Here is a 50,803-nt window from a genome sequence, read left to right on the forward strand (position 1 = left end):
GATAGATAAGTATTAACAAAAATTGAAAATGTTGATTCTTTTATTTGACATTGTACTGAATGAATAAATACTATATCAATTTTGTAGGATTTACAGCCTCCACATATTAATTTTCACAATTTATAAGTTTGCCAAAACTAACACTCAACTAAAAAAATCATATATCACCTATTTCATAATGGAAGACTAGTATTTATGTCAAACACATGATTTTTGTCCACAAAGAATTATACCCTCAAAGTATCTTTCCTGAAGAAAAATATCTTATTAACTATTTAATTTTCAAAACATGTCAAAAATAGGGCAAGTTTTAATCCAGGGATATATGTACTTCCCTGGTTTGAACATCAGTTTATTTCTGTCTTCTTTAAAAAATCTTATACACATTCCTAAACATATTATATATAAGAATGCAGATTTGAAGTATGATCATGTAATATGAGAATGCTGTAGTAATCTAATGAGTTGTTTGAAGTTGAAATGGAAAAACAGATATGACTATTACATTTAATTATAAATTTCAAATTTATAGTTTAATAAGATGATATTCATATCCTTTATAATGCTATCATTTACAAATTTTTTGTAAAGGATAGCATTGTACAGCACTAGACAATACAACAAACACGAATTCAATAGAACCTTAACCTTAAGTTTGTTAATGTCTGTTAGATTAATGCTATTAGAATTAAAAAAAAAATTCACTGAATTAATTTTGAACCTATTTTGTCAGCAAGAGTTTTTTTTTTCTATCATATACATGTAAATGTAAAATGATAACTTTATGAATACAATGTAATTTTATAAAATCAATTGAAAATATAAAACTCTTACTCTGAGGGTTGAAAAAACAAACAATTTTAGTTTTAATAGTGGGTTGCATTGTTATAGAACATACCTTATGCTTTTTCTGGATTTTATACAAGTATTGACTGATAAGTACCCCATCAACAAAAAAAAGTCAATTGAAATAACCTACTCTAATTCATCAATAGGAAAAAACATCTTTTCCACTTCAGAAAAAAATATTTTCATTCTATAAAGCATATTTATAAGACATATGGCACAGTTTTGAAATTTAAATAAATACATTGTAGATGTCAGGTAAAGACTTGTACAGTGTTAAATGCAGTATAACACGAATAAGCACTAAATAGTTCTTGTCAGCACAAACAAAAATTCAATACAGAAAAAGAGAGACAGTCTGACCAGAAAATGTTTTTCAATCACATCAAGCAGTTAACATTAAAAAGTCAATATAATTTATTTGATCATATCATTATGCTTAATTAAACACCAATGCACCACTATTGTACCACATACAGTAGCTTTTAATGCTGTAGACACGTCACAAAATAAAATTTTGAGAATAAATAGCTTTTACATGCTTACAACCCATTTTTACAACAAATAGCAAGAACTTCACAAATAAATCTTTAGGGAACTCCTCCCTTACATGTAGTTAGTACATGTTTATATAGTACATAAGTGTATTGGGGTCAGACTGTACTCTCGGTACTGAGCAGCCTCTTTCTGTTGGGACTAGAGGAGCGGGGGTCCTCCATCTCACTGCTCTCTCCTCCAAATGTCCTCCTCCTAATTGTCTTCTCCTCACTGTGACCCCCCAACAGCTTGCTATCATCTGCCTCTACACCTTGCCGTTCCTGTGTATGTGAAACATTGAGATCAGCTTCCTTTACATTTGTATCATTGCACCCATTTTCCTGTTTTTCTTCTAAAACGTCTGAATGTAAATCTACTTTCCTATGACTGGTAACTGGCAATTCCATCACAGAGTCAAACTTTCTAAGTTCTGTTTCTTGACACTTCTCATGAATGTTGGGAATAGATTGGGATAAGTTTGACTCAGCACATGAAGGAAATCTGGCTTTCACGGAAGTTTTTTGATACACTTGGTTAAATTTCTCTAGGGAATTTGGATCAATGACAAACTCTTGTTTATCAAACTTTTTGTTCTGTTGTTCATCGACCTCCATCTTTTCCTTTTCCTCTATGAGTGTGTAGGCCTTTCCAAGCAGGACAATACTGTTAAACACCTTGAAGGTCATCAAACTGAAAAAGAGGAGTGACTACATAGATTTGATTAAGGTACCTCACTACACCTACACTTAAACTTTTTAAGACACTACGTCATAAGATGGCAATTTAAATGTTTTGTTAAACTGTTTATATCGTTCGATTGGGTAGTATAATGTCGTAGCTATGTGGTTAATGTATTGGGCTTCTGAACCGCAGGTCATGAGTTCGAATCCGCCAGGAGCTTTTGTTCATGTTAACTGGATTAAATTTTTGAAAATGTACTTTTTCATCCAAAATTGAACATTTTTTGCCTATTAGACTTAAATACTTCTTATCCATTATGATATCTATCATAATCAAGTAATTTTCTGTTGATTTGAGAAAATATTTCATGGTTTAGTGAGCCACCTTAAGTCTTACAATTAGAGAAAAGTCAAGATTAACCTTCATCTTCTGCTGTACGAAACTATCAGCTTCTGTTTATAGCAAGTAAATAGTTCCATATTACGTAGTAAGTTATTAATCATAAATAAGTTAATACATGTATAATGTAAAAATGCATCTCTGGTGTACATAAGACATAAATATCCTGTCTAATGATACCTTTGAATTGAAAAACAACATCTACATTTGGCTAGATTTAAGAAATAATAATGAAATATGATGAAAGATGGAAAATAATGTTCTTAAGTTTGTATATATTTGATTTGCATAAGCTAATAAAGTTTATTGAAATACTGTGCATTTATTTTTGACAAATAAAGTGAATTCAGCATTATAGTTAACATCAGAATATGTTGACATATATCGTTGAATAGTTCCAAATAATATATATATATAAGAGTGTGAAATTACATGAAAATATCTTGAATGTCGGTAGTTTTTTAAAAACTAAAATAAACACAAAGTGCTGAATGTGAAGTCCAGGTAATAGATACATGTATGGGCATGGGCAACAGATGAATTCAATGCCTTATATGTATGAGCAATACATATCTTTGAAGCTCCATGAAAAATATGCAAAATTTTCATTGTAACTGGACTGCAAAATAGGCAAATAAGAAATTTCACATTTAAATTGTTTTTCCCAATAAGTATCTTTACTCAAGGCTTAATAAATATATCTTGTACAGTACGTGTCTTAAACATACTAGTAGGAAATCAAAGATTACAAAGCTCTCTAGATAAGGGATCACCTTTATAAGATCACCTTTTTCACATTAATTGAAAATTATAGTTATTATAAATCTTTATTAACATATTGTATATTAATGTGTGGTTTGACACATTATTTTATCATGTTACATTACTGTATCATACTACAGTGTATATGTAAATTTTATACTGTAATGTAGGATATTGTAGCTATCAATACGCTACCATATACAATGTAATACTAACAATATTGTTTAACAATACAATATAATATTGTTTCATATGATATAATATTATATAATACGCCAATAATATATTATATTGTATACTTATAGAAAATATACCCTTTTCCGCCCTGCGCAATATACACAGAAAATTCGCCAACCCATGTGTTATAAACCCTAGGTGTTTGATACAAGATTTATATCACAACCTTCTCCAGCAATCCTCAGATGTTACATCTACACTGAGCCTATTGTCTATTGACACATATTTACAACAGAACTGAGGAACATACCAGAGGTAGAGCAGAATAAGGATCCCTAGCCCTGTGTAGCCCGACACTTTGAAGGATTTCGTACAGATCCGTAGCACTAGGACGGCCAGTGGTATCGGTGTAAAGCCCATCCTCCTGGATACCAAGTCCGAGTAGTCAATGAAGGCCTGGGAATATCAGTAAATTGTCAGTCACAACATTCCTCCGTCATAATTACATCACAAGTTCTAAGTTCTATAAGAGATCCGACCAAGCATTGAGCCTAAAGGATAGCTCCTGCTGAGCCTGAATCCAATACAAATGTGGAACAGAAGTAAATGTGTTCTAAATTGTTTTTGTGATACAACCTTTTGATATTAATTGGTTTGCATCTGGAGGTAAATTTAAACCAATTAAATTATGATTGCCAATTTATGTAACTATATAATTTGTAATAGGAAAGGATAAATGAGCATATATATATATTGAAAACATATAGCTGGACCAGGAATCAAACCCAGGACCCCTGCAAAGTTCTAAAGAGTGTGTGTTCAGTATTCAAGACAGCTTGGAAGAAAAAACCTGCAGTTTTTTGGTAAAGGTTTTAATTTACATGCACTAATAACTTCAGATCAACAATAATTTTACAACATCAAAAAATTGTGAGACTGTAAACAAATTGTAGTGCAACAAAGTCCATTTTAAGGAAGGGGCGATCTCAATTGAGACACCAAAGCTATAGTCTGTCCCAAGATATTTATGCAGCACATTTGGCCAATTTTTATTAAAAATACACATGCCTGTGAAAGAAGTGCAATTGAAATAGCTCAAAGGGAAACTTTCCATGAAAAAAACTTTATTGACACATTATCATTTGGAAAAATTCACACAAAAGAAAACAGCTTTCTTACGGAGATTATAATGATGAATGTTTACATCTTTTCTCCATTCGGAAGTCACTTGAAATACCTCACACAATTTTTCAATGTTATCATATGGGTCTCTTGCAATACAAAATCCCCATAGACATAACTTTTTTTAGCCCTGTACTGAAAGCTGATAAGCTAAAGGGGGCGTTTTTTGAAGAAATCTTGGAAATTTTTCATTGTTTTGTATGGAAATAATTTGAACCCAGAGGTATTTATAAATATCAAGTAATTAAGCAAAATATGAAGCGAGGATATCTTGGGACAAAGTATAGTTGTTTTCTTCATCAATTTGATCTGTCCATGAAAGTGACAAGTCATAACTATGCTATTTTCAAATTTGAAACATAATTTTACCCATCAATTTGACCAGGACATCAACATATCAGTCATTACTCCGAGGAGGACCTTCAAGCTTGGTTTTTCCATTGACTCATGATGAATGTTTCACAAAAACATGAACTCAATATCTAAAGAATGTCTATGATATTCATAGATTTAACTATTTGAACGTATTGTGCCCAGACACATAATTAACTTTATTACCACATGTTTACGTCTGAGTATTTTCTCACTTTTACTGTCACTTACTCTGCTTTGCCTATTGGCCACCATATCTTCAGCAAGTCTGGTAGAGAAGGAATGGTACACCTAAAATAGAAAAAGAAGCATCTGTAGCGGTACCTTGATTAGTAGAATAATTACAGGAATGTTTGGGAATTCCTCGTTTATAAACTTACATCATTCTCATTGAATTTTAAAACATAAATCTTTATGCAATCAACCAAAATCCTTTCCACATATACTATAAACATTCAACTTTCCACATAACGCTCCCTCATGAATTCAAATAATTCCACAATATTTAGGTATGACTGTCTCCACTGGAAGTTTACTTCTACATTCCTAATGAATCATAGGGTAATGAGAACAGTTTTCATGATTAAACCCATGTTAGAAATCAGACCTTGTTTTATTGTCTCAAACAAATTTAACTTTAGTAATGTGTAAGTGATGTGCCTCTTAGAGCTATAGTAATGATATTGTCTGACACAACATAATCAAATATTATTTATAATATTCAAAATAAAGGGTATACATGGTAGTTTTCGATCTGTGTTTTATGTCAATTTGCCCTTTTACACTTGCAAATGTTTTGCTCAGTCTAGAATACACTCAGACACAGTAGTGTTAAAAGAGAAATGACTTGAGATACTGGAATTCAGCCAGTCATAAATATGCCCACTGACAATGGGGGCTAAAGGTCTTAAGGAACAAAATTAAAAAACAGGGCAAATATTTCCCTGTATACAGTATCTTAAACTTAATTAGGACATTGGTTTGAAAGCAAATCTATCATTATGTATTACAAAAATCAGCTATGTAATAACACGTATAGCTCACTATAATAATTGTGTTTCTAGTACTGGTACAGTGAAAATCAGTTTTGTCAATTAAAGTCCAATGGCCTTATGAATTTACTTCACTACAATTACTGTACAGAGCTTTGGACAGAGAGCTTGCAATGTGTATACATGTATATATACTGTGATTAACTGTAGATATCATGAGGCTTACATCTGCTGGTATCTCATTAAACTTGAGAATAAAAGCATGTTTAACCCAATCCACCAAGATCTCTGCCCCAAACACCATCACAGCATCAGGAAGGATAACCCACACATGTTCTAAACACAAAAATACAACAAATTTTCTAGTAAATACTTGGAAAGAACCCGTAAATAAATTCACTTAAATTTATCAATTGTATCAATGTCAAGTTTCTTACGAGGGTCCCAGGAAAACTCTGTCATGTTTCTTATGAAGACTATTGCCAGAAGTACAATGTATAGAAATCTCTCCTTTACATCACTGCAGGAAATGTGAAACAGGAATCCTTTGTCTATCTTTTTAAAGAGGCTTCCTTTTATTTCCACAAACTGAAAACAAATAAAAATGTTGAAAAATATCAGAAAAAAAATGTTGAAATAAAATTGAATAATAACCATATCAGTGTTATTATTATTATTTTTTTTTGGGGGGGGGGGGGGGAGGGGGGGGGGGCCTGTATAACTTCCAAATGGTAACTGGTTTGCTATACAATTGACATTACATCAATGTTACTTTATCTAATTGTTTAATTAACCATTAATGAAGCAAAGAAATGTTAAGGAATAAATGATAATACATGTATTGCCCTTTATATATGTTGGATGGTAATAAAATCATCGGAGGAAATAAATAAGGATATAATGAGTATAGGAAGTTTTTAAGTAATAGTGAATTGTTGTACGCTATAATTAAACCAAGTCAGTTTCACACTGAAATGGATTGTGTCTATAACAGTATTAAAAAATAACTAGGGATCGAGACTCTAATATTATAAATACACATGCATGAAAAATGTGTATTTCAAGTAATGCAGAAGTGTATTAATGAATGATTACAGTATAATTACTGTATGTTGCTCTGGAGGAGTTACATGTACTTACATTATTGGACATCATAACCGTCAACAAGGCTTTGTTGTGGGAGTTGAAGGCCACTAACAGAACTGTGGCTTGGAATAAGATCAACAGAGTGTGTATGACTTGTGTTTTGTCAAGGATTAAAGTACAGTGTAACCATAACAATAACCTGAATTTAAAGCAATAACTAAAGATGGTCTTTTGAAAATGTTTCCAAAGATACCAAAATCAGTTCTAGAAATAAGTGACAGTGTTTCACAAAACAATCTGAGGAGATTGCATGTGCATCAAAAACACCATTTGCAATTACAACATCTACTCATTTGCAGGGCTAGTTTCCTGGGTAAGGATACCAACATAAATGATGGCTATGACTAGATGAGGAAGCACTCCTATGTGTTCTCTCTTTCTGTCTTTAGGCTCAGTAGCTGTCCAAAACAAAGAGTCCAAAATGTCTTGTCCAAAACTTGAAAACAGCTTGTCAGCCATCTATGGTAAAAACAAAATGAGTTACACTGTATATCGTATCCCTGTTACATTGTTTTAATTATATGTACAATCAAGTAACAATACACATACACTTTACCATAAAAATTGATCCATTCAAGAAGGTGAACAAATCTTAAACTTTAGAAGAAATAATAAATAAATAATTTTTTTTACTATTACATTTAGAATATGATGTTTATACTGGTACATTTAACTATAAGATGTACATATACAGTCACATTATTGCTAGGGAAATAAATGTAGCTACATGTATGTACATGTATACCAATTTAATATCTACATACTGGTATTAGATGCACATCTCACAGATTTCAATCTCGCTTTTATTTTTCAGACAGATTTGAACTAAATTGAACTATGATAACAATTCAGTGTTTGCTTATTTATAGTTTTGCGATTTGAGGCAAAGCAGTAGATTAATGGGATGAAGCATGTAAAATAAGGAATCTACAGTATTTCTTTAGAAAGTCAAAAGATCTGTGAAGTGATTTAAATTGAAGAAGGCAAGCAAAGTTATAGTGCAATATCACTAGAAACTTACGTCTAACATGTTGTAGAAAACATACAGTTTGATGACTGCCTGTCCTCTGACAAGATGATACATCATGGAGGTATCAATATAATTTACAATAAGAAAACAAAAAACTAGAATAACTCCCTTTAGAATATCACAAATCTGGGCAGGTTCCAAGATTTCACATCTGTAATCACAACAGAGAAAGAACATAATTATGTAAAGTTCATGTAACAGAAAGAGAAAAAACCTTTTCAGATTACAAAAAAATAAATGATGGCTATATATCTGTTAACACAAATATGTCTTAAAGGGACTTGGACACGATTTGACTTAAAATTTTCAAATTTTATTTTTTTCATTTTCAATGTTTATACTGATAAATATAAAAGTTCGTAATGCTATGTCAAAATTTGAAACTCAAATATCAAGTTATAAGCAAGATACAGAGTTTATAATTCTTTGTTTTGTAAACAAAGTTCAAATATTGTTATTTTTTACATATTCGTTGTATTGGTCTAAATTTCAATCAAATGTAACTTTCTTTTGTTGATAATAGTATTTAAGCAGATATTGAATTAGTTTAAATTGTTTTTTACAAGTCATTTTGTCTAAGAAATGGTAATTCTCTACATTACATTTTTTGTTAACAACTATAAGACTCGAGCTTTGTTTACATGACCATCAATTCTTACCTCTGTATCTCGCTTGTAACTTGACTTTAACATTTAATATTTCGGCCAATCATTTAAAATGCACCAATAAATCATTTTATACATAAAAATAAAAATAAAATTTTGATCTCAAACCTATCCAAGTCCCTTTAAATTTTTGTTTTATGTAAGAGACTAAATTTTGTAAATAGAACTAATGATTGGACATGTACAATTGAAAGCAGAGCAACAAAAGTTATTTGTGAAACTTATACCTTGGTATAAGAACACCACAAGGATGTGTTAAAATCTTCAGGAATGCCAGAACAATTCTCACTGGGAGGAATGTGAAATAAAAAAGGAATGCATCTAAACACTGGAGAAACCCATATACCAAGAACTGAAATAAAGAATAGTATTTTATATTTTTTAATTAAATATCTAATGTACGTAGTACAGTGTAGAGTTACCAAAAGTAAGTTTTTCAAACATTCAAAACTAAAACGTTTAGTTTAATCTCATCTTATGTCTAGAATCAAACAACCTTTTTGGTTAAAAATGTTAATTTTGATTATTCAAGACTGAATTTCTGATTTCCATAAGCTTTACAATAGACTTTCATCAAAAATAAAACTTTGTCAAATAATTGCAAGACAAATGGCTCAATTAGAAAAGAAACAAACACAGAGTAGCTAGGGCTCATGCACTTCCCATTTAATTAAGAACATTCCCAATATCTGGGAAGAATGGGAGAATGAAATATTTTTAAAAAATTCTCATTGTTGGGTCTCTGCAGTGTAATGTTATATCAAACAATAATTTTAAAGAACAAACAAGAGAACTCTTTCATACTTTAATACATTTCAGCTTAAAATTTTTGTCAATAAACCTAAGGAATGTGCTTTTATGAAGATTAGACAGATTAGATTATTTTCCATATCAATTTAAAATTAATAGATGAATCAAGTATCTGTACTGGGATGCGACCAGTTCTTGCTGAGTACCATTTCTTGCCAGTGCATTGTTACATCATTTTTCATATATAACTTTATGTGTTGATAAAATGACATACATGTAACATTGCACTGGCAAGAAATGGTACTCAGTAAGAACTGATCGCATGCCAGTATGGTCTTTGTGATATTATAACTATGATTTATATGGACATTGTCATGTCATTAAAAAATACACCTATAGCTTAAAAAATATTCATGCTGTTTTTGAATTCTGTCATTGTGTCAACACGGATAATTTGCTGCACTAGCCAGTATTTTGAGTAACCATACCTTTGATTCACACACACACAAAAACCAACATATTTTATGTAAAGATGGAATAACAATCTGATGCATCATTATAAATGCAATTAAAAATACTATCCCTACAAAATTGTATAGAAAATACTCTTTCATGAAAAATGCAGCATCGAAGTACCTTTTCCAATTCTCTAGGAGTTTTCATAAATGTGTAAACTCGTTCTCTCCTCTCAGAAAATTTTGCCTTGTCCCGCTCTAGAAGATATCCTCTGGTTAATTCGGTTGTAAAAAAGCTCATCATCGACATTCCTAAAACAAATATGAATGTTTCTTGTGTTAAATTAAAGCATCAAATACTGCTTCGGTGAAACAATACTGTAGTATGAAATTTCTTAAGCTATCCTAAAAATTGTGTAAAAAAAGAAGTGACTGTTAGAAATCAACTACGTGTAGCTTTCGTTTCCGTCGTTTTCTCCGTTGTATTTTTATCATCATCACCAGCCCCATGTTGTTTACGGTTGATGTCTTGTGTGTTTTCCATCTTCAAAACCTCAAAACTAAAAGAAAACTACACCGATAATGTCGTCTGTGTGCTTTTTCTGTCTTAAAAAGGAACTTGAGCTCTATTAAGAAATAGCCCATATAGAAAAACATGTAGAAGATTGAGATCGCGTTTTACGACTGTTTGGGTTTTCAATCACAAAAGAGTTCCATCAATGACGTGTTGTTCTGAACGCTGATGGCAGACAAGGGGAAAAAGGATTCTACACCACCCCCTCTGCTGCTTATGCCAGCAGGAGGGGGACTCACGTATAATCCTCCAGACCAACCAAATGTTTTAATGCCAGTTATTCAATCTGAACCTTCGTTATTCGGATCAGGTAACATTTCATACATCAATTTGAATTGTCAACAATATGCCGGCTGCCATATGACATTTTTAGTGGCCTGCTTTATGTAGATGTGCTGTGCAACTTGTGTTATTGTTACATTAGTTTTGATAGTTTTGTGTCAAATCACATGAATAATCGCCAACAACTTGGGCCTCCGACCCTCTTAAGGTCGATTTGGGATTTGAATTCTACTTTAGAAATGAACCATACAATTTTGGCACTTTTACATGTACCATATCTAATCAACACCTAAATGTAACATTTATCATTACATGTACATGTATTATGCTATGTTTATGAAACTTTTTAATCTGATTAACATACTTTTCTGATATTTTTAAAATGATAGATGAAGAAGGAGAAGCCGATAGTTTTGTTGGACAGACTCCACCACACGGTCATCATAGTGCCCCTCATGGCACACCATTCAGCCACTTTCAGCATACACCCTCTGGGTCAGACCCCTTTGCTCATGTAGGTCACAACCCACTTCCCTCTCAGTCTACACCGAGGATGCAGACCAGTGTGGCCCCGCCCATTCCTCCACCATCGTTTGCTTCACCTTCACCTGCAGGCCCCCCTACAGGTATGTATTTACAAGGTGTCAACAAAGGAGTCATTCATTATATACATTGCTTCATGTAGGACAATGCTGTCAAGATCTAGAATATGAATATGTGTTTTTCATCATAACAACTATGTTTATCATGTTGATTAATAATTTCTATCAGTGACATTGTAAACGTCAGGAGAAACTATATAAGTTACTGTAATTCAGTACCTGATAATTGATTTTAAAACATGATACTTCAAGGAAAATAATTACTGTGGAATCATTAGAATTCGTGGTGGTTCAATTTTCATGGTTTTTGTGGGTATCCCTCCACCACGAATTTACGTCCTCCACAAAAACAAGTTTTGAAAGAGTAACTTTTCTTACTAAAACTGAAAACCAACACATCCACAAAATTACATCCCCTTATCTAATAAAACATAGTAGGTATGAATGAAAAGTACCTATCTTATTTGCAAGGCCTATCATATTAAATGAAATGAATAAAATAAATTGATTTAACAAATAGACTACAGTAAATGTACATAAAATTTTGAACAAATCAAATGACAAATTGTTTGAATTTAGGTCCTCCAGCTGGAAATACATTCAGAAAATCAGACGGATTGAGAAAATTACAGTATGCACAGATGCCACAGGGAACATATGCCCCCTCTGCTGGGGGCGGGGGAGCACAGTTTCCGGGCCCTCCGGCAGCAGCTTCACAGTCTGCACCCTCGATGTTTAATCCCCCTCCAGTGGCTCAGGTTAGACAAATCTTATTTTTCTTAGAGATAATATTTTTCTTAAACACTATGGGACAATTACTAAATTTTAGTTATTTTTGAGAAAAGATAGTAACTGCAGATAATTATTAAAAAATTTGGACACAATATCTTTGGCTCTTAAGGCCTAAAAAAAAAAGTTGTGTGTTTAGGGAAACCTAAAAAAATGCCCCTTTCCTACCATTTTTAGATGTCTGTTTTTATCCGATTGTGAATTTTATATTATTTCTATTAAAAAATCTGTTTTTAAATATGACACAAACAAACATTCTTAAGATTCATGCAGAAAAAAATGTGATAAAATAAAAAGAATCCCTACCTACCTAATCTTATTTTTTCATCAGTGTTACCCTAAACACACAACTTTTTTTTATAGGCCTAACTAGTACATGTATTTAGTATTAAAAAAAAAACCCCACAAATACTAGCTTTAAACATTGAAGATTTTTTTTTAATAATTTGATACAGAGCTCTTCTTCCCAGGATGATTTGTATAGTTTAAAACTGGCCATGTCAGACTATCCAGCAATCTTAATGCAGAAATCTTTTTGAAAACTTGTCCACACATTTTTATCACCGTTATGGTTGTAGGTCCCTCCTACAATGAATCAGACCTACCAGCCCCCACCTTCCCAGACACCTATGCCTCCCAAGCCCAACTTCACTGCAATAGTCCCTCCCCCTGGGAATGTACCCCCAGGAGAAGGGAGCGGTATCTACATTCCTGTACAGCCTCATTGGTGTTTTTGTAAAAGAGTGGAGACGCGAGACATCTGGTACCCTTTCTCTCTGATGGACAGTATGAGACTGGAAGAGGCATTAAGATCTGGTATACATAAATTAAACATATATGTAGAATACTCTTAAAAACATTTATTGATAAGTCAATGAACCTCACAAATGTATCTAGAAATTGTTCAAGTCTGTTTAAGAATTGGTAATTTGTATATTACCACTTATCACTACTGATTTTTCCAATATTTATTCATAATTTATGCAATTTATTTTTTTCCAGGTAAGGTGTCTGACCAAATACCGACAGATGGGGGACGCTATGATGTTATCTTGTCAGAAAGACAGAGGTCAGCCGTCTATTGGGAAGAAGAACCGAACGCCATTCGTCGATGCACTTGGTTTTATAAGCGTGAGGGAGATAACAGATACGTGCCATATGAGGAGAACTTTGCACAGAAGCTGGAAGTATGTTAAAATGTTGATGTTGTGCAAAAATGCAACACTTGTATATAAATTATACAGAAAATTTAATTTTGTTTTATGGATATGTTTTTTGTTTTGGTAAGCATTTGAAGAAATGTTCACTGTATAATTAAATTGATTGTATACTGTAGATTTCTTATTTTACACGAGTAGTTAATTCTGCGATTCAACGGTTTTCCATCAAATTGCGAGAACATAAAATCGTGAATGCCGAAATTTTATCATAGTTTCATGTAGTTTACATATGTTTGAAAATTAAAAGCGAGATTTTATTTGCGAAACAGGATTCTCGCGATTTTACACGGATATTAATTCCTCGCGTTTAATTAGGAATTTACAGTACTATAGCACCTAGAAACAATAGTTTTGCCTATATGAAATATTCTCTCATTTTATTAAACACTATTCCAGGAAGAGTATAGGAATGCCTTGCAGTATAATGTCTGGCACAAACGCCTTGAGTTCCCAGGGGGAGAAACTATTGTCATGCACAATGCAAATGTCATTGTACATTTCACGGCTTCATCTCAGCCTGATGATTGGGGATCCACACAGGTAATGCATCAAGCTTTTGTACTAACTGCATACAGTGGTACATGTAGTTGCATTGGCATGGGAAATTCCATTTTCAAATATCTAACCAGTAGTTATATCAAATTTTAGAATGAAGAATGTTGCATGTAAGTTTTTGTTGAGGGTGTAATAAGACAGTTGGTGCAAATAGTTTTAACTGATCAGATATAATTATACATGTTTATACAAACACTGAATTATTATTTGTAGTTACATTTAATAGAATGGATCATATTTTACTCTAAAGCTATTGTACATGTGTATTTACTATGTAGGTATTGGGAGTGGGGACTTTTTGCTTTTGACCTCTGATATGTAAATGTAGTTTACTAGAACATTGGGCATGTTTTCTTTCAAGGGTCACTCCACTTCAGTGGTGAGTTACATGTATGCTGTGGTGACAAGTGCTTCATCTTCTGTTTGTTTCCTGAACTTTTTTAAGATCTACTTCAGACTACTTGTAGCTTATATCATTTAATGGTCATTGAAATTAATACATATTCCTTATGTATTATTTTGAGCATATGTCAGAAAGTTGAAAAATCAGTTTTTATTAAAAAAAAATCATTCATAAATTGCATTTAGTTTATTTTCAAGTATTCATAAGTAGGATTTACACTTAAATTTTTGTATGTGATGAAATGATACGTTTTAGAGATCAGTCATATTCAAATTTTTTTAAGAAATTGCATGAATATGGTCTATCTTGGTTTTCTAATTCTTTTTCAAAGAACATGCAGTTTATAAATCAGTGTGGATTTTATTTCATTTTTTTAATCCCTTGATTTCTACAGCTCTTACTGATAAAATGCAACACTGCAACATTCATTGTTAAAAATATTGCAAAATGAAGGCTTTACTATGCTTACATAGTCACTGACATAACCAGATTGATTTCCTAGAGAATGCTAGTGTTTGTTGTGAGCTGCCAATAATAAAAGTTTAATATGTTTAATTGGTGAAAAACATTTATTTCAAGTTCAAAAATTAGGTTTAATACAAGAAATGCGCTTCAATATCTAAACAAGTACAATGTTATCTGATAAGAAAATTAATATTCACCCAAAAGTTATTATGAAGTTAAGCTGTAAAGGGAGATGACCTTTAATTCTGGTCATATTCTAGCCCTTTTATTGTTTGCTGTTGTAGGGAGAAGGGATGCGACCGAGGGTTGTAAAGAGAGGAATAGATGACTTCCAGTCAATCAGTGATGGTAGGATCAGAACCTGTAGTCGGAAAGAAAGAATTCAAAAATAAATTATCTCAATATCTCATGTCTACTTTTCAAACTTTCACTAATCATGCAAAAATGAAAAAAATATTTACAAATTAATGTTAAAGGTAGTATTTTGATTGGTCTGATCTGGAACTTTAGATTTAGAGCTTGCAATGATTTTTTCACAAGTCCATGTATATTGCATAATGATGTTCATAAAAGCCGATACACATGTATATTATTTTCTCTTTATTTCCAGGTGAACCCATACAGGTAGATCACCTTATATTTGTCGTTCATGGCATTGGGGATTTCTGCGATGTTAGATTTAGGAATATTATCGAGTGTGGTGAGAAGAATACAAGATTATTGATAATGTTTCTCTTAAATTTGGTTTCTCTTAAACTTGGTGGGAACCTATATATCTATATATACCCCAGTATATAGATTTGATCAATAACATTGGGTTGTTTTTTTCAGTGGACGATTTCAGATCTATTTCCCTCTCTCTGCTTAATTCCCACTTTAAGACGTACGTGGACCAGAAACGCATTGGTCGTGTGGAATTTATTCCTGTTCAGTGGCATTCAGCTCTGCACGGAGAGGGCACCGGGCTAGATAAGTATGTTGACATTTTTTTTATATATCTATATATATATATCTATATGTATCTAGCATGTGATATGTCTAACATATATGTTTTATCAAAATTGTTATACTAATCAATAGAAATATTTATTTGACTCTTTGAAGAGTTTTTGAAAATTAGACTTCAAAAGAGTTCACAAAATTTGACATACACTTACAGATATGTGGGGATTTTACAGTGAGGATTACACTGTCTATAATTTTTATTATGGGTTGGGAGTGTTCGACTTGATGAGGGTTTTTATTTTACCATCTTTATTGGTTGGGTAATATATTGTACATACATGTAAATTTGACATTTTCTTTTCAGACGTTTGAAAGCTATCACACTGCCCAGCACACCCAAGTTACGTAACTTTGTCAATGACACTCTATTGGATGTCCTCTTCTACACCAGTCCTACCTATTGTCAGGTAACGGCCCGAAACTCAATTTCATAGCCAAACTTTGGGCCACCATATTTTCTATATAAATTAAATGTTCATGCTTAATTTACTTTTTCTTGTGTGTTTTTTTATGGTATTTTGCAAAATTATGTACATCCGTTTTTTATCTTTGTAAATGAGAATTGTACGTTTACAACGATAGTGCATCAAGCAGAGCATTGAGAATGCAGAATTTTTTATTTTTGGAATCATCTACATGTAAATAACAATAATTCGATTTGCAATATACTTCATATTGACCCATTTTGTATTAAGTTTTGTTTATTTTTGGCAGACAATAGCCGACCAAGTAGGCAATGAGATGAACCGACTGTATGAGCTGTTCCAGGAGAGGAACCCACAGTTCCAGGGCACTGTGTCTGTGGCAGGCCACAGTCTGGGTAGGGAACTTACTCAATAATGAAAGTAAAAGGGTTAAAGGATACTTAGACTCACAAGATTTGTATTAAAGTGAAAGTAACAGCAGACTGATAGATGTATGTGTTATGATTGGCAGGGTCCTGTGTGTTGTTTGATCTACTGATGCACCAAAATGATGCTACTGACCAGACTGCAGAATCAGCTGTGAACAGTGAACAGGCTCAGCAGACTAATGGATTGGTGACACTGAGTTCGTTAAATGTAGGTCAAATATTTATTTTGCTTTATTGTGTAAGATGAAACAATAGATGGATGTAATGTTAAATAAATCAAAAATCTGATCACATACATGTAGTTTGATTGGTTAAGACACTTAGTACTATTTGTGAAATGTTGAAGCATTCTTAATTACGTCGATAAATTATTATTGTAATTGCCAATTGAAAGAAAGGAAAAAGACTGTACAAGCAAGTGTATAGATTACCTTAAGTATATCAATGTTTCAAATTTTATGCTTTGCTGCTGTCTGTCAGTCTGTTGGTCTGTCTGTTGGTCGGTCGGTCCACCGACAGTTTCCGTTCATTTTCTTTGCAGAGGATGAACATATTGAAATGAAATTTGGTATACAGGTTAATCATGATAATATCTAGGTCAAGTTCGATATTGGCTACGATCGATCAGTTTTCGACAGAGTTATGACCCTTGGACGTAGAGAAATTCCAGTTATTTGCAGTTTCCAGTCATTTTCTTCATAGAGGATGAACATATTGAAATGAAATTTCGTATACAGGTTTATTATGATAATATCTAGGTCAAGTTTGATATTAAGTATGATCAAGCAATTTTCGACAGAGTTATGGCCCTTGGACATAGAGAAATTCCAGTTATTTGCAGTTTCCGCCCATTTTCTTCGCAGAGGATGAACATATTGGTATGAAATTTAATATACAGGTTTATCATGATAATATCTAGGTCAAGTTTGATTTTGGGTACGATCGAGCAATTTTTGACAGAGTCATGGCCCTAGGACTTAGAAGAATTCCAAATATTTGCAGTTTAGGTTCATTTTCTTAGTGGATGTTTCCAAGGGAGGTGGGGGGACATAAGTGTTTTACAAACATCTCTTGTTTTTTTTTCATTGTTCTCTATATTTTTCAGACTTCCCTTGTCACAGAAACCAATGAGTTAGAAGAAGAGGAGACAACTCTGGAGAAACTCCTTAGTCGAGTGGGTCTACAGGACAAGGTGTCTACGTTTGAACAAGAGCAGATTGATCTGGATGCACTGGTCAGTATACTTGTAGCTTTTCAAATGTGTGTCCATTTCATACGTATTTTTATACCCCAAGGTCTCCATGCATCATTTCAGAAAATGATTTGTATCATTAAAGAAAACAAGTCTATTATCTACTGTACACTATATATAGCTACCTGGTAATACTAATATTGATTGTAAAATTCTAATGTTTGATCAATGATCTGTTTATATAGCTGTAAGCCTTCTAAAAAAATCTACTAATGAATTATTTATACTGTATTTTCCACAAATAAATACTTTACATTGATTTTATTAAAGTTGACTGACAGTATTGATAACAGAATTCTTTGTAGAATAAGCCCAAATCACCAAATGAATTGTTAACATATTCTTAACTATCTTTAAATAAGCATATTTAACGTTTAAATTCCAGACAATGTGTACAGAGAGTGATCTGAAAGATCTTGGACTTCCTATGGGACCAAGGAAAAAACTACAGGGAATTCTGAAAGAAGAACAAGCGAAAAAGGTATTGGTACTTCTTCACACAACAAGGATTTTTCCAATAAACACTGTCCCCACATTTGATGCATTTTCAAAATTGTTATGTAATAATGCATGTATATTTCCAAATCCTGATTAGGAGAAAAGAAAGCATGACAAGGAAAGAAGAGCTAAGGAGGCTGAGGAGAGGAGAATCAGGGATCAGGTGGCTGCTGAGATGCAGGAGGCAAAGGCAGCACAGGGCAGGTAAGGAAAGTGGTGATACATATGTACATGTACCTCCAATTCAAATACATGTACAAATGTATTGATATTATTTATATCTTGTTAAGGTTCTCTGGTCCTCATCTCCCTAAAATTCAGAATACTGTGTTCAAATCTGTTCTTTTTATGTAATGAATAAATTGAAATGAAGGAAAAAAATTTTTATGGCATATTAGGCATTTTAAAAGCTTTATCATATTTGCCCTGCAGATCTAGAGTTGTAATGGGAAAAGCAATGTTGATATTTGTCCAAATTTTTTTAACAGCACATTGGAGAATTAAACCCACAGTCTTTATACATGTTTATTGATTTTCTCCAATAAGTTTTGAACTTACTATTCCCAAACCTGAAAAACATAGTAATATAAAATAAGTTGGTTAATATACAATAAAAAACTATTTTATGTTTGATTTTTTTTAACTTACAGGTCACTAGTTCAGTCTGGTTCGAGTGTGTCAGTAGAGTTTCTGTTAGGTCCTGCAGGGACAGGCCAGCCCTCAGTCCAGTATCCAAAACTTGACTTCAAGCCCAGCATTCTGTACGCCCTAGGGTCTCCGATCGGGATCTTTCTCTCTGCTAGGGGTGTGAATAACATTGGGGAAGATTTCACCTTACCTACATGTCCCAGAGTGTTCAACATCTTTCATCCAGTAAGTGTAATGGGAACTCCCTCATATTTAATAATTTAATAGAACTCATTTTTTAACTGTATTGAAATGTCTCCATGTTTTAAGCAGTTTATAATTTTTGTGTATGTGTGATTATCAATAAAAAAGTATATTTTTCTATTGTTTACAGTTTGATCCGGTGGTAAGTGTTTTCCCTCTTTGTATTTTTGTTGCGTAACAAATTCATAACGACAGTTAAATTGAAATAAATCAAATTTCTTCAATATGCAAGTCATGGTTACTTGTACCTGGTGTACATGCTCTCTAAAAAAAATTCCCTGCCTTTATAACTCCTATTTACATGTACACTATTTGGGATGTAAAAAACAAATTGTAATATGTTGCAATATTGATAACAGGCTTACAGGCTGGAACCATTAGTCAATCCATCAGCCTTTCATGTGAAACCAGTCCTCATGCCTCACCATAAAGGCAGGAAAAGATTTCATCTAGGTAAACTTGTGAAGAAGTATTCTTTCATATCTTTGGCCATGTACAATTTATGCATGTGAATATTTCATTCATTCCTTCATAAGTTCACAGATGGCCTTATTTTTAAAAAGATCATTTCATAGGGTTCTAAATGATATATCAAGAAATTACTCATTCACTGAATGTTTGTATAATTTATAGAATTGAAAGAGAGTTTGACTCGAGTGGGAGCTGACATAAAGCAGAAAATTATGGACTCACTCAAGAGTACTTGGAACACGATCAATGAGTTTGCCAAAGCTCATCGGAACCAGGATGAGTCTCTAGAGCAACACGTAGACTCGCAGATGTCATCTGTCATGCAGGAGCTGGATGATGATCAGTCATGTGAGTAGAGACAGCTTGATATGAAGTAGGCAGTTTAAAGAGGGCTGGGTTGTTGTGGCCATTTTTATACCTTATTGATCTCCTTGAAAAGAAGAGTTCTGTATAAAGATACAGGAAAATGTTTAATTCTTGAAGCTAAAATATATATGGAATTTTTCTTTACTGAACAATTTTTCAATACTTAGATAATAATTTGACCACCCAGCCTCTTTAATTACTCTGTCCTAGCTAATTTATATTTCAAATATTTGCCATATCAATTCTGTTTGCCACAATTGATGATTCATTTAAAATAATTTGTACATATATTCTGAAGGTAATTTTTTATTGACGACAAAAATTTTAAAAGATTCTGTCTGTTGTTTAGATTTTTATCTCATCATACTGTATTGTATTTGTTATCTACATTCTGGCTTAATTAACTAACAAAATGAATTTGAAGACATCACAGCAGTGTTATGGTCAGCCTCTGTTTGTTTAGGTTTGGTTGGGCTTAGTTTTTAGACACAATTCTAATTTGCTGTCTTAAATACAGATGTAACCTAAAAGATTGACAGGGTACTGGTAATATCAACATTATATTTTTCTTTCCACAGCAATAGCTTCCAGTCAGCAGGAAGAAATCTACATGGGACAGCTGAACGAGGGCCAAAGAATTGACTATGTCCTTCAAGAGCGACCCATTGAAAGCTTTAATGATTATTTGTTTGCTTTGTCTAGTCATGGATGTTACTGGTAAGATTATCGTTTGATTGTATTTTGTAGATCATTTTGTGAAAAAAGTATTTACATGCATTTCTTCACAATTACAATTGACTTGTTCTTTCTCTTAGAAAGGTTTCTCAGAAATTACTTGCTGACAAGACATATCAATTTTAAACTTAAACTTTATTATTAGTAATTTTGCTTTTTATGAAACCTTGAAAGAAGCCTGATTTGTTACCATTCACGGTTATGATCGTTTTTTAACTTTTTTGTCATCAACAGGGAATCGGAAGACACTGTGTTGTTAGTCCTAAAAGAACTGTACTCCCCACAAGGAATGTCTCCTCAGATGCCTGGCCCAGAAGGAGCGGTGAAGCTGTACAACACAGCAGCACCCCCACCCCGGGGACCTGTCCCGATGTCACAGTATCCTCCTCCCCCTTCCAATCAACCGATGGGAGTCCCCTTAATGTCCCCCCCTTCACAAAGTCCCCCGCAAATGAGGACACCAAACATGATGCCCCCCAGGGGCCCCATGCCGTCTCCTCACATGAACTTGGGCATGAACTCTGGTCCCCCTCCCCAGCCGGCTAGTGTTGGACCCCCTCCTCTCGCTGGATTTGTCAAGCCGCCACAGAAATAGATCAAACAGATGCTTGCATGACAAGTGTCGGAACAAGTGAAACCCGAAGCATTATCAAACTTTTATAGCTTAAAAAAAACATATTGTAAAAAAAGGCTGCTATAAATAAGTGGAGCTTGATAACATGCAACAACTAGACCGTGAAAATGGTTCCTCCTGATTTTATGACAAGTGTGCTTGCTGTTAAATGGAATTTGCAGGGATTGTGCAGGGTTTTTATTTTGACTCTATAATAATTACTTTGTATGTGCAGATAATTTAATGCAATGTTTTGTTGCAGCTGAAAATGTATTCCAAGGTGTTGTAAAAACCTTTATTAATACATGTATTCTGCACAAAACCACTGTTAACAGAGATTAAATTATAAAAAAAAAATGTTATTTATTTTAAAGTTTTAAAATTAAGTTGTATTCACATTTTAAAAATTTCTTGTATATACATGGCAATACATGGAACTATTGCAATTGCATTCTGTACATGATTAAAAGTAAATGGTGCTGTGAGCAAACTGAGTTACTGTGCTTATTTCTTGAGAGAGAACTGTCAAAATACTGTAAGGTCTTATGAAATTTCAATCTGTAAAAAATACTGGACTTGTACTTAATCTTGTACCTGGTAATTGTCTTTAATATAAAAGTACATACAATATGATAATGAAAAGTAATACCCTCAATACATATATGCATGTGATAATCCAGTTCTGGCATTCAATGCAAGGTCTTAATAATTAACAGTATAAGGCAGACATTGTTCTTCATTTTGTTAACTTTATGTCTATCAGTACATGCATTTGTCCTTTCAAATAGGCTTTTATCATAAGGGTTCTGTAGAATCTCTCTACTCAACCATTTATCTTCATAATATGCAAGTGAGACCCTTAGTCCATCTTTAATCCATCAAAGAAATGTACATTGTAAAATGAAAGTACATGGTAAAAGGCAACATTCATCAGCGTGAAATTGTTCATGAATCACCTTCAGTTGAACTTGGCTTGTATACTATTAGACTAAGTGTAAAATGTTACAAAATAAATGAAAAGATTTATAATCATATAAAAAAAAATCTGAACATTCGGTACGTGTACATCAATTAAAAGAGGGTTTGTGGAGAGTATACCCAGTAGTTCCTGTGTATGTATTGAATTTACAACTAACTTGCTCACACTTGGGATTAACAAGCATTCAGTACAGTAATGTATGTACTATATAAATCAAAGTACTGCAAGTACTGAAAAGCGCTAAGTCGGGAAGAAAGTGTTAAAAATATATCGATTAATATGAAAATACATGTAAAGAATCATATTGTTCGTTATTGAGAAAAATGCACTTACTCAGAATTCAGAAATGATGTAGAATTTGGATATGTCTCAGTTATAGAATGCACGATTCTTTTTAATGATTAATGCATGCTGTCGTGTTACATGAAAACAAAATGCTGATGCCTTTTTAAAAAATCATAATTAAAACATTTCGCAATAAATTTAAGTTTATCTTTATTTTTGAAGCATAGAATGATTTATCCATTTGACTGTAAAGTCAAAATTTACAATTTACAGTATAACAATCTGCCTTAAGCCATGTTGAAAAAATGCTTGATTTTAAAATTTTACTTAATGCATATAACATCCATTTTTTTCTCGAAATAAATCATCATGATATGGCTTTTGAGGCATCCGTATACGATATATAATTTTATTAATAATGACATTTAAATGAAACTTATTGTTAATTTAATACTGCATCTGCATGCAGGATAACTTGAAGATAATTAAGTTCTCCCTATACTGCATAGTTATGATTTTTCCAGAGTACGACTTCTCCATGATACGACTTCTCCAGCATCCGCCAGTAGGTGGCAGTATATCGGAAACGCGAAAACGAAAGTAGAAGTAGGTTTAGAAATCTGGCGACAAAAAAGCGCTGCAGCTATGCTTAGCGCTTTAAAAAGTAGACCATCATTCACACAAAATGAAAATTTTGGATGAAAGTAAATCTATTGTTATAATAAATCTGCGGGTGCTTGTTTAGAACGGTCTGTTGATGCTAGGCTGACTGGCGCTGGTGCTCGGTTGATTCTCCTCCTCGTCATCATCCTCTATTGAGGTACTGGGGAGGTTGTGGTAGGCGGCTGTGGAAAGGTGGTGGAGGTAAATCAGGAAGGAGAACTCCAGGAGCGTCACCAGCACCGCTAGGGATAGGATCAATAAGGAATAAGGCACCGACACAACCAGGGCGGGGTTTTCTGCAAGACTTATACTGCTGTGGCCAAACAGTCCAATAATGATCAAGTTGAGAACGACTGAAAAAAAGAACAAAATTTTCAATGAGGAAAAACCTTGCTTTCAATGAAAAACTTCGTTTTAATTAAGTGAAGGAAATGTTCTTAATGAAAAACTGTTTGTTTTATTGATGTATGAATTTATAAGTGAGAAAAACGTGTCGTATTCACTAACAAATGATAAAGATGAGGATTCCTAGTTTGAGATTGTTCCACCACGTGGTCCGAGGCTGTTTTCCCGCCATGTCGCCAAGGACGACGAGTGCACACAGGATGCAGACGATCATATCTACAGAAACCAACATCACTGTGTTCTCCGGCGTGGCTGTCATAAAGTGAAATTAATAGTGAACGATAGAAAATCTTGCACGACCATGAAAACGGAGCAATTCTAAGATTGATTGGAAATATTGTGAATTGACTCGATCTGTATTCAACGTTAAATGACCTCCGAGCATCAATATTTAATTAGATGGATTGCCCATGGTTACATGGCCAATTAATGAATCGCAGATTAAGACAAATAATTGTGAAGCCTTTAATTTTGAATCACGCACGTAGTTTGGAATGCATCACAAAATAAACATTTCCATTCATATTTAATTTCGAGCAAGGACTTGCTTGTGTACCTTACCGTTTGTGTCTTTGATATATCTGTAGGCATCGGGCTGACCCACTCCGTACGCCCCACACGTGATGTTCCCCTCTCTACATACATACCAGTAGTAGATACTCACGTACACGCGTAACTGAAACACACACGTAGGATATACTAGTAGCCCAAACTGCGGTAAACTGCTATAAATATTTATACATTCTATGTATGAATTAGTTAATTACATTTTGAAAGACTTGTGTGCATTAACAACAGGCACGTAGCATCGGTTTTGAAAGTGGGGGGGCCAAACTCATCCAAAAAATCATAAAAAATCCTAATCCGTTGGGGGGGGGGGGGGGGGCAGGTATACTTTTCACTTCAATCTTCAATTTCACTGTTTGTTGTCTTATTTTCAATTCAATTTTTCCAGGGTCACAGAAAAGTGGGGGGGGGGGGGGGCAACTCATTGTTAATTCAATTTTTGGTATGTAAATTTAAGAAAAATCTTTGCTGCGAGAAAAAGGGGGGGCGGGCACGCCCCCCCCCCCCTGCCCCCCCCCCCCCCCCTCCCGATGCTACGTGCCTGAGCAAGTACTAGTAGAAACAAAATATATCTGAAGACAGCACAACATATACTAACTGTACAAGTGTATAAATGTATCGATGAACGATGACTAATAAACAGCATATAAACATATAAAATCTTCCCATTGACATACATTTGTGCTCTCGTCGGTGAAGACGAGCCATCCAGGAACGAACATCATCAGAACAATAGTCACCATGGTCCCAACAATGGTCCCCGCCAACCAGTTCTGCATCGTCACCGGTCTGTTCTCCGGCCCTAGCGTAGTCTCTCCCGGCATGTTGCACCCCCTTTAATGGTCCACCACTACCACCAGTTATTCCTCAATTCTCACTATGTATGTTCGTGGTTTCCCAAAGACATACAAAAAGTCTTGACGTAGAACTTGAATGTGGAAACTTAAATTTTGTGCAACACGGGCATTGTCGTTTATGTTGAGTACACATAAAACCACAAAAAACTCAAGAAATCCACGGAAAATGAATACTAAATTATTTCCTTTATAATAACGCGAACCAGGAAGTTTGAAAATGCGGATAAAATGTTCTTCCTGATTCTCTCTGTGTATAAAGTTAAATTTATTTTTAGAAGGTTTAAAGGTAACCCGATAAGCCTTTGTGTTAAAAGAAAGTTTGTTCACTGATTTTATTTCCATGTGTATTTTTACAGAATATAAATGTAAGGAAAGTGGATATTGATATGCAGTTCTCTTTATGCATTGTCATTTTATATTAAATGATAATACTGTTTATTAGCCCAGTTTACAACTACAACTGATCGAAGATATTGAAGAAACTAAACGTATCTTCGAATATGACAAATAGAGAGAGCGAAGAGTTGTGTGCTATGAATATAAACAATGATTTGATATACATCTCTTTGAAGACGTCTAAATTTATCATACATGTACACTAGCGCACGATTTTAATTTATTTTAGAAGGTTTAAAGGTAACCCGATAAGCCTTTGTGTTAAAAGAAAGTTTGTTCACTGATTTTATTTCCATGTGTATTTTTACAGAATATAAATGTAAGGAAAGTGGATATTGATATGCAGTTCTCTTTATGCATTGTCATTTTATATTAAATGATAATACTGTTTATTAGCCCAGTTTACAACTACAACTGATCGAAGATATTGAAGAAACTAAACGTATCTTCGAATATGACAAATAGAGAGAGCGAAGAGTTGTGTGCTATGAATATAAACAATGATTTGATATACATCTCTTTGAAGACGTCTAAATTTATCATACATGTACACTAGCGCACGATTTTAATGATCGAGTCTTAAACGAAGTTCATGTTCTCAGTTTTAAACTTTTGTTCAGAGATTATAAGTTGTCGATCCTCGAGGAACAAGACAATTTGAGCCGAAAAAAAGTGCGCGTATATAAATTTTACAACTCGTATTTATTACCATATTCATATTTATGAAACGTATCCACAGTCATTATTTACTGTCTTTCCACCGAGTCAAATTTTAAACCAGTGTTATGAATACACAAATAAATCAATATATAAATGTCGAGATAAAGTAAGAAAGATGATGGTCACACAGACCACTAAATATTGCAGAGATTGTTGTTTGTTTCTGTAAAATCAAAGAAGTTCTCGATAATAAATGGTACATACATTTATATGCAAAATCATGTACATGAACTGAGTTTATGAAAAAAGATATTAGAATTACAAGCATTTACAAACATTCAAATCCACAGAAATAATTTGGAATTATCACAGGGCCTTGGTTGTCAGATGATGTCATTTTTTGTACTCTTTATTCCGAAAACAAAAGTAAAATTGTGTATTACAATGAAGAAAACCAAATTAAACAATTTGTTGGGCCTAGTGAAAAATGGTATTTTTATTTTTACAAAAAAAACAAAAAACAAAAAAAATAAAATAAAAAACCGCATCGATGACCCTCTACATACTTACTGTTAGGATTATTCTTCTTATTCTGTACATAAAAGTACAATTTTGTTTCAGTGGTTCATTTTATTGAAAACACTGAAACATGTTATTTCGTCTTCGGAAACAAAAACAAAAAAAACAAAAAAATGTTATCGGACAACAGAGCCCTTGTGGAAAATAATTATCACAAATATGCAGTCATAATGTTGGTTAAAACACGTGCACATATCACAAAAAAAAAATTACGCATGGCAGTTGATAAAAAAAAATGAAATGCCATTTTTTTTCATCCTGTCGTTGGCACAATTTTTCACTTTACTGGAATACATGTATGAGTGTAATATGATTCAATGACATGCACATATTCCAATTATTATTGATGATATGAAAGCAGTTAAAAGCACAACCAATTCCCGATTCAATCTCATGTTTCCAGACGAACTTCTCATTTTCATATTGAGTTCTTCAATGAAATATGCGCTGAGCTGCCTTGTTTCGTTCCCAACGGTACAATAACCTTCCAAAGTTTCGAATACCACGCTACGAACTTTATGCTCTAGTGCGCTACAGTTAAAACCATTTTCATTCAAAGTCAAATTTCCAAATGCACTATGACTTAATAAGCTTAAGAACGCTAGATTGCTAATATGATTTTCATCCAATATTAGGTTGGTTTTGTTGAAGTCCTGGAATGCATGATGCTGAATTTCAGAGATGTTGCAACTTGTCAGGTTTAAAGTTTTAACGGATAATCCTTTAAAAAAGTTTCTAGTAATGTTTGTAAAATTGTTAAAAGAAGCGTCCAATTCCTGCAAGTTCTCCAGAGTAGACAGTGCCTCCAAGGGTAAATATTGTAGGGTCATATTTCGGATCTTCAGGGATTTCAGTGACTCTTCGAGGCCACTAAAGTCATGAACACTAAACCTAATGGTATTTCCACTTAGGTCAAGTTCCTCGAGTTTATTCAAGTTATCAAATGTTTCGTTGAATATTAGCTTCAAGTAATTGTAAGATAGATCTAATTTTCTCAGTGACCTAAGGGACCGGAAAGGGTCCACAAGGAACATCCCCCCTTCCGCCGGAAGTTGACACGATTTTAGGTTGAGAAGTTTCAGAGAATCTCCTAAAATTTTAAAAGCATCAGGGGAAATGAGATTGACACCCGTTCCTTCCATGTGCAACTCACGTAAGTTTTTGTTGAGAATTTTTATGACGGATTGGATACTTGGGTTGAATGACAACTTTAACACTTGGAGATTTGGAAGAGTATTTGTCACGTCAAAGATCTTGTATGTTAGTTCGTTATGTGTGAGGTCCAGATACTTTAGATTATTAAGACCGTCAAATACATTTTCAAAGATAACCTTTAATCCAGAGTTAGAGAGTGAAAGAGATTCCAAGCTCCAAAGCTCGAGGCTATCGAATCTGTTTTGAATACTGTTGTACTTTGTTGAAAAAGCGCTTTTCATTGACAAATTTTTTAGCTTACTAAGACCGTGTAAAAACTGAAGATTCGAAACATCAATTTTGCAGTTGTCCAATCGTAAGTGAGTTAATGTAGGAGTTAAAGGTTTTAAAACATCCTCTTGAATTTTGATATCAGAATTAAAACTTAGATCGAGCGATTCCAGAGGAGATCCTATAAAAACGGTTTTGTCGCTCACTTCTTTTATTTCGTTTGATCTCAAAGATAAAAACGATAATTGCGGAATATTTCGAAGAAAATCAAGATCCTTTGACTGAAGGTCACATTTGTTCATTGTCAATTTTCTCATGCCCTCTACGTTGCTTAATGCGTCATATTCTATATCAATAAATTGATTGTTGTCCAAATTCAGTTCTTTGATACTAGCACCATTAAAAACTTCCGATGAAATTGTCAAATTTGAAAACGAATTGTTCCGCAAATCCAATCGCTGTATTGGTAAATCTCCGAACTGGGTTAGATTAGGGAAAAGTTCAAGATTTTGACCTTGACAGTTAACTTCCATGACCTCTACGCTTCGATTATACGGTTTTGTGTAATATTCCGTCAAGCATGGTTGCATGGACACTTCTCCAAGCGCAATCATACTTTTCAAAAGTATCAGGAGAAAAGTGATCAATGATTTCTTCACACATTGCATGTTCAACCTGAAATTAAAATTTAAAAAAAAACTATGGGATAAAACAGAAACATGAAAGAAAAATTCTGTTAATATCAGTAAATGTATCCAAATATTAAGTCGAGGTTCTATCAATACTGAAAATAACAAACGAAGGAATAGTTACTACATAGTTACTATGGTTACTATAGTTACAGGTTACTATGTTTACTATTAGTTACTGACGATGTTTCGTTACATTGGTTCGTTTGTCGTAGGTCTAGGATCTAAATACTAAAACATATTACTTTCAATATTAATCTCTGAAATACAATGGATATAAAGAAATGAGAAGTGATAGTCCCAATCACTATTTCATAATATATTTAAAACTTGTTTCTCGTGCCCTTCAAGTTTGAGACAACTAGGTTTAAATGTATACGTGTGTGGGGTTTTTAAAGTAAAAAATGACACGCAATCGAATTTCTGTAAGATATAATACATGGTTTATCTGAACTTTTTCATTATCACAGTAGATTTTGTGCAGAAATGTTGAATGGACTTTACGGTAGTCCAATGAAAACATCTGAGCCCCCTTAGTTTTTGACTATGAATGCTTTAGAGTACTTTTATTATTATTTTTTTTTTGCCAAAATTCTTTATTTGACTCTTTTTACCATATGTTTTCACTCCTTTCAATGATAAAAGAAGAACAAAGAAAATTTCGTCGAAGATATGAAAAAGATACGTTTGTCCTTAAAAAAAAAGTTTTTTCATCTGTACTTTAGAAATTGTTCTTTACAAAGATCTAGTTTCAGGCCCTACAAAGGAAACTGGTATCGACCGCGCTGCTTCTTACTTAATGTTGAATTTGCGAAAACCATAATTTGATCAATCCCGCTAGCCTTGGGACGGGCATTTAGAATACTGATACCCTGTGCCATCGGCTATTAGATGACACTGGATTCATAACACAAATAAATTGGTATGATTTAGTTAATGACTGGCGAGGGTCTTCATCACAGGAGATCAAATATTTAAAGAGCATACAATATTTGATATTGTTACGCAATATCTGTTGATTGTGATTCATCCCTCTGTGAAATGCTACTGAAAAATTGCACGAATTGTCAAATTACTAAATGATTCAGTTATAACTTCAGGGAGATAAAATCGAGAGCTAATTACAAAGCATTTCCATTCATATCAATTTAGTCCATGTTTCGTGCATGTATGCCATGCACACACATATACGCGGACCACGTTACGACCAATAAGTAACGTTTTGCTGATATGATACAGACTTGTGATCAACACAGCATATATCAATTAACTAAAATCGCTAGTTGATATGTTTTAAATGCACAATGCATTTTATCCGTTGGTGCAATTTGCGTCATGAGGTTCCACCAAAAAAAAAAAAAAAATTCAGGCACTGACAAAATATATGCATATCTGATTAACAAATACTAGTTAATTAAAACTAAGCCTGTTCGTAAAATATATAAAGTAAAATTGTATTTGTTACAAGCAACACCCACTCCTAAAAGAAAACAACTTCTGTGCAAGGTTTCTTCCCCTAATTATCGTGGTCTAATGTCCTTGTTTTTTATGTATGAGTGCTAGACAGCGTTTGTCCCCGGAGACAGAAAGAAAATGACTATTTTAACAGTTGTCACTAAATCCATTTATGGCCGTCACTCTGCAGATCAATGGAGTCGGTGCGACGGATCAAGCGCCATCTCTAAAACAAAAACTCCTTGGTCAAACAAGCCATAAAAATGCAAAAAGAGCCTTGTTAGATATGGCGTCTCAATATCAGCTTCCTTTTAAGGCAACGTTGAAGGGATGCCGTGGTGCATAAGTTCACGGTAGAGTTTCCCGCCAAATTTACGACAATCTCGCATCGGCATTCCGTTTTCCTCGTATTCCTAAATACGATCATAGCAATCCACAGGGCACCATTATGGTTCTGTTACCAGTAAAATACAATTAGTGAAAATGATTAATACAGAAGCTCTATTCCATAGGATAAACCGAATTTTGCAGACAAGTTATTCAGAATGGCGGAGAATTTGGACTTAAGTATTTTATCGTCAAATTGATCTCCGATTAATCTTTGTTAGTAGTAAATGTGACTTGGAGAATTGCAAATTTTCTTGCTAATTTAATGCCCTTTAGTTAGAAATCACCGATTGCAAAGGAAATTAGTTCAAGGTACAAAGTAGCATACAAATCGGAAGCTGTCAGCTAGAGAACAGTATCATTATAGAGGACTGTCACAATATCATAATAATAATATGGAACACATGGTTAATAGTAGGTCAAAATAGGTTTTTTTTTAAAAGAAGAATTTGTTGTAAATGAATTTCTTTACAATAGAACTCATCAATTTGTAGATAATATGCGTACACTAATATTGGCCAAGAAAACCACAATGACGTGTGTAAAAACAATTACGTCATAAAAACGTAAGAATATAATTTCTGCACGCAGCATTCTGTCAATTCTAGAAGTTTCGGACTGCAGAGGAAGCCAAGGAAGGATTTACATGAACTCATTAATCATAGGTTGGACGGCAGCTTGCGCAATTCAACTATTTATCTGCAGAGACCAGTACAAGCACATGAAAGGTTTTGGAACGGAGATTGTCAATAAGGTTGTCTAAAGTTGATGTATTGAATGTTTAACATTTCTTCCTCTCAGACAATGTCAGTAACCTTAATCAAGAACATACATAATAGTAAGCTAGATTAGGAGATATGTCCTTTCATTTACGTTAAATACAATTTATACATACATGTACCCATAATATCATATTTTTATTTACAACAAGCATGATTCTTAAATCTAGGATACATAGAGTTATCCTTGAAGTAAAAATTAGATAAAAACATTCACTATTCAACTATGTTAGATATTGAGACTTCTCATTATTGAATGTGATAGTTCCGAAGGTAATGAATTTAAGGTCAAAACTTGATCATTTTAAGGCGATAGATCCTGTAGAAACCAACATTAGCCTTATGGTGAGGCCAGTTTCGATAACATTTATAACAATAAATATGAAAGTAACTGATCTTACATTTGTTTTAACCAATGCAAGTTTCCGATGAGTTATCTTTAAGTCGAATAAATTACATTGTTGAGACATTTTAACATCCTGTCACTTGTGTGTCGAAACTTTCTGCACGTCAGTTTCTTAATATTCCTACTCCTTATCTATGTTATTAACTTTGACCCTAATCAACAAAAACCTAAATGAAAAAGTAACATGTTAAAGTTATCACCTGACAATAATACATTTAACAGTTTAAAACAACGTACTCACCTGACTGTGTCTACAGTTTTCTTTGTTTTTTTTTTTTTGATTCACGGAAGACAATGTATGCTGCCTTTATGTCTAGATCGCCCGAAACCCTTTCATTCGGAATCAGAAATGTGCTTAATGCGTGCGCAAACAACAATTTCCACAACATTCAAAAAGTGTTAAAATCAAATAAAGCAGTAAATTGACAGGCATCGATCGACTATGATCCCTGGAACTTGTATGGCTTACAGGCAAAAAGCGCTTAATTCCAGCAACACAGTTCTCTTTGCAGCCTATTTATATTAATAGGTCACATATCCATTACAGTACAATACATTTCTGTGGATAATATATTCAAAATCCAAACAAAAGTAGCATTGGTATATATACCACGGCAATTTTAGTGAATTATTTTCCCGCCATCGGGCCTTTTTATCAACAGTAGGCAGACGACAGGCAATCAATGTCGGATGCTGTTACTGCGGACAAACAATTAGAGCCCCGTCCGCTATCGGGATGACGGGTGAATATTTCCATCTTGCTCTCCTGGTCTGTGACAGGTTCATCTCGAACACTGACCAGTGACATCCAGTGACCCTTCATAGCCCCGTGTTAACGAGATTGTTTCCATTCCATTAGTGACATGGAGCAATTTTTACGATTTCATTAGTTGCTTTTTTTGTTCAGAAAAATGGCCCAACTTCCCAGGCACTGATTCTGTCTGATTAAAGAAAAGAAATATACCACTTTTCTTATGGTTACAATTTTTTGTTTAAAGATAAACGCTAAAATCTTATTTTGAATAGCAACGAAATCCAGCAAGTTGAAAATTCGATTGATTAGATATAGTATTATAATAGTATAACTGCCTAGGACTGAATTTAATGATTTATGAGCGTATGAAAACAAAACGAAATATTTGATATCGTAGCTATTGTAGACAATCCATTCGATTGCTCTTTATGGAAAGGTTACTTATTAAAAACATAACCAAAATTTCCCTTGTGTAGCTGCATTTATATCCACCTGGAAAAAATATTGGAACACTGGAATTTTTTATGTTGATAAAAAAAACCTGACTCTCTCTCTCTCTCTCTCTCTCTCTCTCTCTCTCTCTCTCTCTCTCTCTCTCTCTCTCTCTCTCTCTCTTAAATGATTACATTTCATTGCATCCATTGACCAAAGAAGCTGGAAGACATTTGTATAAATGTGCTATATGATTTAACTGACAAAGTATATTAGACAAATGTGAGTACAATAGTAATTTCTCTATCTCAATTTACACAATCAAAGATAAAATTTACAGTTTAAAAAAAAGCAATAGCGTTGGCACTGCAAACGTTGCAAGAAAAATTATAGATTAGGGCATTTATAATATATGCAAAAATATGATACGTTTGTAAATCATATTTACATTACGGTACTTCTTTATATCTTTTTGTACACGTTATTCATCATTGCATGCTTTTTCTTTCAAAACATAACCTTCCTACAATACTGATTCCTTAAACAGCCTTTATAGCTTGTCTTTACACTTCTCATGGACAGGGGCTTTTGTTTATTTACATACTGCACGTAGTGCTCTTATGATAAAGATCTTAAAATACGGTAATCTGTCTTTAATAACGGTCAAACGAGACTTTGACGAATGACCAACAAAAGATTAACCCAGGTTATTTAAGCATTGAGTAACTTTAAAATACATCGAATTAACTTTTTATACATATCATGATAGGTATTTTCGACGTATTGATCCAAAGCGGATTATATTCGGACATAAGGAACCTGGATTTCATTCTTCGGAAAAAGTCAAAATGGACGACCAAACAGAACGTAAGTACAGTTTATGAGAAAATGTTTTCTCAAAATATATAATGTTTATGTTTGAAAGTCATTAAACATCTCTAATTTGTAATCTTTGGGCTTTTACGAACAGGGAATTGCTATCGTCAGACCTTTTCTAGAGTTCGTGTTTCAATAAAGTAAATATGATTATACTCGGGGAAAATGTTCTGTAATGAAATCCTTACAATCGACGACAAAGACTCTTTATTTCCTAATAGATAGATTTTTAAAGTTTATCTTATGAGATAAACGTGGTAAAGGATTTTTAAAACTTCATATCAATTCTTGCGCGTACTTTTTTATAACGTACCGTTTATTTTCAAGATAGCGGGTACATGACTTACAATGTATCTGATAAACTTGTATGCTCCAGTGTCGGCACGAAGTCTTCCCTTTAGTTCATTACTTTTTATTGTATTTTCTATGCAAATTTGACAATGTTGACAAGTTAACGCTTCGCAAAAACACAAGATCTCATACCCTCAGAGCATTTCATTGCAGGATCGAATAATCTGTTATTCATGAAAATCTAATGGTTGTTTATTTTAACAGGGGATGCCGTCGATAAAATGATGAAATCGGGGTCATCCTCCGCGATGTCCCGTGGCACAAGTGGTACTAACGACGCAACTGATAACGCTAAGGGTAAAAAATTTGACTCAAAGACAATCCGGAAACCAAGAAGCATGGATGGTTTCCAAGAAATACAATTTGAGGCCTGTTCCAGTGGAAGGTCAAGGTCGCCGTCAGTAAGGACAGACAACAGCATTTTCCCCTCTCGTCCCCCTTCTGCGTCAACTGAAATATCACCTAGACTACCATCCTCTCTTACGAACAGGTGCGACAATAAAACACCGTTTGTGAATCTTGCAATGATAGGACCCGTAGATTCCGGAAAGTCCTCTCTTGCTGGACGATTTTTGTATAGTTGTGGTGCAGTTGACGAGCAAACATTGTCTAAAACATCAAACGAGGCAATCATAGTGAGTGGAGTCTTTTTTCTTCTTCAAATATTTGACTTTTGACAGTTCCGAATCAATAACATATGATGTACCGCAATCGGCTACTAGTATAGGAAATATGTAGTGGATCTCTAATTTTTGCAACTTTCTACGCAGAGAGAGAGAGAGAGAGAGAGAGAGAGAGAGAGAGAGAGAGAGAGAGAGAGAGAGATGTGTATTGATTTATTACTGCGGTTGTCTATGGTTATTATGTTATATCTGTTCTCATCTTTCATATTAATATCCTCCATCACGAACATATTTATTGATTTCACAACAGAGACCAGATGAAAAGTAAACAACAATGAAAAAGACTCACACATCAAAGGTTTCCTTTATCTATAAAACGAAAACGATTAAGGAAGTACTGCTGTTAGCTTCTTCGAAACTTTGAAATGTAGAAATACTCCCAACCAAAAAAACCTCCAAAGATATGAAAAATGTTTAACTTTCTTATGGATATAACTATGACAAAACTAATAAAACATGGGAATTATTTTTGCAACAGGCCGGAAAGCCATCATTAAAGTTCGCTTGGCTTTTGGACAAACTTAAAGTAGAGAGGGATAGAAACCACTCCATCGACAGCAAGACGCGGCGAGTGGAGACCTCTGTCTACAATATGGTCGTCATCGACTGTCCGGGACACCGGAACTACGTCCACAACATGATCACGGGGATTTCCCAGGTATTGGCACCATCTATACAATAGTTATCAACATCCACAATACATTGACTCAATATCACGCCATCTCCATATCAAATTGACATGGTTTGATTGGCGCAATTCTTAATGGACATTTTCTAGCTAAGTGCCACATGCCTGTATTCTAATATTTGGTCATTTGGACATTTTGTCGGGCGGAACCATGTTTTACTTGGATTTCACTTGTTGTTTTGTTTCTCAATAAATAATTAATACAAGTATCCATTTATGAAAAATCTTGACTAGAAGCAAAACAACAAACTCTTCACTCAGAACAGAAAAAATATCAACTCTCATCTACAAAGAGCGTAGTTTACATCCAATTTTTGACAATTTTAAACCTAATTACCTGAGTGATCATTCTTTAATTTCTACAGTCAGACATTGTGGTGTTGGTTGTGCCAGCCCCGAAGAAAGAGTTCGAGTTGACCATTACAAAGACCGGACAACTAAGGGAGTTCCTGAACATTGCCTACTCTATGGGGATCAAGAAACTCATTGTTGTCGTAAACAAGATGGACGCAACTTCACCTCCATATTCTCAGGTCAGAAGTCAACAAAGAACTTGGATCTACGAAATCGTTTTTTATGTGTTAGTTTTGTATGCGTTTTGTTTAAATTGAGAAAGTTGACAAATCATAAACACTATATAAAAATAAACCTAAGACAGACAGTGTACACATTGTTCGCTCGTGTTAGTAATCGTTCTAAGCTTCTGGCAACACGTTTTAACTGCCAGGATCTCTTAGCCTTTCCTCTCAAACCTTCCACAGAGCACTGTAAAAATCCATTGAAATGGACAATACTTTCTCAGGAACAGTATTCTAATGAAAACCATTGTCAATTTTTATGACATAAAGCCAATTTTCGTCTCCCTCATTTGCAGATAATGGACTGACTGTACTTGTCCCGTCACTTAACAAGTTTTGAACTGGTCTTTCAAATATCAATCATTGTTTAAGAATTCTGGTGACAATGTAATTTGTGTTAAGAACGAATCTGCATCCTGTTATTTAGAAATGGCAATTCTTGTTCATCATTTATTGCAGATACAGTACAACTCATGCATTCACCTTGTTCACCGCGTTGCACAAAAGGTTGGCTACAACCCAAATAAAGTCATATTTGTTCCCGTATCAGCTTTGAAGGATGACAACATCACAACACCGACGTCTAATATGGCGTGGTACGACAATTGGGAGACTGTGAGCAGGCCCGGAAATCACGTGACCGGTGTGACGTTGCTCGACGCTCTACACAAAACACAACAACCCACACGCATGAACAGTAAACCCCTCCGTGTTCCCATCCACACTGTGTACAAATTGGGGAGTAAGTTTCCTCGTTGACATTAATTTTGTTAACTGTTGTATATATGTCTAGTCTAATCAAAATTTGATTTTCTGACTCTGCGGAATTGGAACATCTTTGATTCAATTCTAATTAGATTGATTAGTGTCATTTACAAATATAGATGATGATCACATCTCGTCAAAGTTTCTACAAACTAGAATCTCTGAAATGTGTAATACATATATATGACTAAATCTTATCAGCCCAAGATTTTGCACAAACATTTTAAAACTGTTATTCAAAATAATACATAATGCTGTAATGGGGGGGGGGGGTTGTTGTTCCAAAATGGTATTCACATGTAACTTGTGGTGCTCTGTCTGTTTCTACTTACCGTACGTACCATTGACCAAAACAATTCACATTGTTTTGTTTCTCTTGTTCGCGTCCATTTGGTTATTTTGAAAGTGACAACTTTTTTCTCATATACACTAAGAGCTATAACCTGACTGCTTTTATCAATTAGGTAAACAACTGATATTTTTGTTTGCAGCCATAGGTATCGTGGCTGCCGGACGGGTGCATGCTGGGTCAATCAGACCGCAGATGGAGCTCAGCTTCGCTCCATCAAACAGGAAGTGTTCGGTAAGTATTGCATTTTATATCAGATTCGCCTCTTTAAGATATTGCATGTACATTGTATTACTTTATTTTTTGTATGATAAGGACTACTTTGTGAAATTTTGTTTTAAAGGCACGTGCAATACAGATTTATGGCGAGATTACTAACGAGGGTCGAGCAGGAGACAATGTGGGGATTCAGCTGGAAGGCTTGAGCACAAACAAGATCAGAAGGGGGTTCGTCTGTGGAAACTTGTACGATGACCCGCCTCATGAAGTCAAACAAATCACAGCGCAGGTATACCATAGACATGTACATGGTAGAGTGCGCTGCTTTCTTTTGTTAATATATTTCACTGTGATGTTTAATTAAGGGATATGTTTACTCAGAATGAAAAAAAAATTCTACTGATCATAATGAAAAACCATCTATTGTATGTTATAGACCTTTCGTGGTAGTGTTATATTTAATTTTCAAAAAGTAGGTCAATGACCTTCTTTTTAAGTTAATGGTCATTGAATATTTTTTGAAAAATTAAGAAAAATCCTTAAAAATTTTACACTATGATTGAGATTTTCTTAATTGTAAAAATAATACGAGTTTCTAAACTCTTTTAAAAATAAAATATAGTTTATAAGTAGCAGTGACACTAAAGAGATACAAAACACCAATCAAGTTTTCATTCACAGTTTTTATTAATATTCCAGTCCGAATTTCCTCTGTCAGTTTTCTAATCCCTACCTATACATGTATTTGAATCAATTTAACAAAAAACTGAATGATGATTATACTTAAACATTTATAGTATTAAACTAAGTATATTGACCTTATCTGCTGGCATAAAATAAATATGAGGTCAATAAAATTTTGAGACATTGTGTCTTTTATCTTTTTTAAGCATTTTTCAATATTTTTGTAGTGGGTGCCATACGATTAATTTAATAAAAAAATGAGATAAAAACCAACAGAAATTATGCAAAATTATGTTGCCTAATAAATAAAATATTAACTTTGAATATTAGAGTACTACCAAAAATATTTCAGTGAAAAACAAAATCTGAAAAAATTAGCCCGAATTTCCTCTGTTTTGCAAAATGTCCAACTTTGTTTAAGCCTTATTCCATTATATAGTAAAAACATCGAATTTTTATGTCAATAATTATTCATTTCATATATAATTTTTGTGTTTAGAACAAATTTTACTCATGACATTGAACTTTATAACAATCCGAATTTGAGAACTCAAACCCTGAGTAAACAACATCCTTAAGGTACTTTTATTGTCGAACAGGAAGTGAAATACACTAATTTCTTATTATTATAATAAGTTTTGGATACCGTAACAAAGATTTATTTTCAAACTTAACTTGTTGAATGAAAACATTATTACCAATTTATAATTTTTATACCACCGTGTATATTGATTACCAATTTCCTATTTTGAAAGATTCTAACCAATGATATTCCTTTTATTTACGCCAACAGATTCGAATATTATATCATCCCGGAAATATCAAGAAAGGTTATTCCCCTTTGCTGCACTGCCACACCGCCATGACAGCATGTACCATAACCAAGATTATAGAACGGACGGACGATCGAACGGGACTGACAGCTGAAGATTTCCCGACATCCTTGTCGACCGGAAACGTCGGTCTGGTGGAAATGATTTTACTGAAACCAATCTGTATAGAAACCTTCTTTGATTATCCGTCATTAGGGAGAATCATTTTACGTGATTTGAAGCAGACAATAGCTGTTGGAGTCGTAGTAAAGGTTACTAAAGGCAATATAAAAGACATGAAGAGTTTATTAAAAAAGCAAAGCCAAGAGAACAATATAGATGAGGATGTGGAAAAAAATGAAATAGATATTGCAAAAGAGTACGATTCCTTGAAACACTTCCCCAATAATCGTAGAAACGAAGGCCAAATTGATGGCAACAACGAAAATGAAAATTGTAATAAAGAACAGACTGCAACAAAAGAAGGTATAATAGAAACCATTGCAGACATCACAGAGGAGGAAATAGCATCTGATCTCAAGAGAACTCCTGATTTAGAGAAAAAAGACTCAATAATTGAGAAACTGACACCAGTTAATAAAACTGAAAACAATGTGGTAGATATTGAAAATGACAATTGTGAAAATAAAAAGGAAAACTCTGAAGGAATATTAAAACTTAACATTAACTTAGCGGGGTCTATGAACGAAAACGAAGACCTTACCATGGAAGAGGATGTGTAACTCTGTAGAAATGTCATCTATTTGTATGTCCTTGTTGTTAACTTTTCACATTTTTTAGTACGAATCTGAACATTTGAAATGTTCTTTGGTTATTTCAACAGTATGGATGTCCATGCAGAAAAATGCTTCCGCAAATATAACTAGTACATATTATTTGTAAAGCAAGTGGTTTTCTTCTTTTTTTTTTTGTTTACGCAAAATTGGGTTGCTTCTCTTGGTCCGTCTACATTGTCTATCTGGTCGGATGATGGTATCAGGAACAGACTGAACAAATGAAGAACAATTAGGATTTGTACTGCATTAATAAGGATAAATACCAGCATATTGATGGACTTGGTAATCTTCCCGATCAAATTGTAAAAATTATTTTAATATTGAAAGATATTTCGCAGACGTTATAAACTTGAACAAGCACACAGTTGACCTTGTACAAAAATTCCTCTTTTTCAACCCTCGGAAAGTTAAGTAATATTTTCATTAACGTCTTCATTTGAAGACAAATTAATTTACTTAAAAATACATGTAAGTTAAATATTAATATTAAAAACTTTTACTAAATAAACTTACATACAGTAATATAATAGTTATTGTTAAAAATTTCATAATAGTGTATAAATATAATTATACTGGTTTAAATTTTAATTAACAGCGAAATATCGATGCATATATTTAAATCGGCAATTTTTGGTTTCAGTTTGATTTATGATATCGTAAATCTTTTAATTCTTCATATAAAAATATATTGTACATTTAAAGAAATGAATTTCTGCTGGCCAGTGTTAAATTCAGCCTAATTCATTAATTCCTTCGTGTCGGTTTAATTAACATTTATTGAGACTCCTCGGCTATAAGTATGTTTGTAATTAAACATCATAGAAAGATATATTAGTAACATATTGTATAACATGTCTGCAGACAACGTACAGTGGTACTATAGAGGATAATCAGTCCTTCACCTCGTGCTTATATTGATCGACGGATTGAAGCACTGCACAGGTCTGCTTGCATTTGAAGACCTTGAAGTTAAGGTTATGAAACTGCGATCATCGTAAATCGACAGCCTAAGTTGGTTGTAAAACTTAACCATAATCTTGCTTGTGTACATGATGACCAAAACTGTCAAAGGATAAAATTTATTTATATAACAGAACAACACATTTCATATTTCTAAGAAAGAGTAAAGGCCAAAATAAAATTATATGGAAAAAATGTCCATGGTGCTGATGAAACCAAGTCCCAAACAGATTATGTAAAACACATTTTTATGTTGCTGGAGAAAGGTAGCAAGGCTTTCGCAAGATTATTTAAATAATCTGTTAAAATAAAGGCTGATTTGATTTCATAGATGAAGGCCTATACAAGATCATAAACAATCTGAGTTTAACTGCTGATGATGGGACCATAAAATTCACAATATAAGGTCAATACACGAAATAGCCATCGCAACTTCATTCTGAACGTCTGATTTATTGCTGTACTGCTGTAAAACTATTGCCCGCCATCACAGATTCATTGTAGTTCTTGTCTAGATTCTAGTTTATTTGTTGTCTACATGAAACTATCTTCATATCAGAACATGCGTCAATATTCTAGAACTTTTTGAGATATTGAAAACTGTTTTTTTAAAATATATAATACACCTGGATGTACATTAATAATTATCGTTAGCATGAGCTAAACTTAGACACTATGAAACCCTGGACTATATACATTTAGTCTCATTGACGGAATTGGGGTGCATAAGTGTATGTAATGCACAATCTGTCTGTGGTAGTCAAGTTTGCATCTGGATAAAGATATCTCTTGTCTTGATTGTACTAATGCCTAGTGTCGACACTGAATGTGCAGACAAGTACTGTCACAAGCACCTACGTAGGCGATGACTGCAATCATGCCATTTTACTTATGAAGACATTGAATGTACTTATTTATTGTTGTTTTTCATGGATAATGAAAATTCTGGCATTATGTCTTGTTTATCGTGGGTCTCTTCTCTTATTTGAGAGGTATCATATTCCTGTAAGAAAGTTGCACACTTGCATCTAGATCTGCAAAATCCTGAAAATCCTATAATACAGTGTGTGTGTGTGTGGGGGGGGGGGGGGTGGGGGTGGGGGTGGGAGTGGGGGTGGGTGGGTTCAATTTCACATTTCATTTCCTTATTTTCATTTCAATTTTTTACATGGTCCCATAAAAATGGGGGGGGGGGGGCAACTCCATGTTAATTCAATTTTTTGTATGTAAATTTAAGAAAAATCTTTGCTGGGCAAAGAGGTGGGGGGCTAGCCCCCCTTGCCCCCCCCCCCCCCCCCCCCCCCCACTGATATTACGTGCCTGTGTATTCACAATTTCTAAATTTCAAATATGCGAATTGATTTTCAAAACCAAATAAAAAAAGATAGGTTCGTGACAAGTATCAATGATTACAATATTCTGACAGGTATATAAGGGTTGGCTGAATACGAACAACACACGGGGATGGTCGTACTTGAGGGCCGATTTGCTGCTAATGTGTCTTGCAGAGAACTGCACAACTTGAACAGGAGATGGAAAAGGGACAGTGATTAGTGAATGTTTCCTGTGTTTGTCGTGAGAGAGAGAAATCTTTACACCGTATGACACCAGCGACTGGGAGAAGCTGGAGAGAGGGGTAGATTAATGGCGGTGTCCAAAGATATTGCATAATAAAGAGGCTTTTCCGCACCGAAACAACATCCATATTAAAATCCATAATGGCCGATACTCATGTCTCTTCCTCATCTCATTTCTAATTTTTTATTTTTCTAGAAACTAAATTTGTTATCACAATACATGTCAATTTCGACATTTAATTCTTCATAAACCAATTAAATCTTTCCAGGAAAGTAAAATGAATAGCTTTTATAAAGCATGACTAATTAATACATGTACTAGCAACTAAAGAGGTGTACTTTTAAGTTAAGGAATGGTATTATATGTCACGTTAAAGGTTGAGCGTTCACCATCTTCGCTTTCAGAGTTCAATCCGTTTCGCGTTCAGGTGATGATGAAAAAAGCTGGAAGCATCAAACCTTGCTCTCTTTACGACTATTCCTCCACAATAAACTCTATCTTATTAAATTGAACACCCAAAATAAGATATAGATCTCAACTGATCTCATCTCCTTACTGTATATTAATTCTAATAAAATTGTTCTCTTGAATGTGAAAAGTTCACGCGAGCAATATACGCTAGCAGTATATCAGACAACGAAACAGGATTTTCTTTGATCGGATATAGAAAGTAAGATATAATGCATTTAATAAAATATCCCATGAAATGTAATATCAATATTAAAAGATGATTAAAGGATATGTAAGTATCCGTTTCCTTAACTGCTATTTCAAAAAAAGAAGGAGTATTATCAAAATAATCATGCAAGGAAGTTGTATTTACCATAAAAAAAACCAAAACTTAACTTAATATTTTTTCAATAATTCTAACCTTTGGATGACCAATTAATGACTTATTTTAATAGAACTAAAAAATCCCACATGTTTTAAATTGTTTTGCTTAAGCAAAGCATGGCTATACAGTGTATGAGTGATATAGTTTACTAGATACAAAGTGTATAACTAGTCTTTTTTTTCTAAAAAAAGAAAAATAAAAGAGCACCATCATCTCCAGAAATTGGAAATTATCTAAAGAGCACTTGCTCCAAATTTACCCGCTAATATGTGTGCAGTCAACATAAATGTTCATATCTATAAACTGATATCAATTTGACAAGCTTTAGATGGGGATATCTGAGAGATACCATCAGACTGTGGGAAATTAAGGAGAGATAACGAGGGCCTTATACTTTGTGATGGTTTTGGTCCATTACAAAATTGCTCCATTCATAATATAAATGTTGTGAGCAACATGAATTATGGTCCAATTTTTTCCTGCGTTATGAAAACGTATGTGCTTCTGTTTCAACTACAGCATTGAATTCGTAAATTCACCATTATCATTTTAAAAAGTTTTTTATCGTTCATGCATTACAGATTACTGTTATATTGAAAAAAAAATTGAATTTACTGAGTCAGTGTAAATGTGAAAGTTGTCAATTGTAAATTTGTAATTGCAACCACCCAGTTAATTCTAAAGTTACAATATGCCATCATTGGGGTCGTCTGCAATAATCACTATAACAAAGAACACGTGATGAACTGATAAAAACCGCACTGTTAATTCAAAAGTTACATTATAACACCATGTTTAGCATCTGCAATAATTACCATAGCAAAGACCACGTGATTAACAAATTCATTTGTCCACATTGCAGGTCTTAGTTCCTAATAATTATGTATGAATAGCCGACACTCAATGGATTCTTGTTGATCTTGTCCGCTTGCTTACAATGTATGATTCCGCAAACAACTGAAAGTAAACATATTGCATGAATGACATTCTTGCTAGTTTTTTTCACATTCTGATATAATTATGGTCTCACTACTCAAGGATAACAAAAACATGTACTTTTGGGTTCTTATTTAGCATACATTAGGCATTAATACTGAGGACTGTAACATCTTCATCGTGAAATAATGGCAAAGATTTAATTTGAATACAGTACGTCTCAGATTCCTTAGAACCATTTTAACAAGAGCTTGTACTTTGGGTAGTTGTGTTAAACAGCAATGTCACGTAGGCCTGTCTATTTCATTGTCATCCACTTAGCCATTGCTCTTTGAAATCAACAATTTGAGCTAAGGCATATTTCGCTAGAAACCGCGTCATTTTCAACCTGTCTGACGCAAGAAATAGATAGCTACGTCCTACTGAAAGTCCGAAGTCTTGTTAAATATGGTTCTTTGTTACCATATTATCTGAGGGACATTTTTCATGTATTTGATTGGTGTTGCTATAAATTTGTAAAGATAATTTGATACTTTATATCTGTCTTTTAAACTCTCATAACGGAAATTATGTAATCAAGACAGCTGAAATTTATTCTGGTTACATAAATGGAATGTCACATTTGTCTAAGTTAGGACGCACGAACATGTTCGTGTCAACCTAATAAATATCTTTAGAAGCTAATGTTTCAAAGACAATACAAACACTTAATTTTGACTTTTTGTTGCGGTCGTTGTTTGGTTTGTTTTGTGTTTTAAATAAACAACAGGATTATCAAAAGTTGCGTGTCTGTTGTAAATAACGCGACAAAGAATATAGCTCATTACAGGCAAATAAAGATATACACATGTAATAGAAAAAATCCCCTAGAACATTCCGCTCCGAGGTTGCAATTTTTTTGTGTCTTTGACGACTGGAATCGTGGAGATGCGGACACCTTCTTCTCTGCAAGCCAGCAACGTGTGAACGTTCGACAACGGGAGGGAAATCAATCTGCGCGCACGAAATAATCACCGTTTTCTAAAAAAAAATATTCCTATAAATCATGATGATAAATAAGTTTAATTGAAATGTAGTGAATCGTTGCCAGAGGAGATATGTCTGGCGTTCTCCCATTGTACGGCTTTTGGCCTTTAATGGAGATAATGATCAGATGTCGGGGATGAACTTAAAGACACTGCGAGTGAAATAGTTCCCAAACCAGATGGAAGAAAAATAAACGAGCAAATCAAAGAGAAAAAACAACGATAAGATAATCCTAGCTTTGACCATACAGTATAGTCACGTTTAAGAGGTGCTGGTTTCTATTTTTAAAAAAAAAACCCTGTCATGTTTTAAAATATATATGTTATACGATATGACTTCTAAAAGCGTCGCAATTAGCTTCTAAATGACACCTTTATGTAAACATAATGACGGATATCATATTTCTACCACCTTCATGAATTTTAAGCTTTATGAGATTGACATTGGTGTGAATCGATTACAGTGTTTCAATTGGTTTCTTTTTTTATGTAGACTTAAGGAGCGGTGCTAAAGGTAAAGCTTAAAGACGTCATGAGGAAAACAGTGATGATATAATGGCCACATTCATTCTATCATGATCGTGGGTTTGTCCCTGTATGATCATATTGTTATATTTTTATCAGGTCCAAAATAATAACTTACGTAAAAACATGACGTTAACATAATTGTAAAATGGTACAACAGTATTTAACAAAGAAATAGTTCGGCGCAGAAGGTTTAAAGTTCACTGGTTTTGAGACAATGGCTTCTTTAAACATTTAATGTGTTTATATTTAAATGCCCCCTCCCCTTGGGCCCTCTAACATAATCAAAAAGATTCGGTATTCGCGTTTTGATAATAACTGCAATACATAATCATATCTTTGTGTGTATGTATTCTGTACAAATGGTATATATACTGTATATATACTGTGGTTGTTGCAAGTTGCAAGCTTCGCGCAAACAGAGCTACAGTGTACACCTTCATCGGATGGAATATCGTGCTATCCTGTCCAGAAAGTCCGTGGATAGATATAATAATGAATGCTAATGAACCCTCATAAAAGTTGATCATGATTTGATAATGTAGACAAGCGATAGGGACCCGATTCATCTTGTCCAATTCAATGTGAGACAAATTTGATTTTCATATGCCACACAAGACAGATACATGATCGATGGTCCACCATAGCAAAACCGAGCAAACCAAGTTTCCGTTTCCGCTATGGAAATCTGATCGAGCCCCCTCCGCATGATATTTAGCCCAGATATAATGAAACTAGCATCAAACTTGTTTTAAATTGCTGTTTAAAATCTGAGGCTGTACATACATATCTGTAATGTTGTTTTTGTATTAATGGTAAGGAGATTGCTGTCTGATGTAACGTTAACCTCAGTATATGTTCCGTATATCGCCGATTTATTGATCCTAGTGAACAGCCTTTATTAATTTTGGACTGCATTATTGAGAGTGATTTATGTTTTCATTCTAACAAAACGGTTATGAATATGTCCCTCTTGGGTAAATGCATCTCAGTGTGGTTCTACTGATATTACCAATTGCCTAGAGTCTCGACTTGCAGGGACATGTTTCGAAACATTTATTGTATCTACTCAACAAAAAAATGGAAGAAAAAGTGAAATATTATATACCAGTTTTTCTCCGAAGGTTCTGCATTTCTAAATATGCACAAAAATATGTCACCACTTTGCCTTGTGTAAAGCTTATGATGAAATGTCATAAATCTCTTATAACCTTGTGTATATAAGCTATAAAAAATGAAATGAAAATCCCAATGAAAATCAAACCGACGGTCTGTTGACAAAGTAAATAAAGATAACTATTTCATCAATCTGGAATATTATTCAGTGTCAACATTCTAAAGAGCTGGGAGATACAGAAGCAATGCAATTACAGGCTTTACATGTAGACTTCATTATGTTGGATGGAGATCCGTCTGACTGCATACAGCCTTTAGCCTTTAACTTCCTTTGGAGACAAGTTCTTACTAATGATAAGCCTAAGGTTACAGAGTAAAATTCCCATGTAGGATGACTTTAGTGTTTACGTCTGAGTAAGATTGTTGTTCCCTTTGATTTGTATATGTATATCCTCCGTGCGCCTCGTTGATATTTAAATATTGAAAACCTTGAAGCAATTAGCCAGGTTAGGGTGATCTGTATCTGCCTTATCATTAATTATTTAAAATCTCATTAACTTTCAATCCCAATATCTAATAATGACAATCGAAGGTGCTATTGTACAAATACCTAGAAATAGGTATTAGAGTAGACATTACATGTTGAAACATCACTCCTGCGTACGTATATAGTGTATTTTAAAAACTCCCCACAAAAAAACAACAACATCCCCATATATAAACCAATGATTTAACAACAAAGGCATTATTATCATCGGGTTCCATTTACGTTTCGCGTTGGTCCGGTAAGTCAAAATAAAAAAGCATAAAAACCGAACTTCGATTTTGCAATAGAATACCGTTTCTTGAATAGGCAAAATGGATATTTCTCTGCTCCCTATATTAAATTGGTACATGAATTGTTAGATTACATAAAATTGTACGTAATAATAGATTACTATCAAGTGATTTATATGACTTGGCCCATATGATTTGATATCTCCAAAATGTAAGAATCGTATCTGAGTGGAATATGGTATATTTCACCCCTGTTAACACGTAACGCGTATTGACAGAGGAGGCTTACAAATACTATTAGATATGTCTGATAAGTTTTCCTTATCTCGCGTTCATTTTGATGGGTTCATTTTGTCGTTTAAACCGTTGAATCATGAATTCAAAATTTACAAGGCTCTTGTTAAATGCAAATAATTCGAAATTCCACTAATGTAATAAATATTCTCAGAGAGAGAGAGAGAGAGAGAGAGAGAGAGAGAGAGAGAGAGAGAGAGAGAGAGAGAGAGAGAGAGAGAGAGAGAGAGAGAGATTGAGAGAGATTTAAAATTCTCGTATTTCTTCAGCAAATAAACTAAAATACTACCTTTACATGCTTTACCCTTGTCGTTCATACCAACTTATAATTATTCAAGAGTTTTGTTGATATATGACGATGCTTTTTAAATGAATCGGTAAGTTAAAAATTTATGTTGACAAGTCCCTCTGTTATACTAGTATTATATTGACAAGTCCCTCGATTATTTTATAAATAAAAAATGCGTATTCAAGTTTTAATGAACTGTTGATACTTTAATTCGCGATGACTATATTTCGCAATTTACCAGAGATAAACTGTTTAACGGCGGCGTACTTTCGCGATTAAGATGTAGATTTTAAACAAAATAACATACAAGAGACATGTGATGACTAGTTCGCGGTGAGAGATATTAGCGTCGACGAAGAGGCTTTAGCGGATATCACGGAAATTTCTCACAAGCGAATAAAAGCTGGTTTACAGTATGTATTGAATGCTGAGCAAACACAGAAATCGGTGTTGGAATTCCATTGTACATAACATATTTTTCTTGTTTTTAAAAGAAATAATTAAAGAAATACAATAAACCTTATGAAATAAATCTGACGGGTTAAAAATCATAATTTACTTGGTAGAAAATTCTGCAGTGCTTTCAGAGAGCAATATTTTGTCTAGCGGTAGCTTTTTGTCTTGAGTGTCCTTTGAGTCTTGTTCATGTTGCAGTTGCAATTGGTAACCAATTTATAACGACCCCTCTTTTAATTAACATGAAATGGCATGACCAAGATTTGAGCTCAAAAACTTTGAATTTTATTTTTTCATGGTTACAATGCTCTTCTAAGGTATTTCTAATGGCCATCTAAAATTTCAAGTAAAAAGCGAAATGCAGAGCTATGAAAACGACGTTCGTGCCTTGTTTATGTTTACGAAGCTAGAGAAACAGCATTAGATACTGTTGAACTGTTTTCTTAATTAACTTACAAATAGAGAAATATCCGATTTCAACGAAGCTCATTCCAATATACAACCAAAATAAGCCAAAACAGGCTAAGAGCCTTGTAGACTTAACAAAATATTACTAGTATATGCTGTGCGTTTTGCTTATAGCTCGACAACTGGCATTTTAATTTTGATTACCGATATAAAAAATATTTGTCAGTGAGCTAAGCGTTGTAAACAAAAAACATGAAGGAAATTGAAAAATTTCATTTCAGATCGAGACCTTAATCCTTTCTCAATCCATGCTGTGAAATGAACCTAAACAACGCGTTGACTTTCTTATCCCATGACTATAATCTTGCACTACTGCAACAATGCAATGCCATGCTTTTAAGTTGTTAAGAGGATCTTGGTTTGATGACGTGTCTCTGTAAATGACTTCGATCATAAGGTTTATGACAATAACGACTTGTAAAGGAGTCTACGATAGTGGGTGTTTTATGGCGAATTAATTGTACACGAACGTAATAGAACGTCACTGACCAACCGGTCATTGACCAACACGATAATAACAGGTTCAACTGTGAAGTCAGGAATTGAGAACGTTCTACATGCATTACGATTTTCTAAAGTAATGCTGAGAGAGAGAGAGAGAGAGAGAGAGAGAGAGAGAGAGAGAGAGAGAGAGAGAGAGAGATCCATTTCGAGTAAGAATCGAACACTATAATGTTGAATAAACATTTCCAAAACTTGTGAAAAAGCTATCAGTGCAATCCTAGAACTACTCAATGGAACAAGCATTAATTTCGAAAGTGTAACCCGTGCAAGTGCTTAATTGTTGCCGTTGACACAGATCCATTCAGATTAACTGGTTAAAGGGTTATTCAAGGTTTCATTCGATTTGTTCCCTTACTACAGCCTCTAATGACATTAAGCACAGGCAAATCATGGTTTTGTCCTGATCCGAAATCTCCACAATAATTGACATGGCTGATTGAAGTTTAGCGGAAGGCAAGACTTCCAATCCTACCAACTGTCAAACCCAAGAATACAACTAATTCTACTTTATCACGTCAGTGTGGCCTGTCTCCTGGTGGAGAAGGAAAGGAGCGACATCTTATGGTGCACAGCAGAATCCCCGTTCAAAATGGCGCTCTAATTGATTTCTTTGGAGCTTTTTCGGTTTGTTTATCAGACTAAAAAAACGATTTATTCCCCACTGTATAATAATAATACCTGTCAATGTGACCTGTTTTGTGAGGACTGTCGCCCCAGGAATTCCCGTCCCTTTATTACGTCGTTTATTGAAAGGTGTTTTTCCAAATCTCAGCTGCTGAACATCACAACGAGGGCTCACCTGAAGTTCAATAACAGCGGTATCACGTGATGTGTTCGATGTGATCTTTTAATACCACTTAAAAACATTCAGAATTCTTGTTTAAAACTGAATCTAAACTAACATCTCACTAAATAACTTATCAGAGATTTTCCATATCATTTAACTGTTTTG

The 50,803-nt window shown here is 33.9% G+C and overlaps 5 protein-coding genes across 6 annotated transcripts; 2 read left to right on the forward strand and 3 right to left on the reverse strand.

Annotated features, from left to right (window-relative positions):
• Positions 1–225: 225 nt before the first annotated feature.
• Positions 226–10,649, reverse strand: LOC105345183 (transmembrane anterior posterior transformation protein 1 homolog). Its single transcript, XM_011453260.4, has 11 exons — positions 10,445–10,649; positions 10,176–10,306; positions 9,017–9,141; positions 8,116–8,275; positions 7,418–7,553; positions 7,089–7,186; positions 6,386–6,536; positions 6,175–6,284; positions 5,188–5,247; positions 3,713–3,858; positions 226–2,073 (listed from the first exon to the last, which is right to left on the reverse strand). The coding sequence occupies exons 1-11, from the start codon at positions 10,536–10,538 to the stop codon at positions 1,500–1,502; spliced, it is 1,785 nt and encodes a 594-aa protein (XP_011451562.3). The 5' UTR covers positions 10,539–10,649; the 3' UTR covers positions 226–1,499.
• Positions 10,650–10,691: 42 nt separating this feature from the next.
• LOC105345182 (phospholipase DDHD2) lies at positions 10,692–22,760 on the forward strand. 2 transcript variants are annotated; one of them, XM_011453257.4, is made up of 22 exons: positions 10,692–10,878; positions 11,240–11,476; positions 12,032–12,210; positions 12,820–13,057; positions 13,244–13,428; positions 13,858–14,001; positions 14,378–14,395; positions 15,169–15,232; positions 15,495–15,584; positions 15,716–15,857; positions 16,194–16,296; positions 16,604–16,709; positions 16,826–16,950; positions 17,848–17,976; positions 18,380–18,475; positions 18,590–18,696; positions 19,143–19,365; positions 19,514–19,525; positions 19,743–19,836; positions 20,017–20,202; positions 20,799–20,937; positions 21,190–22,760. In XM_011453257.4, the coding sequence occupies exons 1-22, from the start codon at positions 10,737–10,739 to the stop codon at positions 21,548–21,550; spliced, it is 3,120 nt and encodes a 1,039-aa protein (XP_011451559.3). In that variant the 5' UTR covers positions 10,692–10,736; the 3' UTR covers positions 21,551–22,760. The 2 variants fall into 2 exon arrangements, with proteins under 2 accessions (XP_011451559.3, XP_011451561.3); XM_011453259.4 differs by lacking the exon at positions 14,378–14,395.
• A 269-nt stretch (positions 22,761–23,029) lies between these two features.
• LOC105345181 (uncharacterized) lies at positions 23,030–25,557 on the reverse strand. The gene is made up of 4 exons (XM_034473038.2): positions 25,145–25,557; positions 24,462–24,576; positions 24,003–24,152; positions 23,030–23,848 (listed from the first exon to the last, which is right to left on the reverse strand). The coding sequence occupies exons 1-4, from the start codon at positions 25,289–25,291 to the stop codon at positions 23,574–23,576; spliced, it is 687 nt and encodes a 228-aa protein (XP_034328929.2). The 5' UTR covers positions 25,292–25,557; the 3' UTR covers positions 23,030–23,573.
• A 1,073-nt stretch (positions 25,558–26,630) lies between these two features.
• On the reverse strand, positions 26,631–32,981 carry LOC105345180 (insulin-like growth factor-binding protein complex acid labile subunit). Its single transcript, XM_011453255.4, has 2 exons — positions 32,342–32,981; positions 26,631–29,059 (listed from the first exon to the last, which is right to left on the reverse strand). The coding sequence occupies exon 2, from the start codon at positions 29,050–29,052 to the stop codon at positions 27,274–27,276; it is 1,779 nt and encodes a 592-aa protein (XP_011451557.3). The 5' UTR covers positions 29,053–29,059; positions 32,342–32,981; the 3' UTR covers positions 26,631–27,273.
• Positions 32,982–34,019: 1,038 nt separating this feature from the next.
• LOC105345227 (elongation factor 1-alpha 1) lies at positions 34,020–40,350 on the forward strand. The gene is made up of 8 exons (XM_034473037.2): positions 34,020–34,153; positions 34,718–35,148; positions 35,675–35,854; positions 36,250–36,417; positions 36,922–37,204; positions 37,719–37,810; positions 37,920–38,084; positions 39,273–40,350. The coding sequence occupies exons 1-8, from the start codon at positions 34,135–34,137 to the stop codon at positions 40,032–40,034; spliced, it is 2,100 nt and encodes a 699-aa protein (XP_034328928.2). The 5' UTR covers positions 34,020–34,134; the 3' UTR covers positions 40,035–40,350.
• The last annotated feature ends 10,453 nt before the right edge of the window (positions 40,351–50,803 follow it).

This window comes from Magallana gigas, chromosome 8 (assembly GCF_963853765.1).
Source record: "Magallana gigas chromosome 8, xbMagGiga1.1, whole genome shotgun sequence".
Lineage (NCBI taxonomy): Eukaryota > Metazoa > Mollusca > Bivalvia > Ostreida > Ostreidae > Magallana > Magallana gigas.

What these genes read in the sequence shown, in the direction of transcription:
- LOC105345182 (XM_011453257.4), top strand. Translation starts at nt 10,737, where the DNA reads ATGGCAGACAAGGGGAAAAAGGATTCTACACCACCCCCTCTGCTGCTT. An exon ending in AAGAAGAACAAGCGAAAAAG is followed by an intron (nt 18,476 to 18,589) that starts GTATTGGTACTT and finishes AATCCTGATTAG; the next exon opens with GAGAAAAGAAAGCATGACAA. An exon ending in GCTGGATGATGATCAGTCAT is followed by an intron (nt 20,203 to 20,798) that starts GTGAGTAGAGAC and finishes TTCTTTCCACAG; the next exon opens with CAATAGCTTCCAGTCAGCAG.
- LOC105345180 (XM_011453255.4), bottom strand. Translation starts at nt 29,052, where the DNA reads ATGCAATGTGTGAAGAAATCATTGATCACTTTTCTCCTGATACTTTTG.
- LOC105345227 (XM_034473037.2), top strand. An exon ending in TGATCACGGGGATTTCCCAG is followed by an intron (nt 35,855 to 36,249) that starts GTATTGGCACCA and finishes TAATTTCTACAG; the next exon opens with TCAGACATTGTGGTGTTGGT. An exon ending in CTTCACCTCCATATTCTCAG is followed by an intron (nt 36,418 to 36,921) that starts GTCAGAAGTCAA and finishes CATTTATTGCAG; the next exon opens with ATACAGTACAACTCATGCAT.
- LOC105345181 (XM_034473038.2), bottom strand. Translation starts at nt 25,291, where the DNA reads ATGCCGGGAGAGACTACGCTAGGGCCGGAGAACAGACCGGTGACGATG. An exon ending in TCACCGACGAGAGCACAAAT is followed by an intron (nt 24,577 to 25,144) that starts GTATGTCAATGG and finishes TGTGTGTTTCAG; the next exon opens with TTACGCGTGTACGTGAGTAT. An exon ending in AATCCTCATCTTTATCATTT is followed by an intron (nt 23,849 to 24,002) that starts GTTAGTGAATAC and finishes TCTTTTTTTCAG; the next exon opens with TCGTTCTCAACTTGATCATT.
- LOC105345183 (XM_011453260.4), bottom strand. Translation starts at nt 10,538, where the DNA reads ATGGAAAACACACAAGACATCAACCGTAAACAACATGGGGCTGGTGAT. An exon ending in CTCCTAGAGAATTGGAAAAG is followed by an intron (nt 9,142 to 10,175) that starts GTACTTCGATGC and finishes TCTTTATTTCAG; the next exon opens with TTCTTGGTATATGGGTTTCT. An exon ending in AGAGTTTTCCTGGGACCCTC is followed by an intron (nt 6,285 to 6,385) that starts GTAAGAAACTTG and finishes TTTTGTGTTTAG; the next exon opens with AACATGTGTGGGTTATCCTT.